Source organism: Podarcis liolepis (assembly GCF_965112155.1).
Source record: "Podarcis liolepis genome assembly, chromosome: 7".
Taxonomy (NCBI): Eukaryota; Metazoa; Chordata; class Lepidosauria; order Squamata; family Lacertidae; genus Podarcis; species Podarcis liolepis.
In genome coordinates this window covers 39,479,312-39,551,400 of record NC_139561.1, presented here as the reverse complement: position 1 = coordinate 39,551,400, position 72,089 = coordinate 39,479,312, and the positions used below count along the sequence as shown (strand labels likewise).

General features: G+C 43.3%; 1 protein-coding gene across 2 annotated transcripts; it reads left to right on the top strand.

Annotated features, from left to right (window-relative positions):
- Window positions 1-31,429: 31,429 nt before the first annotated feature.
- MMP2 (matrix metallopeptidase 2) lies at window positions 31,430-62,097 on the top strand. Of its 2 annotated transcripts, none has more exons than XR_014528542.1 (13): window positions 31,430-31,836; window positions 36,768-36,994; window positions 39,030-39,178; window positions 41,226-41,354; window positions 42,158-42,331; window positions 47,387-47,560; window positions 48,057-48,230; window positions 50,479-50,634; window positions 51,434-51,563; window positions 54,164-54,300; window positions 57,414-58,242; window positions 58,593-58,850; window positions 60,112-62,097. XR_014528542.1 is itself a non-coding variant. In XM_083513637.1 (13 exons), exons 1-13 carry the CDS (start codon window positions 31,633-31,635, stop codon window positions 60,213-60,215), a joined length of 2,028 nt encoding a protein of 675 aa, XP_083369763.1. In that variant the 5' UTR covers window positions 31,430-31,632; the 3' UTR covers window positions 60,216-62,097. The 2 variants fall into 2 exon arrangements, 1 of the variants encoding a protein (XP_083369763.1); XM_083513637.1 differs by having other exon boundaries at window positions 57,414-57,573; window positions 58,741-58,850.
- Window positions 62,098-72,089: the final 9,992 nt, after the last annotated feature.

Below are 72,089 nucleotides of genomic sequence, written 5' to 3'. Positions count from 1 at the left end.
GTGTGTTCTTGACATTTTTATTGATTTTTAATGTTCTTACTCATCACTTGGATGTGTTTCATGGGAAGTGATTGGGAAATGAAATAAATAGTGTTAGCATCGGGGAGCGTAATAATAAGGTGGCAAAGCAGCAGTAGGCTCAGCATTAGTAAATGCAGGGAGACCTTAACAAAAGAAAACACAAGCAGGTGACAGGCTTGCGAAAGGGAAGGGGGCAGAAGTATTGCACAGAACTCATTGCTCATGATCTGCAATGCCTTCCAAGGCGCATGGCAAGCATTTATTGGCACACATGCTAATGTGGATAAAATCTATTGGGTTCTTGGAAAAATAATCACTTCATCCTTGTTACCGGAGGGCTGAATCTGGGTCAACAGATGCATTTTGGATAGGCACCAATTCTTAAATGATTTAGGATTCTGATCTGGGGAGGTGGGATGGGAGGGGGAAGGTTAGACTCTATAACAGTTCATAGCAGAAGGAGTGCCCTTTGCTCAATGTCCAATTTTGTTTGCTTGCCTCCTCTTACATCTCTGTGAGCCCTGAATGTTATAAAACACATCTCTCATAAACAGAGAAGGGATTCGGCTAAACAGCTCTAATGGGCACCAATGCTCTGGATTATAGCTTGATACAAGTTCAAGTTATTTATATGTGTTTCAACTGAAAACATCCCGTCTGGATTTTGAATATCACAAGATTAATCTTGCTAAGGCATAACCGTGCAGATGGTCAGACAAGAAAAATTAGACAAATATGAAAATAATAATAATATACTCTTCTTGTGCAACGGAAAATATGATTTGTCTTCCAAGGAGATTATAAACGGAGCTACTGTAGCAAAGAAAATCTGATCTTGCAGAAACATTCTCTCTCTTTTTGGCTCCAAGTTTCCATTGTCTTTTAAACACATGCCTCATTCAGCCAAAAGGTGATCAAGAAATGTAAAGCTCACCTCCACTCCTCAAACATGTTAAAAAAAAAAAAAAAGGTTTGATAAGCTAAGCAGGCATTTCTACTCTTTGTAACCTAAGGGCAGGATTACAGTAATGCACTGTAAACTGGGATGTCCTTAAGAACATAAGAATTGTTTTGAGTGATTCCAGCTAAAAGTTTCATTTTGCAGGCAGCCAAGAAAACTATTCTTACTGGGTGACTGAAAAATGGAGTGAATCAATAAAATTGAAATCAGGACCAAGGCTGCTCTTCAGAAGGATCTGGCTCTGTTCTCTCTAACCAGGTGCTCTCTACATGTTTTGGACTATGATGCCCAGGATTCCTGACTTGCTGCCTCCGGTTGAATGTCCTGAATCTTCCAACATTTGGCTTCATTGGATCATAGAATCATAGAGTTGGAAAGGACCCAAAGGGTTGTCTAGTCCAACCCCCTGCAATGTGGGAATCTTGAAATCTCAAAAGGCTTTCAATTGCCCACAATTGCCCATCCCAAATGTGATGTAGATATCTGAGCCATGGGGGACCACGAACAGTGACTCCCTCAAAGATCTCAGTGATCAGGCAGAGTCCTTTGGTATCCTGGTATACATGAGTGACATTCAACTAAGTTTTATTCTGAGTAGATGCAATGGAATTAATGACTGTGACTAAGAGCTTGTCCACACTTCCTCTTGTCCCGCTGCTTTTCCCCGAGGAAAACTGTTCTTTAGTGCTCAGTTGGAGTAAACAGCAATTTGGGTTTCCCCGGGATTACTATTTGTTCTGGTCTATCTATTATTTTCCCTTGTAAAGGAACAGAACAAGGGGGAAGCCACTCAGACCCTTGCTTTTTAGGCACGGCACAAGCAGAAGTCTGAATGAGCCCTAAGTTTGGTTAATTTCAATGGGGCTATTCTGAATAAAACTTAGTTGAATAATATGCTTACATTTGTGTGTGTTTGTTACATTTTATTTATTTATTTTAAAAAAGACAAACCTGGAAATGGGCCCCAATGATGGAGTTTGGAATATATTATTGAAACATGGGGCCTCAAGGTCTACAAATCAACTCAGGTTTGGCACAAGGAACCAAAAGGAAGCCGGCATATCTCTCCACCAGGAAAGAGTGTGAATGCTCTAAAAAGCCAAGGCAAAGATGACCCATATCCAATTTGCAACAAAGCACTGGAGCACTGACAAATGGCGGATGCCAGATCAAAGATGGCTGGCAAGGACCAGTGCAACTCACATAGAGCTATTGGGGGGTAGAGAGACCAAAGGATCAAAATATTGGCAGCAATCTCCTTGATGTCTTTCCTTTCCAAATCAACTGGGCAAATGGCAAGGAAGCCTTTCCCGTCCAATCTCTGCTCCCTGATGAGCAGTGTTCTGTAGCTGTAATTACAGCCTTACATTTGTATATCAACTGACTAATATACTGGGCACATTCTATTGCATCGGGAACACATTTGCATGAAGACTAGGCTCCAAAACCCACACACAGCCATAGAGTGCTCAGAGTGCAGTCCCCCCCCCCCCCCACAGCTGGCCTGAAAAACTGCTGACTGCCAGGAGATGTTTGTTAGTGAAACCTTGGAAGTGGACACCTCGCTTTTATAAGAAGGAAAGATGGTGAGGAGGGTTTCATCAAGCCTGCATTTGTTCATTTATTGTCCCTTGCTGCTTTCTAACTCCTTTGATTCACCTCACCTTAATCTCTGTAGGTTCTCAATGGTGACATCTGCTAGGAGCAGGCAAATTCCCAGCAAAAGAAAACAGCCATCAATCTTGAACTAGTACTAGCATTGGTGCTGCTACAGCTAAGTAGCTATTGGCGGAGGGTGACCTGATGCTGCTGCAAAATGGGTGCTGCCTGTGCGCTTGCTGCTGCGCCTCTCTAACATTTGTCCAGCTTATGCATCTCTAAAGGAGCACATTATAAAGACTCAGGGTTGTAGCCAATGCTAGTACAACTCAAAAGCAGACCCGTGGAAGGTGATGGACACGACTCGCTTAGTTTCATTAGTTCAATAGGTCAACTTGGAGGATAATGTAGTTGGGTGCAATGTAGAGCACATCTCTAGTGATTCAGCCAAAAAAAGGTCATTGACTCTGGAAAGAATAGCCTTCCACGTTGAACCATTCAGTGAAGAGTCAGCACAAAACATTGGGAGAAATGTAGTAGACAGTTAAAGGAAACCAGCCAGCCACTTGCCTTTCCAAGGGGCTGGCATGGTATTCAGAAGAGCATTCGTTTTCCTGAGAGCTTAGCCCACCAAAGGCCATTAGAATGGGATATCATGGGTCTAGTTTTCCAAACTAGTTAATCTAGTTTGGTGGTGTGTTCTGACTCCTTTGGGCTTTGTGGAAACACACATGCGCGCGCGCGCGTGCACACACGCACGCACACGCACACACACACACACACACACACACACACACACACACTATTCTCCAAAGGATTCCTACAATGTCACGTTTATATAACCTGGATGAATCCCAACTTAATTAAATTGCCCGGGGACCAACTGCCTGTGTCAATATAATATTGGGACAGGCTGGGGGGAAGCTCTCCATTTATGTGGATGTGTCATGGCTCAGTGGCTGCTGTTCTGTCAAGCATCTGGCAGAGTCGTCTCATCCGATTCGTAGGAACAAGCTCTGCTTTTGCATTTTGGAATTCGACAAAAGATCACCCAGCTGCCAGTGGACCATCAAAGCCTAAAGACCAAATAAGTGCCTGGATTGCCTCCAGCAGCCCTTTTGCAGGCCTTATTATTACTGACAATGGAGTCGGAATCACAAAAGCAGCAAGACTGCAAACGTAACCGTGTGCCAGGGCTTTGAACATCATCGGCAGCTGTTGCGACAGGAGTTCTTGCAGGCAGGAACAGCAACGATGGTGGGCAACATCTCCAAGCAGATGCCTGCAAAAACCTGACCCCATTTTAGAGCTGCAGGACAAATCTCTCTTTCATTTTCTTACTGGAATGTGAAATATGAACAGTGAAAGATGCCAAAGGGCTCTCCAAATCCGGAAAAGGATTTGTGCTTCCATGCATAAGCTGTGGCTGCACAACTTCTTCTCTCTTGCCTGGCAAGAAGCAGGACAAATCCTAGCAACAACCTGACTCAGAATGACTTCCTATGGGAAGCGTAGGGAGTCTCAGGCCTGGAGGCTATACGCAGCCCACTAGGTCTCTCTTTATCCCCAGGGCCAGGTGACTGACTAGGCCCCTTTTATCTGGTCCCTGAGACTCTCCACAAGCCACACACCCCTCCCTGGCCCTTTTTGGAGCCTTCCTCAGTTACTTTTATTTGACTGGATTGTGTTCTTGAACTGATGTAATGCCTCCTGTTTGATGGGATGGAGGACTCTAACTTTCCACAGCTGAAAGAAAGGTACCGAGTACAATAGTTGCCCTACCCACGTCTTCTATTGGCATGTAGTCCCCAGAAGATTGCTCATGAGGGAATGAGGTCTCGGAGCTGAGAAAAGTTTCCTCAGCCCTTCAGTTGTTCCTCTGTCTCCCTCCCTCCCTCCCTCCCTCCTTCCTTGCATCCTTACTTCCTTTCTTCCTTTTTTCTCTTTTTATCTCTCAGCCCTGCAGTTGGTGACCGACCAGATATTGTGAAGTGGTCCATTGATGCAACACACGTTCTTACCTTTTGCTCCTGCGTTGCAGGATGTTGGGGTGCAGTCCAGCTCTACAATTCTCAGATTCTATATTCACTACCTGCCATCTTTGTTGAATGCTGCTTTTGTCTCCCCATGCTGCTCTTCCATTTCTCTCTCTATCCAGCTCAGAAACTCTCCATTGACTGAAATCAATCTCACTCTATGCTGGCCAACATGTAAATGCATTATCTTTCCCTTTCATCCCCCCTCCCCCCAAATTTAATAAGAGAAAACAGAGCCTGTGGACTGTTTTGGCATAGTTTATATGTCCCCTGAACCACACCACATGTGAGGTAGCAAAAATTGCAAGCAAAATTGCAATCCCTTTAAAACATGGCCAGAAAAGTGCACTTTGCAGTGTCCCCGCGCTCTATCTCTATCTCTTATTTTAAGAAAAGAAATACAGCCTTTCCTCAAAGTTTACACTATCTGTGTAATTTTGCAATTGAGGATTAGAGAGGATTAAGTCATTGCTAGACTGTGTCTCCCAGGGAGTGTTGGCAAAGATATTTCTTTCACACATTTCCAAGATGAGTCAAGGCTTTGGACTGGTTTCAATAGAGGTTGCTTTGTATAGAGTATCATAAAGGAGAGTGTGGCCCAAAATTGTAAATCTGGTTTCACAGTTTGCCCATCCTTACTTTTTAAAATGGAAAAAAAAACCATTGTGGAAATCATCAGTGGAAAACAATCTCCCTTTCGCCCATAGAACATACCACATCCATTAAAAAGGTATATATTCTGCATGTATTGTATAAATAAGATAGTACGTATAAATAATATAGACACAAATAACAGCTCAGAGCCTGCTCTAGCTGCCATTTCCTTTGCTCCTGCTGGATCATTTACCATCAAGTATCCTGCAGAAAGCATCCCAGCAGAGCAGGGATAGTCAATATGGCACAACTCTCATAATCGTCAACCACTGGTCATTCAGGTTGGGGTCAGAGATGCGGTAAAGCCACATCAGCACCATAACAAGCCTCCTCCACTAATATGTCATGTTTATTTCATTTATTTGATTCATAAATTTTATGTATTTGATTTGTAGAAAGACCAAACCTTGAGCAAAAATACCCAATAAAATTATAACTAAAAACAGTTAAAAACAACAATTTAAAACCCTACCCTGAAAAAAGTATTAATCAAATGATAAGCTAAGAGCCAGATTAAAAGACATGTCAACATTCTACATGTCTTTGTAAAAAAAAAATGTGACCCGTGACAGTTAAGTCCAGTCGCGAACGACTCTGGGGTTGCGCCACTCATCTCACTTTACTGGCTGAGAGAGCCAACATTTGTCCGCAGACAGTTTTTCTGGGTCATGTGGCCAGCATGACTAAGCCACTTCTGGCAAAACCAGAGCAGCACACAGAAATGCCGTTTACCTTCCCGCCGGAGCGGTACCTATTTATCTACTTGCACTTTGACATGCTTTTGAACTGCTAGGTTGGCAGGAGCTGGGACAGAGCAATGGGAGCTCACCCCGTTGCAGGGATTCGAACTGCCAACCTTCTGATCTGCAAGCCCTAGGCTCAGTGGTTTAGACCACAGCCAAGTGTCTTTGTAAGCTTGCCTGAACAAAAGTGTTTTAGCAGATACCTTAAAAAGTACAGTGAATGTGCCTGCCTGATATCAATAAGCAGGGAGTTCCAAAGTGTGGGTGCTGCTACACCAACAAATCAATTTCTTGCAAATGCAGAATGAATATTACATGCTGCTTGCAACAGTGTCAGTTTTGCAGACTGAGAGCAGCTAAGTTAGCATATGTGGAGTAAGATGATCTTGCAGGTAAACTGGTTAGGGCTCTTTTGTTACTCCAATGCATTTTTTTTTCTGAATTCAAAGTGATTCAGATCCATAGCAAACATTTCTTTCTGTCCTTCCTAGAATACCCACTGTCACTGCCTCCCGTTTCCCTCCACTTTTGAAACTGCAAAATGTGACTTTGCTCTTGAAAGCCATTAAGGAGAGATAATATTTCATTCAGGTGAGCATTGCCTTTCTGCTTGAAGGGGGCGGGGGACCACCATTGTGAGCTTAGTACAGAATTTAATTTGATGTATATCTGCAGGAAGTAAGCCTGACATAAAAATAAAAATATATATATATTTTTTTAAAAAAAGTAAGAGCTCACAGCTGGGTTCAATATGGGATTTGACACTGTTTTCCTCTAAGCTCTTTACCAAATGGGTACACTTTCTGAAATAGCCACATGTCCACCTTATTATGGTCTTTCCTGGAAAAAGCAACAACCCCGAAATACCTTTAATCTGAAATATGACATTCACACGCTTACTTTGCAAGAGAGCTGACAAAATATGAATGGTTTTATTTACCGTGTGCGTGCGGTTTTATTAAAAGCTGGGCTTCTCGTCAAAGCACTGCTGTTAAGTCGTGTGCCATCAGTGTGCCCTGTTCTTCATTAACACAGGCAGGATATCAAAGCAAAATTCATACAAACACATAAATGGAGAGAAATTTGAGGGCTGAGCTGTAATCTGCACAATGGCAGTGGCTAAGGATCACCACCAGTGATAAAGGAATTAAGATCTGGGCTGCAGAACCAGAACTTGGAACAAGCTCTTGGTGGCTTAAGCATCAAGATTGAAAAAGTTTGCTCTAGCCATTAGCCACAGAGTGGACTGGAATGAATGGTCACAGTCATGCATATCCAGCCAGACAAGCCAGCCGGCTGTGGACAAAATGGGATATTTCTCGTTGGTTATGGGAAGATGCACCATAGGCCAGTTTATAAAGCTGGTATGGGGTCAATGTGCTCTCCAACCCCACATTCCCATCACCCTCCAGCTTGCAAAATCCAAGAAATATATCTCCAGAACACAAACTGTTTCTGTCATTTGGAATTCTGTTTCAGTGAATCTATCTGGTACAACAGAACCTCAGAGTCTGGCTTAAAAACTGGCAGAAATGGATTTTGTCAGTATTTCTACCCAGTATGTGATGCCCTCTTGAAGATGCAGTGAGCACCCCAAACATCAGCCATGGTAAGCATTACGCCTGGTTAGGCCAACATTTAAGAACAGGCCTACAAAGGCCTCCCGTTCCCATCTGGCTGACGTCTTCTGGGCCTTTTCCATAGAGTTCTTTATCCACCCCTTATCCGCCCCTTATCCCTTTCAAACATCTGGTGCTTGAGCTCCATCAGTGGCTCCTGCCTCCTGCCTCAGTTGTTTTCATGCCAAAGCATTGAACATCTTGTAGTATCAAGGAGGACACCAGCCAAAGCACCAGCTTCCAGAGGGGACACCGATCCAGTTTTCCCATTGTCAGCACAATTCCTCCAAGCGAGAGCTAATCCAGTGACATGCTTGTCTGATGGGCTTCTTGCCATCCGTGTACATAGACAGAGGCATGACCTGAGGCTCTGGGCCATTCCAAGTGGTACTAACGAAACCTTCCTAGCCAGAACTCTACCAGGCAACTCTGGGCATTGTTTGGGTCTGCCAGAGCCAGGAAAGAGAAGCTTCTGCAAAATCATTATCCAGGAAAGCTAACAGCAGGGGCCAAACAAAGCATTAGTGGAGATCCAAAGCAGCTAGTAAAGTATTTTAAAAATGGAAGAGGAACCTAAACTTTTCTGAAAAAAATGGTGTCAACCAAAACAGTATTCATCATATAATCAAACTGGCATGTCTGGATGGGTTATTCATCCCATTCTCCAAACTGGGCATGAGACAGGACCAGCCAAAAATGGTGCCTCCTCATTCCATGCACGGAAGAGGCCTTTGCTCAGTGGTAGAGTATCTACAGGGTAATGCCAACTGTAAGGAAGAGGAAATGGCACAACAGGGGGTTTGTTGGCTATGGAAGTGTGTAGGGCATATATCAGGGCTTGGGGGCAGTATAAGGTTTTTTTTAAAAAAATAAAGATTTGCCCTAAGGCTTCCGATAAGAAGTTTGCAAGGCGATTGATTGCACTTCATCCCACCTCCTCAGGCGCTCATTACCCAACCTTTTCCTTAGCTCTCTGAACCCTCTAAAAACACCAAGGGCTCTCTCAATAGACCTTCAGAAAGAATCCCCATTGATTTTGGGTTCTGTGCTATTTCCAAGTGCTCACCTAGAATACATTCATGTGATTCTTTAAAGGCTGAAATGATCAAATTAAACCCAGCGCTCATTAACACTTACCTTTCTAGGCACAGTTCCAGGTTCTCCAGGCCCTCATCTGAGCTGTTGCTGTTGTTATTGTTTGTTCTGGTGCTTTCCCCAGGAAAACCCAGGTTTTACCACTGGGTTGCTGTTTGCTCCAATTTGGTGGTAAAATGTGGGTTTTCTTGGGGAAATGCCGCCAGGACAAAACACACACACACGCACACGCACACACACCTGTTTGGAAACAGACCTGGAAAGTCTGGACCTGTCCCTTGAAAGCATGGAGCAAAAGTAAGGGCTTATCAACACTGACCTTTCCTATACTCTTTCCAGGCATGGTCCACAATTTAAAGCTCTCTGTTCAAGTACTTTTAATTTTTTTCGCACTAGAGCTTTCCTGGCAAAAACCCACTCTTTAAAGCTCAATCGGAGCAAACGTCAGTCTGAGGAAAATCTGAACTGATGTTTGCTCCGATTCAGCTTTAATGAGCAGGTTTCTGTGGGGGAATATCTGGGCAAAAAGAAAAAGAAAAACCCACAAGCAGGGCATAAGGTAAATGCGGATAAGCCCTAAATGTGAACAAATCCATAGTTCATTAGTTCAGCTGTTTCATTCTTTGTGTCCACTAGATGGCATGAGGAAATCATTCTCTTCATAAGAATGCACTCCCGACTTCCTGCTTTGACTGCCTTTCAAATCTGCAGGCTTTTTAAAGACAGATTGAGTGTGAATAGAACAATCTATTTTGCTTTTCAAAATTTTAATTCGTTTTCCTGAAAACTGTAAGGTTCCCCAGAAAATTATGAACAAACCAATCACATGAGATATGATTATATGCAACACATAACATCTAAAGCTGTTTATGCCGAGTGTATACTGACATGTGAGAGAATAAGGGCAATCATCCAATGAAATAAAAGGTGATCTAACTCACTAATCTATCAGCTGCATTTGCAGGCGCCTAAAATAAAGACTCTGTGGCAGGGCAACTGTTTTGCATGTGTAAGTTCCCAGATTCAATCCTCTTGTCCATGGGTCAGCAAACTTTTTCACCAGGGGGCCAGTCCACTGTCCCTCAGACCTTGTGGGGGGCCGGACTAATTTTTTTTTTGGGGGGGGGGAGAACAAATTCCTGTGCCCCACAAATAACCCAGAGATGCATTTTAAATAAAAGCACACATTCTACTCATGTAAAAACATGCTGATTCCCAGACCGTCCGCGGGCTGGATTTAGAAGGCGATTGGGCCAAATCTGGCCCCTGGGCCCTGGTTTGCCTACCCATGCTCTCGTCAGCTGGACTCCTGTAGGGAAGGGCATCCCAATGCTGTATCCCATTTGTGGACCACACAATCTTGAGATCATTTTCCCTATTGCAAATCTAAGAGCGATACCAACAGAAATGTCATTGGCAGGTGGTGTTGATGGAAACAGCAGATGCTCTTTCGCTCATTTCCCCTTTGAAAAATCCCTAGCTTACCAGCTCAAGAAGAAAACCTGGTACAATTGAATTAAGTAACACTGGCAATTTCCTTTTGGACTTTTACAAGGACATATTTAATAATAAAAATAACATTTTAAATAAATAAATGTAAGCTCTTCAACAACAACAGTTTCGACCAAGTATCTGTGAGTAATAGCCTGGATTCAAAAACAGAGTTACATAAACTTAAACCTTTGCTTGAGGGGTATTGAATATACTAGGGCCAAGACTGCATCATAAATGTACGCAAGTACTCAATGTGCTTTGCTTTTTAATACTAGAAAATGAAAGAGGATAAAAAGGAGGAGAACTCCTTTAGATCAGACTAAACCTCCACCTAATACAACATCCTACCCCAATGTTTTATGAAAGTCCTTGAGGTCAACACCTCTCTCTGGGCGGCTTCCAACTGAATATTAAAAGCAACACAGCGTCAGACATTAAAAACTTCCCTAAACAGGGCCACCTTCAGTTGTCTTTTAAAAGTAAAATAGTTGTTTATTGCCTTGACATCTGCTGGGAGGGCGTTCCACAGGGCGGGCACCACTACCGAGAAGACCCTCTGCCTGTTTCCCTGTAACCTCACTTCTCACAGTGACGGAACCACCAGAAGGCCCTCGGTGCTGGACCTCAGTGTCCAGGCTGGATGATGGGGGTGGAGATGCTCCTTCAGGTATTTGCCATTGTTTGCCACCTCAAGCAACTGGTGAAAAGAAGTCTGCTGTCTCTTAATTAGAGCCAAGTGGACCCACCCTACAGGAACCTGTGTGATCCACAATTGCAGATTATGTATATATCGGAAACATTTATACATCATCTTTTATAATGAATGTTAAATAGTACTGGGCCTCATATAGATCCTTTTGTGTATGGTGGGGGGGGGGGTCATCTTTGGGTTGCATTAGTCTAAAGAGAATTAGATGATGAGAATGACAATGATGCAATACAACAAGAGAAATCCAAGCTGCCACCAGAGGGCACTTCATACTAAGTTGTCACTTCATATTACTAAATTAAAGGAAAGGAATGGGAATTGTGATTCTTCATGGAAATACTGGAAGGTATTCAGTGCAAAGGTTGCAGCATTTGTGGCTTTTTAGTTTGGGAAGAGGTGAGTAAGAGGTGCAAGGTGTGGAGCAAGTAAGTAGATAAAAGTTTGTTTTTTTCTCCCTCCCTCCTTCACAATACATTGGGAACATCCATTGAAGCTGAATGTTGGAAGGGTGAAGACAGATAAAATGCGTATTCACACAGTGCATAGTTTTGGAACTCATCTCCTGCAGGAGGCAGTGGTGACCACCTATATGGACAGCTTGAAAAAATAATTGAACAGATTCATGGAGGAAAAGGCTATCAATGGCTACTAACCAAGATGTCTACGTTCTTCCCCCATTGCCAGAGGCAGTAGTCATTCTGAATATGAGTTGCTGGAAATTGCAGGAGCAGAGAGTATGTTTCTGCTCCAATCCTGCTTACAGGTTTCCCACAGGCATCTGACTGGCCCCTGCGAGTACATAATGCTGGTCTAGGTGGACCTTTGGCCTGATCCAGCAAGACTGTTCTCGTGCTGTTATGATTTTACTAGGCAGCACTTTGTCATTTTAGCATGCTCATTAGCACATGCTAATGCAACCCAGAACTCTCTTGTTTCCTATGTTGCTATAGTACTGCAGACGTTTGCGCCATAAATTGAGCTGCACAGCTTCTCAAGCCAATGTGTTGTGGGCTTCAATGTTCCAGCAAGAAGCACTCAGCTGGCAGCGCACCAGGAATAATATGTACACTGAGGGTGGTGCTGCAGCCTTATGAAAACCTTGGACCAGTGAGAGTTTTATATGTATTTTAAAATAACATTAATGTGCATTGAGCAACCACCAGAGACTGGCTTGGCTTTCAAAAAAGAAAAAAGAAAAAAGGTGGCTAGAGCTAACATAAATATCTCTCCACATATTATTCAAGAGACTTTGTAACACCTCAGTTACTTGGCCTATGGCCCGCTGTTCAGTTGTTAGACACAAAGGAGTGAGGCATTTTCACTCTGGAATAGGACACGAGCCGATTCCTGTTCCTCCAGCCTTGCTGAATCCATGGTGCAAACAGGAACAGAGAGTAACCGCAAATGCCAGGTGACTTGTCTTCGACTCTCCCTCCAAATGGATGACTTGGTGAGAGACCGCCACCACCTCATTTTTCTCTTGACGAAACTGCCCTCCAGTATACTGCAAGGAAACAGCCTTCTGGTTTCCAGCTTACACCATAAAGCATTGTAACTGGCAGCTCTTGGATATGAAATCCTGTTTAGCTCTCTGGGTGCTATACTTACATGTGTGCAGCCGCGAAGAGTTCTCAGGCTCCTTGTGTGAACCAAACCAATTTGTAGTCACTTTCTCCTTCCAGGTGCTCTAAACATCTCTCTGCACCCTGTGACAGGGAGCTAAATTTCTGCCAAGGACACCCAAGGCAAGTTTGCACCCAAAGCTTTTAAAAACAGGCGCATGATTTTCAGCTGGCAGGCTTATGAAAAAGTCAGAAATTACTGGGTAAAAAATATGTTTAAAATATAGGGTGGGGGGACCGACTGAAATTAATGCACCTAAGTTTGTCATGTCTGCTCATTTCAATGAGTCTGCTTTGAGTATTAACTAACACCAGAGACAACACGTAGAATATATGATTTGCTACTCGATAACATTAAATCCATTATACATTTTTTAGACTATTTGAAATATGACAAGAACACTTTAACCCAGGGAAAAGGAGCATTTTTTCAGCCTGAGGGCCACATTCCCTTCTGGATAACCTTCCAAGGGCCACATGGTTAGGGACAGAAAGACCAAAGGCAAACATGGGTGGAGCAATGAATGGAAATTTTGCATTGGTGTAGTAAACTAGTATCTATCTCCCATGTATGGGACGTGGGTGGTGCTGTGGGTTAAACCACAGAGCCTAGGACTTGCCGATCAGAAGGTCGGCGGTTTGAATCCCCGTGACGGGGTGAGCTCCCATTGCTCGGTCCCTGCTCCTGCCAACCTAGCAGTTCGAAAGCACGTCAAAGTGCAAGTAGATAAATAGGTACCGCTCTGATGGGAAGGTAAACGGCGTTTCCGTGCGCTGGTCTGGTTCGCCAGAAGCGGCTTCATCATGCTGGCCACATGACCCAGAAGCTGTACGCCGGCTCCCTCGGCCAATAAAGCGAGATGAGCACCACAACCCCAAAGTCAGCCACGACTGGACCTAATGGTCCGGGATCCCTTTACCTTTTTATCTCCTATGTAGACAAACAAGAACACATTCCAGCCACACAGAAATACTCTGGGTGCAGAATATGGTAAGCAAGATGCCTGGCCTGGGAAGAGGATTATGGTCTGGGCCAGATAGAAAGGTGTTTGCTGTTTGCATAGACTAGACCTCAGTCTCACAAGGAAGTGGGTTTCAGACTAAAACTTTATCATGAAAGCTCAATTGAAGGGTATACATTACATAACAGAACTAAGCAGAGTGTCCTGGGATCTAGAAAGAGGAAACTGTTGGAAAATGTGGCAGGACACAGGAAGTCTGAGAAAAGAACTTTTCACTTACTGCAAGCCACTTCATGTGAACACACTTGGAACTCTATTTTATTTTTATTTTGTTGAACGAAACTTATAGCCCCCTTAATAATAATAATAATAATAATAATAATAATAATAATATAAATAGATTGAACAGTATATACAATGTCCATAAGAAAATCTGGATAGAATCAACAGGTTCCAAAAACAAGAAGAGAATAAAATATATTATTAAAAATATAGGTAAAAGTCGACAGAGTTAAAGAACCACTATGCACAATAAAATTACATGTCTGGGTTTAAGATTGCTGAAACAAAAACAAAAAAAAGGATTTTTGCAGGCATTGAAAAGAACACAATGAAAGTGCCTGCCTGATATAAATAGGTCTTACCACTAATCTAAAAGCAACAAGGACTTTATTTAATGAAACAAAACACGTTTCCTCCTATTTGGGTAAATATAAGATATCCCAGTCCACACTTCCATAGAGTTTTAAAACAAACATAATTCCCACCACCTTCTTGAGTGAATACAGATTTTTTTTTTTTTGTTTATTCTTGTGGTCTATACATGTAAAATTTGGATGCTGGAAGATTTTACATGGAGGTTTTTAAAGGAGTAGAATGACCAGATTTGTCATCTTGAGACCCTTTATTGTACTGGGGAATTTAAAACACATGATTGCGGAAGCCCCAGACAGTATTTTATGGATTATAAAGTTCCCCTTCATTAAAAAAAATAAAAATGGGGAAATGTGTGTAGTTAATGTTTGATCAAAGGTGACGGAAACTCAGTTTTCATGATTTTGTTTCAGAAATTACTGCCCTTGATATGAGCACTCATCAATTTTTATTCTGTAAGTTGAATGGCTTTAAAACTGAATTTTACAAATGTCTTGAAGATGAAGTTCTGCCATGCTTTGATCCACCTCTTTGTTATAATACGTTCTATGAATTCATTTGGATGACCTTGATTTCTTTCATCTCCAGAGAGGGCAAATATATCCCCCCCCCCCTAGACCTGCCAAAACTGTTTTCCTTTCCGACACTTTCTGAATTTGGAATTTTCCGCAGCAGAAGTATTATGAACGGGATGTAGTCAGGTGTGAGCAGATTTCAAACGCTGGGGCTCCTCCCCCATTGCCCCAACCCCTAAGTCCATAAAACACAACCAGGTGCAAAATTGTGTTGGGGATGATAGAAGAAAAGCCCGATGTCAGATGCTGTTGGTATCTATGCACAGCTTCCCTGTGTGGTGAGCCACTGAACTGCAGGCAGAAACTACTCGGTGAAGTACTCTCAGGCCTTGGTCTGGCTCCATCCATCCTGGTCATTGGATCCTCCTGGGAAGGACAGTTGGTTGGCTCCCTGTTCCAGCTGAGCCTTGCTTAAGCAACAAAGTCTTCCTGAGCTCTGGTGTTCCCCTGTATCATTTGTTGTTCTTCATTCATAGTAATAGAAATAGTAATGCCCTTCAGATCAAATCAAATGATTGGTCCAGCATTCTTTTCTCACAGTGGCCAACTGGATACCTTTGAGAAGCCAACAAGCATCATTCGCCTGCTTAGGACCTCCAATAGTTGGTATTCAGAGGCACATTACCTTTCACACTGGGGTTAGCGTAATTGACAGTCATCCGGGCTAGTAGCTGTTGATAGCCAATTCATCTTATCTTTTTTTAATGCCCTCTAACTGTGACTGCAGATGGTGACAGCAGTCATGAAATTAAAAGATGCCTGCTTCTTGGAAGAAAAGCAATGACAAACCTAGACAGCATCTTAAAAAGCAGAGACATCACCTTGCCAACAAAAGTCCGTATAGTTAAAGCTATGGTTTTCCCAGTAGTGATGTATGGAAGTGAGAGCTGGACCATAAAGAAGGCTGATCGCCGAAGAATTGATGCTTTTGAATTATGGTGTTGGAGGAGACTCTTGAGAGTCCCATGGACTGCAAGAAGATCAAACCTATCCAAAGCCCTGAGTGCTCACTGGAAGGACAGATCGTGAAGCTGAGGCTCCAATACTTTGGCCACCTCATGAGAAGAGAGGACTCCCTGGAAAAGACCCTGATGTTGGGAAAGATTGAGGGCACAAGGAGAAGGGGATGACAGAGGATGAGATGGTTGGATAGTGTTCTCGAAGCTACCTGCATGAGTTTGACCAAACTGCAGGAGGCAGTGGAAGACAGGAGTGCCTGGTGTGCCATGACCATGGGGTCATGAAGAGTCGGACATGACTAAACGACTAAACAACAGCAACAAAAACTTGGTGGCCATCTCTACACCTTGTGATATAGTAATGACCACCAACTTGGATGGCTTTAAAAAAGGATGAGATGTGTTCTGGTTCTTCATGGCTAAACTGGGGTGTGAACTCTGATCTTCCAGGTCCTAGTCCAGCTCTCTAACACCACAGCAGCTTTAGCCATTCTTGATATTCAGACTAATATCTCTGAATGTACCAGGCTTTCTTGAATGTAAAATGTGAAAAATAAAATCAGAAAGACTACAGTGACTGGGTTTTTCAAATGTTGAAATGATGTGATGCAATCTTATGGCTGACTCAGTGAACAACTATGTCTGACACAGGATTAAATGGGATCTAGGCTCTTGGATTTGACTGCTGCATTGTAAAAGTCAATTTTGCTGAGGTGCAGGATTTATATTTCCTAAGAAACATGTTAATTAAAAGCAGCCGTGTCCAAACAGAAGCCAAGAAGGAAAAAAGACTGAGAGGAACATTTGGTAGAGGTCTAGCTCAGTCCCTGCTCCTACCAACCTAGCAGTTCAAAAGCACGTCAAAGTGCAAGTAGATAAATAGGTACCTGTGCTGGTCCCATGGGTTACCCGAGAGGCGAGGTCCAAGTCCAGTCTGTGGACAAAGGTGCAACATGGAGGCAGTCCTTAGTAGATAAAGCTGGGTGCAGGGCAGGGAGTCGGATGAAGTCAGGAACAGGCATGCAAGCAGGGAGCCGGGGCGAGACAGGAGCTCAGGCAGGAAAGCAGGACAGGGTTCAGGCAGGAACTAGCAACCAACAATGTTGCTCCTGCAACTTGGGACCAGGGCTGGCCGACTTTTATCTGCCCCGACGCATAGGGCGGCCCCGATCCTCTGGTGACTCGCCTCTCCTGGCCTGGAGGCGAGCACTCCTCCTGTGGGAACTTAGTTCCCCCCGCCTCTCTGCCCTGAGCCTCTGGAGCTCAGGAGAGGTTGGAGGGTTACCGGACCCAAAGGCAACCTCAGCTTTCTCTGATAGGACTGAGAGTGGAGCACCTGCAGGTAATGGTTCCTCCGTCACCTCAGGAGCCAGAGTAGACTCGGCTGATGCCTGCACCTGAGGATCCAGCACAGGTGAGGACCCTTCAGGCTCATGCCCCAGCCCCAGATAAGCTGGTTCTGGAGGCAGGGAATCCTGTGTAGGCTGGGATCCCTCAGGTTCAGCATCCGAGTCTGAATCCCAGGTGGTCACAGACTCTTTGTGATTTCTGCCTTGCAGAGGATTGGACTAGATGACCCTTGGGGTCCCTTTCAACTCTAGAATTCTATGATTCTATGGAATAGCCTTCTGTATTGGTCTGATGCCAGGTTCAGCATCCGAGTGAGGCCATCACAGTACCGCTCTGGCGGGAAGGTATATGGCATTTCCGTACGCTGCTGTGGTTCGCCAGAAGCGGCTTAGTCCTGCTGGCCACATGACCCGGAAGCTGTATGCTGGCTCCCTTAACCAATAAAGCGAGATGAGCGCCGCAACCCCAGAGTCGGCCATGACTGGACCTAATGGTCAGGGGTCCCTTTAGCTTTACCTTTAGCCTTCTGCATTCATCTTTACTTCTATTTACTCTCAGGAAAGCACTGGAGATTTTTAATGAATGGGAATATAAAGGTGAATGTAGAATGGGGGAAATTATTGATAAGTATCACACAATGTTTTTGAAACATCTGACTGTTTATATCAATACTATGCTGGATTTGTCAGGAAATTATAAAAGAGAAGCAGAGCCTGCAATAAAATGTTGCAGTGTGGAGTGCTCCTGTTCAGAGTTCCAGACAGCCATGCGCTTTTCCAGGAAACTCCATTCCATTTCTCCTTTCCTTGAGTTCCCAGTCCTCTTCCTGACAGTCATCCAGCAATCCACCACTGCTAACCATGTTCAGTTCTCATTGAACCTGGGAAGGATATCTTCCCCTAAATCAGGCTTCCTCAAACTTGGCCCTACAGATGTTTTGGGACTACAATTCCCATCATCCCACTGGTCTTGCTAGCTAAGAATCATGGGAGTTGTAGGCCAAATAATATCTGGAGGGCCAAGTTTGAGGAAGCCTGCTGTAAACAGTTCCCACCCAACAAACACACATATCAAAAGAATTTGGAGTTTTGAAGTTCTCCAGACTTTGAGATTCCCCAAACTTCTGCATTAATGGTTCTGTCTTGGCTACATACGGATTAGTTATTATTGTTGTTGTTGTTGTTATTATTATTATTATTATTATTATTATTATTATTATTACCCCAGTCAGTATACATACTGTATTTGAAATTGATTTTATATATTATTTGTTTTAATTACTTTTATATGTGCAATTTGGTTTACATGTGATATACCTGTCTGTCTGTTTGTCTGTCTGTCTATCTATCTTTCTATCTATCTATCTATCATCTCTATATTTATCTATCATTACTAGGTGATGCTTCATAGGAAGCAATTCATAAATGGCATTATTATTGTTGTTGTTGTTGTTGAATGTATGAATCACCATTCTCAAGGCAATTTACAATCCTAAACTAAAAACAACAACAGCTAAAGATGGATTTTAAAAGAATACAAATAAACATCCAAACCAGAGACCTAAAAGCAAAACAAAAAACCCAAGTTTCCACCCAGTTGGAAAAGTTTGTTAGAACAAAAACGTCTTCCATGCTTTGCTTTGCTTTGCTTTGCTTTGCTGTTGTTTTTTAAGTACAGAGTGTGGGAGCCTGTTGTTTTATACAGTGGTGCCTCGCAAGATGAAATTAATTCGTTCCGCGAGTTTTTTCGCCTAGCGAATTTTTCGTCTTGCGAAGCACGAAATCCCATAGGAATGCATTGAAATTCAATTAATGCGTTCCTATGGTCAAAAAAAGTCAAAACAAAGCCAAATTTGGTACAACAAGTGTTTATTAAGTGCTCTTTAAAGTCACACATACTGTAAAGAGCATTTCAAAAATTGAAGGAACAATAAATTAAGTTTCTAAACATGACAGAAAAACATTTAAAAATCAACAAAGTGTACAGTACATTTTCTAAGACTCTGGGGGACAACTCGAAGAAGGTTCCTCTTCCACTCTTTGCTTCTTGCTGAAGAACCTGTCCATGGTCTACTGCTTCATCCGCCTTTTCAGCACCTCCCTGAAAGACGACATGACCCTCGTATCAAAAGTGTTCACAAGGTCACGTGTCAGGTCCTTGTCAGGGTGGTGCCGCTGTGCAAAAGCCTGCACATTTTTCCACTTCTGGCAAATGTCCCTCAGTTCTTTGGAGACCTGCTGTGGAACGTAGCCCTCCGTCGTCACAACCTCCAGGAACTCCGCTGCAAAGACTTCAGCCACAGGAACATCAGAACTGGCAGCCTCTCCATGCCTGACCACGCTGTGGATTCCAGATCTTGTCTTGAACTGGTCAAACCAGCCTCTGCTTGCCTTGAAGATTTCTGGCTCGCCTGAGGTTCCTGGCTGTTCCCGGATGAGGTCTGCATGCAAGGCCTTGGCCTTCTCACAAATAACGGCCTGGGTCACTGTGTCCCCTGCACGCTGCTTCTCTTCTAACCAGATGAGCAGCAACTTCTCCACCTCCTCCAGAACAGCTGGGCGGTTCTTCATGATCCTGGTGACTCCCTTGGCTGCATCAGTCGCAAGGATCTTCTCCCTCATCTTCAGGATGGTCCCGATGGTCGATGGATTCCTCCCGTACTCCCTGGCGAGGTCTGTCACACGCATTCCACCGTCGTGCTTCCGGATGATCTCCTTCTTCATTTCCAGCGTAACCTTCGCCTTCTTCCCCTCGCCGGCCTCTGCAGCAGCAGTCTTCTTGGGTCCCATGGCAGCACAGCTCCTACCTTCGCAACCCCCCCCCCAAAAAAAATCAGTGCTTCACATCCAAAAAATTCAAAAGCACCCAGCCACCCACCACACAGAAATTCAAACCCAGATTTTTTTTTAAAAAAAACAGCAGAGTGGCCCAATGGTCACAGAAAATCATAAAAATGCAGGGGGAAAAACACAAGCTTCCAGATTCTTGCAAACCTCTCCCCAACACCAAGTCCTTGAATTTCAAACACCGCAACCCAAAATCCAAATCCCCCCCAAAAAAGTTTTAAAAGTTTAACTTACCAAATGGCTGCAAAAGAAGTTTTGGAAAAGCTTCAAAAATCACCATAATCTTCAAAAACCTCAAAAAAGGCTACCACACTGCGTGCTATGAGTTGCTCCTCGAAGTCAAGTCGCAACTGCACCTCTTCAAGCAATGCACCCTGGGTATTAACGGTTTTAAGAAAAAGGAAACAAACTTGCAAGACATTTTCGTCTTGCGAAGCAAGCCCATAGGGAAATTCGTCTTGCGAAGCAACTCAAAAAATGCAAAACCCTTTCGTCTTGCGAGTTTTTCATCTTGCGAGGCATTCGTCTTGCGGGGCACCACTGTATTAACCTATATGTTATATTGAATACAGAGATGGGTGGAGCTACTCTTTTCAGCTTTGGAAAAAGTTCCCCCGCAGATCTGGATTTCCCATCTGAATGCCTTGCTACCTCTCTGCCACTCATTCCCGGAAGCCGACTCAAACCCATGTCTGAAAGCTGCTCATTTTGCACAGAACTATAAGCTGTCCTCTGTTCAGGGCACATGAGGCCAAAGACCAACAGTCGTGCATACCAGAAGGCTGACCACCAGAGAGATAAGAAATGAGTTGTTTTGAATCAAACTATCAGTCCATCCACCCCTGCACATTCTGACACTGAACAGAATGTAGCTCAGTGGCAGAGCACATGTTTTGCATGCCAGAAAACAGCAAGTTCAGTCTGTGCCCTCTCCAAATGAAAAACAAAAAGAAATGAAACAATAAAATCTTGGGTGGCTGGCAAGACTTTGGGGCCAAGATCCTGGAGAGCTGCTGCCTATCAGAATAGGCAGGGCTGGGCTGGATTATTCAGCTTCGTCCAACTAAACATTGGGAATAACTTTACAACAGCAAGAGTTGTTTGACCCTGGAACTGACTACCTTGGCCATGGTCTTTCCATCACTGGAGGTTTTTAAACAAAAGCTGGATGGTCAACTGCCAGGGACTCCAGTTTCGATTCCTGCATTGCTCAAGGTTGGACTAGATGACACCTGTAATTCCTTCCAACTCTACACTTCTATTATTCTTTGATTCTATGTGAAAGAAATGGGTTCAGATCCCTTTTTAATTTGAATGTACTGGATTCCTACTGCCCAAAGCAGTATGTGAATGTAAGCACATCCTTTAGAATTCACACTCCTCAAATTCACATTCACATTTTGCAATGTAGTTCTCCAACCCCAGCACCCCTAAAAATGCATCACAAAAATCCATACATTAAGGAGAGATGTATATAAAAATGCATAATTTGGTGAATGCAACATTTAAAAATGTATCAGTTTAGGAGAAATTGCTTGCGATGGGCAAAATTGCATGCAAAATATAGTGGTACCTCGGTTTACGAACTTAAACTGTTCCAGAAGTCCATTCTTAAACTGAAACCGTTCTTAAACCGAGGCGCACTTTCCCTAATGAGGCCTCCCGTCACCGGTGCCCTTCCACCATTCAGATTCCATTCTTAGACTGAGGTAAAGTTTGCAAACCAGGACACTACTTCCAGTTTTGTGGCGTTCGTAAACTGAATAGTTCATAAACAGGGCTGTTCTTAAACCGAGGTACCACTGTATGTATATTGGGTGCAATGAGCATTAAATGCTAACTAATTTTCTCTTGGATTTTGCTTTTTGATTGCTAATGGATATAGAAATGTGGTGAGCTGAAGAATTGGGACAGACGGGAATGAGAAATAAAAAATTGACAGATTTGTCCATCCCTGAGTTAAAATGCAAAGCAGACTCTGCAAGCCACACACACACACACACACATATATATTTATTTATTATATATATATATATATATATATATATATATATATATATATATATATCGTATTTTTCACTCCATAAGACACACTTTTTTCTTCCTAAAAAATAAGAGGAAATGTCTGTGTGTCTTATGGAGCGAATGCATGGTCCCTGGAGCCAAATTGCCCTGGGGCAAAAGGCAGACCGTGCTTTTATTTTGGTATTGAAAAAAAGCGACTTAGCAACTGATCAGCAAGTGATCAGGAGGGGAGAAAAGGACTCTAGCGATAAAGGAGGCTGCCTGTAAAGACAGCGAACATGCAAGGAGAGGAGACAGGAAGATTAAAGCAATGAGGAGAGAAATTAGAAGAATAGGAAGAACAAAAAACTGCTCCAGCTAAGGAAAAGACACTAAGGCAAACAAGAGGGAAGGGAGTATTGAAACAAAGCCGCTGAGCAGCTGATCAGCTGATTGGCAAGGGATCGGGAGGGAGATAAGGGACTCTAGACATAAAGGAGGCTGCCTGGGAGGGGGGAGGTAAAAGCACATGGATCCTCAGGATTTTTGCATTGGGTCACCCCAAATTCACCATCAGATCACAAAGCATGTCCATGACTACAGCCTGCACCAAAAAAAACAACAACAACACATCCACTGTTTCGTGAGGCCGCAGTGGTGCAAAAGCGTGGTTACAAGGCACGGATCCACATTGATCCTCAGGATTTTTGCGCTGGGTAACCCCAAATTCCACATGAGAAAACATAGCATGTCCATGGGTACAGCCTGCACCAAACAAATCACGCACCCACTGTTGCCTGGGGCCGCAATGGTGCAAAAACGTGGTTACAAAGCACAGATCCACATGGATTCTCAGGACTTTTGCATTGAGCTACCCCAAACTCACCGTTAAAACGCATATCATGTCTGTGGCCACAGCATGAACCACAAAAATCATACATCCACTGTTTCTTTCAGAATATTTTTTTCCTTGTTTTCCTCCTCTAAAAACTAGCTGCATCTTATGGAGCGAAAAATACGGGAGATATATATATATACACACAGTGGTACCTCGGGTTACATACTCTTCAGGTTACATACGCTTCAGGTTACAGACTCCGCTAACCCAGAAATAGTACCTCAGGTTAAGAACTTTGCTTCAGGATGAGAACAGAAATCGTGCTCTGGCGGCGCAGTGGCAGTGGGAAGCCCCATTAGCTAAAGTGGTGCTTCAGGTTAAGAACAGGTTCAGGTTAAGAACAGACCTCTGGAACGAATTAAGTTCTAAACCCGAGGTACCGCTGAAAATAGCTCTAAGCTGTGCACAGAAAACTGAAGCAAGAACAGACAAACAGACCGCTTAAACAAAATATTAGAAAAATACACTGTTACATATAAAAATGTTACACACACACAAACAGACACACACACACACACACTTATTTTCTTTCTGACAGACCCTCTCAGCCTCCGAGTTTTCACTCAGGGTCTATCAGACCTCATACAAAGTCTCATAATGAAAAGAGCTACTGGAAATAATTTATATCACCCTAGCCTCTCACTCTAGATTGGCTTTTTATGTGCAGGGCCAAGGTGTATGGTACTTCCTCAGGCTGCCCACAACTTCGTCTTATTCAGCTGCACTTTCCACACCCAGTTCCAGGTACAGCAGGTTAACAGATTTCCCAGAGGTCCAAAGGATGTGGAAAGGGCTCCCCCTCCACTCACAGCTCTTTCTTCACCCTCTGTCCTCTCCCTCCATCTTCTTCGATGCTGACTGCTGCTATGACACAGGCATGCATCACAGCCAAGATGGCCTCCTGAAGTTTGACCTCACTTGGTATATAATATCTGAGCCAGAGGAACACTTGCAGTCCAAGTCTTCTGAGTGCCATAACTCATCAAGCAATAAAGCAAAGTCAAAAGAATCAGCGCGACAATCGACAAAGCTCTGTGCATCATTAATGAATGATGAGGGCAAGAAGACAGAAGATAACTTTCCATGCATATAATAATGATGGCTTTGCTTGTGATTCTCTGTGTCTCTTCATGTTTAATAAGACGTATTGGAATTAAAAATTTAAAACCTAAGGCCATGCATTCCATAAAAGATGAGGGGGCAAGTTATTCTCCCACCAAAGTTAAGATGTCACCATTACACATTAGATTAAAATAAGGACCTGTATGGAGCACGGAGCACTGCAGACTGGTGCCTGTTGCAACTGGTAGGATGGTAGGCAGGGAGCCCAACAGTAGGTGGCACCAGAGACAGGTAGAGCCAACTAATTCTGGTTTTGCACCCATCCTTCTCTCTGCTGAGTTCTACAAGGAACAGCACTGAGACTAAGGAGGAGAAACCTGACAGGCAGTGCCACCCCCTTGGCTGGTTGCAAGTAAGAAGACGGGCAGGCAGGTGGGGGCTGACTGAGGGTGGACTGAGGTCGGTGGGGCAGTGCCTTACTGGTCTCAGAAAACCAGGCTCCACTAGCTGTTCAAGTAGTACAATGGGATCTGCAATAAGTAGGATGGGAGTTGCAGGTTTCTCAGACCTGGTGACCGAAGGACACACTTTTCTCAATTAAAAATGGAAACGTGATTCCACTCTAGATCTGCTTACTTTTTTATAATAGTTTAGAAGGCATGGATTTCCTATCTCCTGGGTTTGAAGAAGTCCCCCATTAGAATTGCAGGGCTGTCTGCTACAAATCCAGTTAAACAGTAAAGAACCATCAGAAGGAAACTGCACGGGAAGGTGCACAGCTCACGCTGGTCACAGTCCTCCCCACTATGGCAAGCAGCACAGCATGTCTATTTAAATTCAAGTAACAATTTCTCATGCATGCATGCAAATGCTATGCAAATCTATGTCCTTTTTTGGTGGCTCCTTTTCTCCTTTTGTGGCTGCACTAATTGCTGTTGTCACAGGGTGGTCAGGGAATTCTGTTTGGTGGCAACCCACTACAACAGTGACTTGTACAGCAGTTGTGGTCAGGGAGCAAAAGAAGGGGACTGTTGCAACTCATATTGTGCAAGGACCAGATGCCCTAACTCTCCTCCTCTGTGAAGAATATTTGCAGGCCTTGAGACTTTTTAGTTTGGAGAACCTCTGTCTGGTTGAGTCACTGCAGCATACCAGAATGAAAAAGGGAGAGGCCCAGTGGCAGTGAGGTCAGCATGGTGCAAACACACTGGCAGAAGTTTGTTTGCACCATGCCAACCTCACCTCTGCCATGCCCTTCCATCTCCTACAAAAGCCTGCTGGAAAAGGTGCTTAACCAGCTGCCTAAGACTACAAATAAATGAGGCTTGATATGCGCCAGTGGTGCGGGGGATAAGTTTGGTTATATGTTTTCTTTTTTCTTTATATTAGTTTTCTTATCTTGAAGATCAGTAAACAAAATTGAACTGCCAGATCATTTTGGTAAGGCCCTCTAGGAAATGCAGCCTCCCTGCGAGATGGACTCTGTGCTCCCCAATCTAACCTGGATGCAGTTTAATTCAGTTAAATAAACATGGAGTTTAATCCAGCCTCAATGGAAAAGAAAAAAGAAAAAACTTTGCAGCTGGCTGAGGTGAATCTCATGATTTTACCTTAATATCTTAGCTATGCCAGGGGACTCCTGGAAAAACCCTTTGGTGTTGTTCTTGGCACTGACCAGTGTGACTCACCCCAAAGCTATGGAGCATCTGCTCATTTCATAAGCACTTTTGTGTCTGCCTTTTATATACACAGCTGGGGACAATTTCTCCTTTTCCATTTAGCACTGCGTCTTTTCATCACAAGCTATTAGCCTTGCTGTTTTGATTGCTTCGGGGACAAGGACATGCAATTCTTTTAATACTTATACTTCCAGCACCATCACAACCAAAAGCTTTCGTCAGATGCCCCCAAACAGCAGAAATGTCCCTTTCATCAAATGCTCCAAAGTCGCATTGGAGTAATACCGTGATTAAGGCCAATTAAAATGCGAGGAAATAGCAAGCAAGCCTTCATGGGGTCTCCAAAACTCTTCCATGTGCTGAATGTTTAGCAAAAGCAAAATAAGAAAAGTGGTGGCAGGGGAAAGAGAGGCAGGAAGGGCCCCTCCAGACATCCTTCTTATTGTGCATTCATGATTATTTGTGTTCACAGTGCTGTTGGGGCAGTCCTATGTGAGCCCGCTTTCAAAACTATTTGCATCTGCAATAGTTTCAGAGCAGGCACACTCCATCCTTCACAATCAGTGCATGTCCTAGAACTTCCTTCTGAAATACTGTAACTTCTGAAACCACAGATGTTCTGGTTCACTTTCATTCTGCTTCTGTTGTGCTCTAGCTCCTGGGGCAGCAATAATGTGGCAGCATCAGAGAAGCATTGCAGAATGAAGTAAAGCAGAATATATTCAGCACTCAGTCAATATTATTGTGTTGCAGACACAGAAGACAAACTCCATTAGCTAAAGTGGTACCTCAGGTTAAGAACAGTTTCAGGTTAAGAACGGACCTCCAGAACAAATTAAGTTCGTAACCTGAGGTACCACTGTACTGATTGGGCATCCTGATAAGGTATCTTATTAGAGTGCAGTGATTGATTGGGTATAAAAGGAATATAGCCAAATGTATTACTAATAAGTAATATATATGATTGTATGAATGTCCTCTGACTCTCAATATTCCAGTGCTAAACCACTGTACGCCAATTTCTCTTGGATTAGATTCTCCCCCTCCCCACAGCCAAAACAAGGAAATGTTTTATTATAGAAACAGTGGTACCTCAGGTTACAGACGCTTCAGGTTACAGATGCTTCAGGTTACAGACTCCGCTAACCCAGAAATAACACCTCGGATTAAGAACTTTGCTTCAGGATGAGAACAGAACTTTGCTTCAGGATGAGAACAGAAATCATGCGGTGGCGGCGCGGCAGCAGCGGGAGGCCCCATTAGCTAAAGTGGTACCTCAGGTTAAGAACAGTTTCAGGTTAAGAACAGACCTCCAGAACGAATTAAGTACTTAACCCTAGGTACCACTGAATGTCAATTCTCCCATTTCCCTGCAAAACAGTTGCAAAATAATAATTCATTTTACTTCTTAATTTTATTCTTTAGTTTCAAAAAAATACCTATAACATCCCCACATACACCCACACCCAGATATGTTCTATGCATGTACAAGGCAACTAATGCAATCAAACATTAAGTAAGTTTGCCAATACTTTAGAATTGGTTACATCAGTTAGGTCTGTTTCTACTCTCCATCTTAACAGATGGTCCCAGAGTGAACCATGGGGAGCTGGTAGTGAGAGAACAACATTGCCCATTCCAGTGTATCGAATAGACATGGACCATGTATTGGTCTTGGTGTTCCTAATTAGATTTTTCACCTACTGGAGGACTCCTGAAAGATAAGGGTAGAGCGGGAGATGACAGAGGTCCTTTTGGTCATATTTGCACCTTGTGACTCCAAGACAATAGGGGAACTGCTTGCCAGATAAAAAGCAGATTCATTCCTCCCCACTGGCTCTGATGAAGAGTAATTTGCATGCTGTCTGTAACACCACTGGTCAGAGGGAATTGGTTTCCCATCTAAGGCAGAACACTCTTAAATCCTTTGCCATTTCCACTGCTATCCATTTGATTTTAATTAAAGCACTGCCATGAATTATAAAAGAGCAGATCTTCAAAGCCATTAATTACAGCCCCCTTGGTGTCTTTGTGCTAACATTATAATGACAAGTGGGGTGGGGAAAAATACACAGTCTATCAACATGCAGTACGGGAGATGGCAGCTAGAACTACCCAAGCAGAACTATTATTCTGACATCCTTGGCATTGGGCTTTCTGATTGGGAGAGGAGGCACATCTCCTGTGAATATGGGCAGACCTGCAAGGGGGATTCGTTCAGTCTGAGAATGGCACCTGCCTGTATGGAGCACCTCTTTGGAAATGGGTCAATCCATGACAGGGATGGGCTCACCTGAGTATTTGGGTTTTCCTCAGTTTTTCATTTTTCCACCAGTCTTCAGTTCTCCATATTTCCATATCAATTTGCAATTTTTAAAGTCCTCATGAAAATTCACCAGCATTTTATTGGGGATTTCTCCCTATGTATAGCTTTTTTTTACAAAACAATTTCCCCTAAAAAATACATTTTAATAAGTTGTATTCATCAACATATGCATTTTACCCTAATATATACTTTCTTGGGAGGGCGGCAGCTGGAAAACTATGTTGCAAAATTCAGAGAAGCACGAATTTTGTGTTTTCCATCCTATTAAACTGACAACAGGTACTACACTTGATCTTAGCCAAAAGGCCGAGAAGTGATGTGTTTTCCATTCTAATATTGATTCGGTAGCTGCAAATTGTTGCTGTTGTTGTTACCCACTCTTCCTATCAAAGGAGCCCAAGGCAGCAAACAACAAACAATTAAAACATCTTTTTTAAAAAAATAATTTTTAACTGGGAAAGTTCTTGACTTAAAAGGCTTGTCTTCAGTAGGTACTAAACATACAACAGTGATGGTGCCTGTCTAATATTCAGTAGAAGGCATTCCAAAGGTGCCACAGTGCTACAGACCTAATTCCTACACTGTGTGGAGCAGACCTCCTGATAAGATGCAAGGGGCCCTCAGCAGCAGAGCAGAGTGGTGGATCATTATCATATATTTATTTATACTCCACCTTTTCCGCTGACAGGGACTCAAAGCAGCTTACAAATAAAAATGAGAACAGCTTAAATATACGAACAGGATGTATTGGGGTGAGAAAATCCTTCAGCTATTGGGCAAGTATTCAGATGAATTAGGCAGGTCCTCCATTAATTGTGAACTGAATCAAATTCCCTCCCCAGTTCCGTAATCCGTATGCATCTTTGCAGAATGAATCTGTGGAAGCAGGAAAGTCAAATAAGACCACATTTGGAGTTTCACTGCTGGGAGTGGCAAGTGGGGAGAGCACAAGAGTGCTCAGCAGTGCCGGATTTATGTATAGGCTAAGTAGGATGAAGCCTAGGGCCTCTGAATCTAGGGGGCCTTGCCAGCCTGCCCACTTCCCAGCAGGCAACCTCCCCCTCCCAAAATTGCAAACCCAAGACTTCATGCAAGGGCAGGGCAACTTATGCTAGCCAGTGGGGCCCAACTTTAGTTTAGTTTTTTGTTGTTGTTGTTTTGTAGGGTGCCAGTTCACAGCCAAAGTCTGCAAAATCTTAGAGATATAAATAAAATCCATCTAGATTGTTCTAGTGCGGGGGGGGGGGGCCCTTAGGAGCGGCACGCAGGGCCCAATTTGGCCAAATTGCTCCAATTGTGTTAAGGTCAGCCCTGATCAGACTGGACAAGCCCTGTACCTTCTAGTTCCCTGGTGTCACTATTCAGAGTACTATTCAAGGACTTGTTATGGAAATAAAGGGGGGTGCTTATTGGAAATCAGTTCTGTCATCTCTCCCCCCCAAACCCCGGGGACGATGAACCCAGCCACCTTTTATTCACAGTCGCATAATCACTACATTACAGCATGGCCATAAACCTGTACATTCAACCACTGAAATACACACCCAATACGTAGCAATGGAGATTTATGTTACTGCATTATGGATGGACACTGTGATTTATTAATGGACTCTGTATTTTTGGAATTACCTAAGAGCCACCAAGAGGGAGCTCTAGAATCTGACAACTAACCAATCGGGTACTGCCAAACAGTGACCCCTATTGCTGAAAGCAGGTAACCAGCAGAAAACGCTTCAGCTCAGCCTTTGCACTGTTGACTGAGTACCCCCTGCTGTGCAGATAATGGAGAAAGCTCTAAAAATGCTTTTGCAGTTTATCAAAACTATCCAGCAGTATCAAGTTACAGGAAAACTGGTGTTATTAGCAGTAATCCTTCTAGTTGGTTAATTGGTTCGGCAACTTCCATGGACATGACATGTAATGCTAATTATTTTCCCCAAGAGTTAAATGATAACAAATCAGAGGCAGCTACAGTTGCAAATGGCAGCAAAATATCTGTGAAAGGAAGAGGAGCAAATTTCCTCAAGTGTGTTGCAGGTAGAAATACTGTTTGTAATGAAGTGAGAGCAGTAGTTTACTTACTTGAATTAACAAATAATAAAGTTTTGAGAATTTATATTCTAGATTAAAACTGATTACTTAATTGAGAAGGAGATTGTAAGAAAAACACTGGAGCCTAATTTCAATAGTAGAGTGCCTGGTATCTGGTGGGCAGACCAAAGCACTCGTTAGGAGAGCTATGAGATTCAGGTGAGGGTCAAATGCCTTGTCAATCCCAGCAGGTATATAAGAGGCCTGCGGTGAAGACAACAATCAAAGTGATTCCCTTTATGGGTGAGTGCATGAGTTAGAGCTAGGTTTGTGGCCAAGGCAGTTAAAGCATCCCTCCACTTAGGCAGAGGTTAAGGCCCAGGCCTTATTTTAAGTATAACATTACAAGTTCATTTTCCTAAGAAATAATGCTTATTCCACAAAATGTCCTTTAGAAGAGAAATTGTGAATTACAGAATTTTAAATCCCCATCATCATTGCCTTCACTCAATTTTGTTTATAACATTCTTTCATTTTCTTTTAGTTGTGAGGGTGGGGGAGGGGGAGGTGCCTCACAAGTGGAGTAGCCTAAGGCCTCTCTTCATCTAAATCTGGCCCTGGTGCTCAGGTTCTGTTTTTAGGCCATAGGTATCTGGCTGGCCCTGTGAGAATAGCATCCCTGGTCACCCAATGGTCAATCTAACTCAGCTGCCACTAGATCTACAGGTCTTAGGGATAGATGAGTGCCATACAGCTGCTGCACAAGATCCTTTAACTGGCACTTAGCATCTAGGACCAGCATAAGAACATAATGACTCCATCTAGTCCAGAATTCTCTTCTCCCAGTGATTACCAGATGCCCGTGAGAGGCACAAGGAGGCTATGGGCACAGCATCTTCCACTTATGATCCCCTGCATCTGGCATTCAGAGACATGTTGTCTCCAGTACTGGAAGTAATATACAGCCATGATGACAAGCAGCCATTGAGAGTCTTGACCTCCGTGAATTTCAGAACCCCAATCATGGCTAATTATCCAGTAAGTCCCTGGTCTTAAGTTCTGCTCTAAGGCATTCAGAAATTTAAGGACATCCTGAACACACTTATCCTACTCCCTGTGGATCGTTGGTATCCTTCGTCCAGCTCCGACTCAAGGAAGGGAGCAAAATTCATATCCTTGGTATGACTCTCCTTCAGTCGGAAGCCACAACTCAAGGGACATTTTACCAGTGTGGCTGGGCCCAGCCAGCCTTGTTACCCAGTCTCAGGAATGCTGCTTAAGCCCCCCTCTGTATTCATCTCATAAACAAACATATGATTCCTTCAGCAATGCATCTGAGCTGAAACTTTACCCAAGTTGTAGTATGGAAAGGCATAAACTGGTCCGTCAACTCTTGTCTCTTCTTCTTTTCACTGTTCAAAGAGGGATCTGTCTGTTACTACCTTAAAATCTTAGCAAAACACACATCTGGTAACTGCCCCTTCTCTTCTCTCCCCCCCCCTTCATGTTTCCACTGGTTTTTCAGACTTCCTCTTGCGGTGATTTGGAGACTGCGCATCTGGATTTCTTAAACATACAAAGGAATTGCTGGAGCAAGCAAAAGCAGAGAGAGCCCTGAGGAAAGTTAAGATGTGTTGATAAGCAGCTGATGGGACCTTGCAACTCAAGACACTGACAGTGCCAAGCTCTTTACGAAGACAGGGCTTCAGGGAAATAATACAAATCGAAGCAAAATGAAGATGCACATCTCCTTCAGCTTTGCTGGTTGCATGCTTAAAATCCTGTTGATCCACATCTCCATTTTTCACCCAGCCTCAGCCCCACCACCACCAACTTTGAGGGTTTCAGAAGACGTACCAGGCAGAGAACTGATCCCATCACCCATCATAAAGTTTCCAGGGGACATTTCTCCAAAAACTGACAAAGAACTGGCATTGGTAAGTATGTATTGTTTGTTTGTTTGTTTGTTTGTCCCACCCCACTTATTTCCCTTTGAATAATATTTTGCAATGTCTGTCTTTCTAATTCTCTGATTCTCTGTAACCCAATAGCTGCTGCTTTCCATCTCTGAGGTTCCTGGGTGGGGAATAGGAGCTGGCAAAATTATCAGCTTTCAAAATGTTGAAGCAAGCTCTGTTTCCCCTCATAAAACTTTTAAAGTCAGGCCAGAAGTCTGTATTTTTGAATGGCTGCCCTCTGCCTCTGCAAGCAAAGTTCATCAAATTGCTGAAGATTTAACAGGGGAAGGGGGGTGGCAGAATTTTATAGAAAGTAAACAGAGGTGTTTTTTTAAAAAAATGTTTATGAAGCATAGCTTAAGTATAGCCTGAAAGACAATTACTGTACACAGGTGGCTTTGTTTTTTAGCAGATATAATGACTAGTCTCGACCAAGATCTGCTTGAAGCAGTAACTGCCCCTTGAAGCTATTCTCAAACTATGTTTTATCACCATTTCTGAAGCTGCACTGAAAAAGTTTGGGAGGATGTCTGCTCTTAGACATTATAGCTAGTTACAGATTTATTTTGTCTGTGTTTATTTGATCTGTCATAAAAACCAACCTTATAGAAATGAAGATTTTAGGAAAAAGGGAACCATGACATGTGCAATGCAATCTGATGCATTGAACTGAATTGTGCTCCATGGGGCTTACTCACAAGTAGATATAGTATCACAGCCTATCAGGGTAACCCTATGGATGTTTACATGGAAGGAATCCCATTGATCTCAGTGGGGCTTACACCCTAGTACTAAATGTATCTTAGGCTGCAAGTCAGAGGGGTGCAGTGGTTAGAATGTCAAAATAGGACCTGGGAAACCAGGGTTCAAATCCACACTTGGTCATGAATCTCTCTGGGGCAGCTGCTGCCTCTCAGCCTAACCTATCTCCTAGGGTTGTTGTTGGGAGAAAGAACCATGTATGACACCTGGAGCTCCTTGGAGAAAAGATGGAATAGAAATGCAATCAACCCATCTTTACAAGGGTGTAAGCCCCATTGAGTGTAATGGGACTTCCTCCTGAGACAGCATGCAAAGGTCTGTGCAGTTAGGGCAGGAATAGCCAATGTGGTACCATCCAGATGTTGCTGATCTCCCACCTCATCTTTCACTATTGACCATGCTGGCTAGGGCTGATGGGTATTGGGCCCCATCTGTACCATACATTTAAATAACTATCCTACAACTTTAAAGAGTCAAATATTTTCAGGCTCTAGATTGGCCCCACCCAGCCAGGCTGGTAACTGAGCTGTGCTAAGGAAAGGTCAGCATAAGGGCTTCCTGTTCAGGCTGGGACTTTGTCCGAGCAACAGGCTGTCTTCACCCTGGTGTGTTTCTGTGAATCCTTTGGCTCCAATTTCCTGGCTCTTCTTCAGACTCCTCAAAATGCTGGGTCGATTTGGGCTGCCTGAGCCCAAGCCCAGACACCATCACCACACAAATTGGCTTGAGTTTGTTTGGGATTCAGGCATTGGCTAAATCTGGTGCACAGCACATTCCCTTGTGGGCAGGCTTCCAGGAGCCACATGCCAGGGTCAAGGAAGATCAGGGGCAAAAGTGAGTAGTACAATCAATGTGACTCTTACCTTCATACAGCTAGGTACATTCCAGTCATGCAAAAGTCAGTGTTTGCTACACCCACCCACATCACCTCTCCATCCAGGCATGATCATGCAATTCAGGCCAGGCTAAAGCACTGGAGGAGACTAAAGAGCACTGCTGTTGAGGGGTGTGGCTTTGGGCATGGCTGTCCCATCCTTGAGGAAGATACCCCAGGACATAGAATCTGCAGGCACCCACCCCTTGTCACTTCCAGGGCCCCACAAAATTGTGTGGAAGCCTATGGAAGATCTTGTGTGGCTCTCTTGTGATCTTCCTGGAACCTGCAACCTCACAACCCTGGTAAGTGAGGCTTTGGCAGGGATGGCAAGCAGGGGTGAGAAGTGTGTGCACAGGGCAGCACCTTCCCATTTCTCCTCAGGATGTGAAATGGGAGGTGCTACCACTGGCTTTGGGAGAAGATACAGCTTAAGTAAGCCCTGGAGTTGGTAGCCAACACTGTCTCCTGTGAAAGTGAGTTCCATAGTTCTTCACTGAGTGAAGAAATGCTTTCTTTGGGTACGGAAGTACTGTTGTTGAGCTATGGGCCCATCCAGACTGGGGGTGGTTGTTTTTCGCAGATGTATTCTACAATATGTCATTGACACAATAAAAGTGCATCAGTGGGGGATTTATACTAGGTAGCCCACAGACATCATTTTGCTTTATTTGTTGTTCTGCAATGCTTCCCCATTGTTGCCATTTGGTGGGACACACTTGCATGCTAGTGCAACTAAATTGGGATGAAACCACAACAACCCTAGTAACAGGATTTCAGTAGGAGGTTATAGGGTCGGGGAGAGAGGGGGTTTATTGGTTTGTTTTCTACTTGTTCTTATTTGTATTATATATCTTCTAGGGGGTTTTCTTGTATTTTTATGTTGTGAATCCCCCTAAGATTCACTGATAAAGGGTGGTATACACATTTAATAAATAAAATAATAATAATAATAATAATAATAATATAGGATATGCTGTGAAGCAGCATGTCCATGCCAAAACTTTTGCAGACACAAATGATATTGAGAGCAGGACCACGTATAATTACCCCAAGACCTTCATAAGCACCAACCATCATGGTGATGACCAAAGTGTATCTGGATGAACCCTACATAAGTCAACGTTGGCTGGAGTTGCTGGGAGTTGCAGTCCAAAACATTTGTGAGGCAATTTGCAAGGCATCAAGGTGGAGAAGGCTGGTGGAAAGCACAAAACCTAGCTTAGTGTTTGGGAGGTGGCTTTGGTAGTGCAACACAACAGAGTTTTTTTGGACAAGTCTGGAATGCGAATCCCATAGCAAGTAGCTGTCTATTTGTTTAAGGAAGGGAGCATCTGGAGGGGACCACATCGATTGCTTCTGGCTTATGTTATAAAGCCAAGAAAAACATTACTGGGTGGTGGGCAGGGAGTAACACTGTTATTCTGGCAACTGTTTGAAAAACAGAAGAATCCAGCCAGGCAAGCTTCCCCCCTCCTTCCCCTGGTGAATTGGCATGGCAACTCTAATCCCACCCACACTGTGATTAGCGGGCTGTTGCCCTGATATTATCAGTGACTCGATTAAGGTGCAGAAAAGGACAGACAAAATGCTCAGAGGGATGGGACACCTTCTGTACTTGGAGAGGCTAACAGCACAATCCTATGCAGGTCTACTTAGAAGGACATCTGAGTATGGGGAAGGGCTGTAGCTCAGTGGCATAGCATCTGCTCTGCATGCAGAAAGTCTCCAGTTCAGTCTCTGGCATCTCCAGGCAGGGATGGGAGAGACTGCCTGCCTGGAACTCTGGGGAGCTGATGCTACTCCATGTAGACAATACTGAGCTGGACTGACCAATGGTCTGACTCAAGACTCAGCTATACAGCTGCAAATAAAATGTTTTAAGTGTGTTGTAAAGTGCTTTATACAAATGTGACACTAGATGGCAGTGCTGAGCTATGACAAATTCAATATATTTTTCAAAATGTTTTCAAAATGTTTTTTAATACAGTGGTACCTCGGGTTACAGACGCTTCAGGTTACATACGCTTCAGGTTACAGACTCCGCTAACCCAGAAATAGTACCTCGGGTTAAGAACTTTGTTTCAGGATGAGAACAGAAATTGTGCAGTGGCAGCGCAGTGGCAGCAGGAGGCCTCATTAGCTAAAGTGGTGCTTCAGGTTAAGTACAGTTCCAGGTTAAGAACGGACCTCAGGAACGAATTAAGTACGAGGTACCACTGTATGTGTCTAGATTCTACCTCAGTATAAGGCAGCATTATTTGCTCCTATCTTCAGCTGTACTGAGTGGGCTTACTCTCACATAAGTGTGTATTGGGTTGCAGCTTAAAGTATCTGGAACTTTCAAGTTTAGGCTGGGGTGGGTGGGTTGGTGGAGAGAGAAATCCACTCAGTTTCACATTTTAATGCAAACCTACCTAATGTGAAATACAAGCCAGTGCACAAAATGCAGTTATATTTTGAAATTATGTGGTGCGGTTCTCGGGCTGAAAACCATGCACAGATGGTGGAGAGCTGTACAAATATGCATGGGTTCTTGAAAATAATGTACCAAATGTGTTGTAGGGAGAAATTGCCTGCAAAAAGGTGAGAGATTGGGAAAGTGCATATTAAAGTGCATATTAGCAGGGATGTGCACGAAAATGTGGTTAAATAAACATATAAAAATGGGATACACACACACACACACACACACACACACACACACACACACACACACTGATATAGAATTGAGGCAAACTGAGCCCAACAACTTCTGGAGGGCACCAGCTTAGCTACATCTGCTGTCGGTTTTTGAAATCTGCATGAGCATCATCAAGCATGAGCAATAATTCTGACCCCTATTTTCCCCTCAGGCTAATGGGATTGCAGACTAGGCCCAGCCCTGTTTAGACTCCCAGGCCCTGTTAACTACTCCCCTCGCCACCACACTTTTCACCTACCATCACCTGTACTTAGACCTTGAATGTTAGTTACATTCATTTAAATGCTTTGCTAGTGACAAGTACAACTGAAAGTGTCCATTGTGTCCAAAACCCTTGCAAACATGTCCACAATTCATTGTTCCTTTAGAAATATTTACCAGCTCACCTATTCACACATTTTCATTATGTGTGTGTGTATGTGTGTAACAGCTTAGCAATTCCCATCTACAAAAGCTGCCCTCACTGGTCACCTTGAAATAATTCCTTCTCACCACTGGTGAGTCATCCAAACTTCATCGAAATCCTGTTGTGACTGATTGTGCTGTTGTTTTTTTTCTTTTTGGTTGAAGCAATACCTCAACAAGTATTATGGGTGCCCGCAAGACAACTGCAACCTCATGGTGCTGAAAGATACCTTGAAGAAAATGCAGAAATTCTTTGGGCTTCCTGAAACTGGAGAACTGGACCAAAACACCATAGATACAATGAAGAAACCCCGTTGCGGCAATCCAGATGTGGCCAATTATAATTTCTTCCCGAGAAAACCAAAATGGGAGAAAAATCTCGTCACATACAGGTATGCATGCATACTATCAGGCAAAACATTCCATGTTAGGGTGCAATCTTAACCTCACTTATCTGGGAGCAAGTCCCATTGAGTAGAGAGGCATCATACCTTGGTTTTCCTAAGAAGGAAGCCATTTTATAACTTCTAGCAGTTGAAGGCCTTCTTACCAGCTACCTTTGGAGGGGAGAAGGAGATCTATCTATCAGATTCACTGGTCCTAAGCTTACAAGTCCACATGAATGTCTTAAAGCTACCTTGGTTAGCAAACCAGCAGCCAGTATGCTTGTAATGATAGTATTATATTGATTTGTTCTTGTTCTTATTATGTATTTTCTGTTCTCATTTTGTATTTTTATGTTGTGAACTGCCCTGTGATCTTCAGATGAAGGGCAGTATACAAATTTTGATGATGATGAGAGACAGAGAGAGATCAAAAAATGGAAGTAGATTTGTAAGAGTAGTTTCAAAACATCTCCTCTCCTTTGCTTCAAATGTATAGGAGGAAAAGCAAAGCATGAATGGGGTACCTCTGAGACGCCAGTATTGTACAGGACAAAGCAAGCCTGGGGTGCAATGTAGCTTTCCCAGAATTGAAATCTCAACATTAGAGATGTCCTACTCTTTACACAGCTGGAGCAATCCGAACCCTCAATATTCATCATTAAAAAGAGGGGGAGCATCTTTGGCCATTATTCCAGAACACCATGAGTTCTTCTGGGAGAATAATGGCTATCCTTTTCTTTCAAATGCTGCTGTTCCATACAACTCCACAGAACAAAACACCACAGGCTCCACTTTGTCTGCCTCTCTCTCCTTCTGCTTCTTAAAAAATAAAATAAAACAAATGTAGTTGTTTTTTTTAATCTGGCACTTTGAGCTGGAGATATTAACCCCACATCCATGTTATGCCTGCAGAAAGAAAGCCGAACCAAAATTACCCTGCGATCTGGACAGCAAATAGTTTAACAAGCACTTCATCATCCATTAAAGTCTGGAGGGATAAGTCTTAGGCGGAGGAAGTACAGCAGGGCTCTTTTAATGATTTCCATATCTATTGAAGTCCTGTGGTTCAGCTTTTTGGTGTGTGCATCTTTTTCCAGTGCCTCGAACAGACAGTGTTGCTGGCCAGAAATTAATAATGGCACACAAGCAAGGTTGTGTGTGTGTGTGTGTGTGTGAGAGAGAGAGAGAGAGGGGGGGGGCTGCAATTCCGTTCACACTTTTTTGGGAATAAGCCCCATTGAACACTGTGGAACTCACTTTAAACCCCCCCCCCCCAAGGATCAGGCTGTACATTTCGTAGGAACTTTGGCTTAAAGCAAGGATGGGGACATCTGTGGTTCTCTAGATGTTGTTTGGCTACAGCTTCTGTCATCTCTGAATTTGAGCTTGCTGGGAGTTGGAGTCAAATAACATATGGATGTTCTCTATCCCTGGTTTGAAAGGTTGCTTTATGCTTTCTTTCAGGAGCATTCCAGGGACATTGATCCAAGCTTTGGGTCTTTCCTATTAAGCCCCAGATCCCCTGAGCTTCTCTTCCTTTAAACACTCTAAAAGAAATTGTTTAAAGGGGTTGTTACTCATGGTGCAAATTGCCATGCCAGTGAGATCCAAGGTACCCCGCTATCTTAATTTGCACATATAAACTAGTCCTGGATCTCTCCAGGTGGACCCAATCTGGCACAACCTGTTCAGGCCAAATCCCAGGTTAACCCCAATCTGCCCAATTTGCTTTGGGATTTGGCTATACAGTAGCTGGTTCACAGCTCTAGTAATATAACCACCACCATCACCAGCAGCAGCAGCATTACAAGAACACTGTGCCACAAGGAATTAGAACAGACATTAATCCTTCACACACATACCCCCCCCCCAAAAAATGATGAGTCTTATGTTAAAAGACTGATTAGTTAGCTATAGGGCTCTTTGTATTACTTTTGCTGCAATAGACTTAAAGTGACTGCTATCCCTTGGGGGATTTTCTCCAACTGATCCATACCCTTCTCTTTTTCTCACCCCACCCCACCCTACTTTTATTGTGAAGGATTTTAGGCTACACCCCAGATCTGGACTCAGAGACTGTGGATGATGCTTTTGCCCGAGCCTTTAAAGTCTGGAGTGATGTCACACCACTGGAGTTTTCCCGAATTCATGATGGTGAAGCAGATATCATGATCAATTTTGGACGATGGGGTAAATATCTCCATAGAGCATTAAATATAAGAAAACCTGAGGGAGAATACAGCTCTCTGTCCATTTCTGCCTTCTCCCTTCTGTATCTATGTTGGTCTGCACAGGGGATTTATTACCTGGTACTTTACCCTTTCCCACTAGCTCTCTTCCAATGCATGAACAGCAATACATTCAGGAGATCTAGGTATGTAGACCACCCACCCACAGAGCACTTGACTGGACCAGTCCAATAGCATATATATATATAGTGCACTTCAGAACTGTTCAAATTCACCTGGTACAGTCATTATCTCAGTTGTCCTTACTTAGAACCCTATGAGGGAGGTCAACAATACTATTGTGCTCGAATTGCTGAAGCTGACGGAACATCAGGTAGCAGAACTAGGAATTCTCTCAAGGGGAAAGGAGAAAAGAGTAGGGCCAAAAGTGGTTTGGGGTGGCTCTGAGGGCTGTTCAGAACAATTGGGGGAAGGTTTAGAGGCCATGACCAGTTCAAAACCACCATCATGATTGGTGGGAGAGAGACAGCCACTCCTGTCTTTGAGGCCCTCCAGACAGGTGGGACATTTTTTGTGGGTGTCTTCTGCAACATGTCTTTGATGCAATAATAAGGCATCAGTGGTGGATTTATACTGGGCGTCATTCCACTCTATTCATTGTTCTGGATTGCTTCTCTGGTGTCCATCCATTGTTGCCATTTGGAGGAGGACCATAGTGCAACAAAAGCAGGATAATACCAACACCACCACCCTGGAACATTTGGGGTATAAAAAGTTACAGGATTTCAGGACGAAGCTAACAGGACATGTAGCAATTGGAAATGAAGCAGTATCTTGAAACATCTGCATGCTCAAACAAGACTGAAAGTGAGATTGCCTAAAGCTGCCCTGATGCCATCCTGACCACAAATCCTCATGAAGGAACAATGAAAAAGGATATCTGGAGGGGCCTTTATTTCAACTGACCTCAAGGTGGGCACTTGGGCACATGCAGACATACTCACCTAACCAGGCCCATTTTGTTTGTTTGGTCCGTTTAATTGGCATCATAGAATTGATTATTTGGAAGGGATCTGGTTGTCCACTGTGAGAAAAGGATGTTGGGCTAGATGGGCTTTTGGCCTGAACCAGCAGGGCTCTTCCTATGTCATTAAGTCTGCTCCATTCTTCTGGGATTCTGTCCTTCTATCCCTAGGAAAGAGTTTCACTTCCCAGCTATGCTCTGCCAGTGTGTCTCCAGCTGGCCTTGCTCTAACCTAAGGTACACATAGCTGAGAACTCAGGGTTTGGCTGGGAGCATCTGACATTTGTTTCCAATGGCAAGGGATCAAACCCAGAAAGTCCTCAGTGATGCAAAAGTGGTCACCGCAGGCAGTGTCATTGGCCAGGCTGCTGGTGAGAAACTGATGAATAACAGGGTTATGCCCTTGCCAGGAGGTTGCTTTTCCAAGAAAAGCTTTCGGTGAAATAACAGGAGAAGCCAAGAACTCAGCCTTCACCCGAGGAGGAAGGAGAGACTTGAAATGACTTGGTGCAGAAAATACACACAGCTTTATTCATAGACACCCAAGGGGAGGGAGGGAGGGAGGGGAGAGAGAGAGAGAGAGAGAGAGAGAGAGAGAGACCCTGAATAGCTCCAAGGTAGAACATCTGCTTTAAGGTTCCAGGTTCAGTTTCTGGCATCTTAGTATAAGCCAGTTTCCTATTTTGGTGGGGAGACCACAATAAAAAAGGCAAAAAAGGAAAATGCAGTGTTTATTTATATATTTCAGAGGTGTGTTTTCCCGCTACTGCCAATAGGTCCCAGAGAAGATTTTTCATCAATAAAATGTAAATCAGCACAAGAGATTAAAAATAAAATATAATAAAAAGAATTCCTTAACTCAAACGCAAAGTAAAACAGAAAGGGAAGCATTAAATGATTCATCAGCCCATAAAAATTGTAGAAAAAACAACCTAGCTATTTTAAAGAGGGCATGATTATTCAACCATTTTAGATATGTGTTTTCCTGTATTTAATGCCACTTGATTTCTTCTTTCTTCTGCAGAGCATGGTGATGGGTATCCTTTTGATGGCAAGGATGGTCTCCTGGCTCATGCCTTTGCCCCTGGGCCTGGGGTTGGTGGGGACTCCCATTTTGACGATGATGAGCTTTGGACTTTGGGTGAAGGACAAGGTATGGCAGCTGCTGATGGATTCAAAACATCGCTGAATGTCGACTGTTACCAGAAAGACTGGACAGCAAAACAGTGTAGATCAGCCTTCCCCAACCCAATACTATCTAGATGTTGTTGGAGTCCAGCCCCCACCATCCCTGACCACTGACTATGCTAACTGAGGCTGATGGGAATTGGAGTCTAAAATACACAGAGGACACCAGGTTTGGGAAGGCTGGTGTAGATTTAGGGCTGATACCTCAGAATTACCTTCAGGTGACCATTGGCAATGTTGGCTCAGGATGATAGGCATTGGAGTCCAGCAACATTTTCATATGCTAATATTTAGGAACTTATGCAAAATACTATAATTTAAATGCATCTCACACCAGAGTGGGGAAGATTAGAACCAGGTGAATGGTGAGCACCAGCTCACTTTGCTGTCCAGGCAATAAATGTTGATGGCAACTTCAAGGCATCTGAAGGCAGGAGTAACTCACCTAGTTGACTCCTTCCTTCTGCCCTGCCAGTCTTGAAGGGCTGAAGCCAGCACTGCCACTGAGCAATGGCCAATGTCAGGAAGGCATCAGATAAACAATAAAAAAAAATTAGTGGGTCACATAAGGTCTTCACAGATTAGCTTACATTAAACATATTCTACTATTTAATGTATTTCCAGGTGACTCTCCTGTAGATCAATGTCTAAGGAAGTTCTGCTTTTAGCTACAGTGTTCTTTGACACCCCGCTCTAGAAATTCTGCTGAGAAACTCACATTTATATTTTGACCCCTCCTGACAGAGTCTCTGTTCTTTCCCTTTCAAGTTGTTAGAGTGAAATACGGCAATGCAGATGGGGAATTCTGCAAATTCCCATTCCTGTTCAATGACAAAGAATATAACAGCTGCACCGATGCAGGTCGGAGTGATGGATTCCTTTGGTGTTCGACAACATACAACTTTGATGCGGATGGCAAATACGGATTCTGTCCCCATGAATGTAAGTTGACTGACAGAAGCAGAGAGCTGTGCTTTGTTTTAATTTGGAAGCATATTGTGGCCTTTCCCAGATGACATGTATGATGTCTTTAGTTTCTCATTGGAAATATGGGGTCAATGGTTGTATCAGTGTGCCTCCAATTGTGTAAGCTGGCCAGGTCCCTCCCATGCAAAATCCCTTTGGAGACATCAGAGTGCTGGTCTGGACATGATAGTTTTGGGGTGCACTTGTGGTATCATAGTGCTTTAAATAGAAGGTACCAATGTGGCTGAAATCTCACCGCTATCAACATGAAACCAATCAGCTTTTTGCTTTTAAGATTTTTGCCCACTCCATCCCAGATATTTAGCAAAACTAGAAAAATGACGTATTTAATCTTGTTTTGTTTGTTTGGTGTTGTTTTTCCAAGGCTATGTTTCCCCATAAGCTTGCCACAGAAGGGGATTCCCACCATAGGTGATAAGATGTCCCCTGGTGTACTCCAAGAAGCCAAAAAATTAGAGACAGGCTCTTACTCAGCGGTTGGCAAGGCTTACCGGGCATGGGCTGGATCATTTCCGTGGAGATCCTCCGTGGGCCGGACCAGTGCAGCGCTACACTGCAAATCGCTTCTGCGCATGCCCAGATGCCAAAAATCACGCCTGCGCAGAAGCAATTTCCGGTGCTGCAGACATGCACAGATACAATTTACGGGGTCTGGGCATGCGCAGAACCGATTTCCAGAGCCATGGAAGAGAGTCCCCACACCACTTTAGTACAGCACGCAAGGACTCGCCGAACGGGCGTCTCAGTTTGGGATTGGCTCATGGGCTGGTTAAACGACCCTCATGGGCCACTTCTGGTTTACTGGAACATTATGCCAACAGCATATAATTTGGACTTGTGAATCCCCACAACTGGTTTTCTGAGGCAAAACTCTTTCGGCAGTGGTGTTGCTAGTAGCCATGATGGCTATGTACTCATGGATAGTTTTATCCCCTGTGAATTTATCTACTCTCTTTTTAAAGCCTTCCAAGTTGGTGGTCATCTTGTGGCAGTGTATTCCCTTGTTTAAGTTTGCACTGTGTGCAATGCTTAAATTTGTCTGGTCTGAATCGCTCACCATTGAACTTCACTGGATAACCTGAATTTCTAGTATTATGGAGATGGAGAGAGAGAGAGAGAGAGAGAGATTACTCTTGGCTTGCTCTTTAATTCTTTTTTAAACTAGAATGGGTGGAATTTGAACCACTTGTATTCAAAGCATGCATTCTGCTACTCTCTGCTAGGGGAAGTGGGTCTGGAACCTGAAGAATAGCGGTGCTAGCACATCACACTAATAAAATCTCTGCAAAATAAGAGCAATGCTTTATCTTGGGCAGGTACCAGGAAATAGACCTTACTCATTGTAAGTACAGTAGAAAAATATGAGATGTGCTTTGATGAGTTGCATGTGTCCACTTCCATATTGTAAGACAAGAATTATAGAGCTCTTATCGGTCTCTCAGAGAGATATAACTGTATGTTGCCAAAGATAGGAAAAGTGAGATGAGACCATTAGATCCCAGTTATCTTCATTCTGCCACATTTTGTTGTACGGGAAACCTTGAAGCTTTCAGAGGCAGAAAATGATTTTTAAGCTCAGCAAATATCTTGGGGCTTTTCTTCTTCTTACAAAGCTCTTCAAGCTGCCCAGTTTTTAAGCAGAGAAAAAGTGACGCTCTATACTTTGAGAAACCGCACATTCAAATACTGAGGGGAAGGTTCTGTGGAATCTGGCAAGCTGAGCTTCTATTTGGTTTCTTGCTCTTGCTAGCTGTGGATATAGAAAGCCAAGATTTACAGACAATTTCTCTCTTTGAAATTTGGAAGGAATTCTTAAAGGGGAAAAACTTGTTCACAGATTGTAAAATTGGTGCGGTTTGTTGTTCTCAAGCCAGGATGTCAAATGTGGAGACAATTTTTAGGAAGGAGGAAAGTTAGATGCTAAATATATATGTATCTACTTTCTCTCTGCCAACACACTTTGCTCCTCCTAATAAAATATCTCTCTGGCTGGTCCTGTAGTAGGAAATGATGTCCCTGTTCTCTTCCAGCATAATGTCCTTCTATTTCTTATACACTAGCAGCATTGCCAGATCCCTTAAATGTCGAACCTGACACTTGGGAGGTGCAGCCTTGGAGCTAAAAGGTGATGCTTGGCAGAATTGGGGGTGGAGACTGTGAGAAAAGGTGAAGCCTAGTGGTACATGAGGAGCACAGAAGGTTGGACCATGCCTTGTACCAATGTACCACCTACTAAGCTACCAGGAAATGACTCAGCACAAACAATACAGAGAGAGTTTGAAGGAGAATGCAAGCTATTACTCCTGCTTGATTCTTTTTTTTTAAAGATATTTATTAAGGTTTTCAAAATATTACAAAAGAAAAAAGAAAAATACAAAATAAAAATAGTTAAAAACAATTCAGTCTTTCAATCACTTATCTTTCATTTGCTTATTTCCCGGACCTCCTCACGCCTCCCTTTTCTGTATTCCAGTTCAGTTTGTTAGTTCAGCAAATCCCTCCCCTCTTTGTTCATCCTAGTCTTCAGTCTTAAAATATTGTAACATTAGATTTTTACCTATTAATAGTCCATTTTCTCATATTCCCTTATAACATTACAGCTAGAGACCACTTAGTTTCTATCCAACATCATTCTAACATTCATTAATTTTACAATATTTCTGTAAATAGTCTTTAAACTTTTTCCAATCTTCTTCCACCGACTCTTCTCCCTGGTCTCGGATTCTGCCAGTCATTTCTGCCAATTCCATGTAGTCCATCACCTTCATCAGCCATTCTTCCAAGGTGGGTAGATCTTGTGTCTTCCAATACTTTGCGATAAGTATTCTTGCTGCTGTTGTGGCATACATAAAGAAAGTTCTATAATTCTTTGGCATACTCCTGCTTGATTCTTAATGATAGCTCACACCACCTGAAAAATGGCTGACACCTCCAAATGAGGCTTGTGGATGAGGTGAGGTGGAGAGAATTTCAGAAGCAAAGAAGTAGCTTGCTCACTTGAATCTTTCCGCTCATCTTGATAGCCTTCCTCCATCTTCCATGGAGGCAAACCAGTGGCATTATCACAGTTCAGGTACACATTCAGGCAGGCAAAAGCACCTGAGGAGGATGCAGAGCAGGGTTGGTGAGTGTGTGGTCTTGGAAGAGAGGCATGGTCAGAAGAGGCCTAGGGACAAGATAGAAAGCCCTGTGGAGCCACATCTGGTTCTCAGGCCTGAGGTTCCTACCTCTTTTTAAACACTAAACCCCATGGCCCTTATGTTTCAAATGAGCACCTTCCAGCTTGCATCCTGACTGGGACAGAGTGACTTCTTTCTTTATGGTTGTCATATCATTAAAGACTTCTCTGCTGTTCACACAGCAAAGAAGGCTAAAGAAAATGGCAGAAAGACAAAGGACTGTTTGACTTTTCCCTGTGTCTTCCTGTGTCAGCCAGGAGCCTACAGTCAGTCCAGGATGAAGCAACATTGTACTCAGTTTCCATATGTTTGTGATGGATTTGGGGTTTTTTTTTGCAACTTGTACATGGCTAATAAAATGTGCATTTGAAAATGTGGAGGCGTACAGCTGGAAGGAGCTTAAGTGGAAAGCAAGTGACTCATCTTAGCTCGCTCATCTTTTTTTGTTTGCTCCAGCAAAGATACTTTGCAGAAAAGGAATTCAAACACAGGCCTTTGGATAGCATTTCTTCTCCTGGAACTGCTTTGCCCTAGATTAGGAAAAGTGGGGAACCTCAGACCCAGGGGCCAAAAGTGGCCGACTTGTGAGCAGAGGATTCCCTCCTGTGGTGCATTTGAGGTCTTCCCTTGGTGCTCACTCTCCCCTCTCTGCCCCATTGGTCATTGAGCTGAAAAAGAAAGTTGAGAGAGTGACTCTCTTTCCCACTTTCCCTTTCAGTTCTGTGTGTGTTTCAAAGCTCAGAAGAGCCTTGGATCTTACTTTTGCCCGGATCTCTTGGGAGAATCTGTGTGTGCACGTGCACACACACACACACACACACTTTCTCTCTTTCTGTCTCTTGGAAGGGAGTTGATCTGAGGGAGAGAAATGATCAAAGGACGTGCTGCCCACAGCATTCACTCCAAAATCCAAATGTGCCTACATTGAACTAAAAAGGTTGACATCCTCTGGTCTACAGTGTTTAACTGGACTTCCTGGCAGACCAAGAATGATTCATGGGCTGCAGGTTGCTCACTCCTAGAAGGTTGCAGGTCCAATCCTGGACAACCACTCTCAGTCAATGTCAACTGTGCAATGGTAGCAGCTTTCCAGGGTTTCAGGCAAAAGTCTTTGCCAGCAGTACCTGGAGATACTAGAGACTAAGCCTGGGACTTTCTGCACACAAGGCACACACTCTACCATTGAGCTTGCATCAAGTTATATAGCGGCAAATCCAGAAGTGCAGGATCCCTTCATCATTGTTGCAGGCTGGATTATACAGCTTTCTAAGATGATAGAATAACCTTACAATTATACAACAGTAAGGGGTGCATTGCAACCATCAATGCAGATCCCCATGTGTTGCCTTTCAACTAGATCTACTATTTTCTGTGCATGTACATGGGCAAATATTTTGAGTGCTCCAATATCATCTTTTGGGGTGACTTGAGTTGTGTTTTTCTTGAAGTTCCATGGTATGTAATAGAACTTGTGCACTGTCCTTGTGAAACAGAAGCACCTTGTGTTTTCAGTGTTCTTAAATGTTTAGCTTTGGAGCAGACAGACCCCAGGAGCCAATCCTCAGTAGCTGATTTACCTCCTTTCACTCTGATTGGCTCCAATCAGAACAAAGAGTGAGAATACTTCTTCTCAGTGGCTGCAAAGCTCCCCTTTCATGCTGATTGGGCAGCTCTAGGAGATGGGGACCCTACTGCAAAAGTAGTAATAGGTCTTGGCCTCATCACTGATTCCAGACCACTATACCTCTGGCCACGTAGCCACATGTGCAGTGGATTAAAGCACAAATGATATCTTCCAAAAGTTTGAAATGTCTCCCTCCTTCTTCTGCAGTGCTATTCACAATGGGTGGAAATGGTGATGGGCAGCCGTGCAAGTTCCCCTTCAAATTTCAAGGCAGCACCTATGATAGCTGTACCACGGAAGGAAGAACAGATGGATACAGATGGTGTGGGACCACTGAAGATTATGACCGAGATAAGAAATTTGGATTTTGTCCAGAGACAGGTAGAGTCGCTTTGCTATTGCATGGGTAGATTTCTGCCAATGAAAGCAACCTCTCCCCTATGACATTGGTGGCTGTGTGTTAATGCTTCTTAAATCGTTACTCTTCTTTTTGGAGAGAGGACCTTATCAGGTTTCTTAATCTCCTAAGGATGGGAAGATGGAAAGAAGCAGTTGTTACTTTTTCATGCCAGATAATGATGTATGGTAGTGGTGGCAGGTGGCCTTTGGGACTGGTGGGGTAGAAGGCCCAGGGACCACTAGTAGGTGGCGCTAGAGCCAATGACGGGCATAACCAGAGTCATCTTGCTCCCTGCTGAGTTCTGCAGGGGCAACACTGCAAAAAATAAGATGTGGATAAACTGAAGGAACCAAAAGCTGAAACAAACTAGAATTCCAGGAGCACAGACAGAATGGCAGAGTGAATCCACAAAATAATGAAGAGACTGAATGGGAAAGGGAGACATCAGCTCTTATTTTTGCTTCTTCTTTTCTGCAGCAATGTCAACGGTTGGTGGAAACTCTGAAGGAGCACCCTGTGTTTTTCCTTTCATATTCCTTGGGAATAAGTACGAGTCCTGTACCAGCTCTGGGCGTCAGGATGGGAAGATGTGGTGTTCCTCAACTAGCAACTATGACGAAGACCGCAAGTGGGGATTTTGTCCAGATCAAGGTAGCTCTTTTCCTCATATTTATTATTTGATTTACATCCCACTTTTTCTCCAAGGAGCTCTCAGTGGCACACATGGATCTCCCTCTCTTCATATTATCCCCACAATAACCCTGTGAGGTAGGTTAAGCTGAGAATTTGTGACTGGCCCAAGGTCACCCAGAGAGCTTCGTGGCCAAGTGGGGATTTGAACCCAGGTCTTCCAGATTCTAGTCTAACTCCCTAACCACTACACCACACTGGCTGTCATATATGCATACTAGCTCCAGTTCTCTAAAGTAGGAATTGGGGGTGCACAATCACTCTAGTTCCAACATGGATAGGGATAAATTCGACACAGTTAGCATTTAAAGGTGAACCTACATATCTTGACCTTTCTCAAACAATATAGAAATTGAATCAATGTCATCCTTCAATATTTGCACTTCTCTGAATTTTGCATTGTGGTTCTCTCATCATGTAATGTATACAAAAATGCCAATGCAGGGGGTAAAGTGTGCATACATATGCATATCTTTGTGAAAATAACATACAAAAATATATTAGGGGAAATTACTTTGCGAAGATATGTTTTCTATATTAGGCAAAATTGCACACAAATGTGTGTGTTAGGAAACATTTGGAATAAAATGGTGGTGGAAACTGAGGTGGAAATATGGAGAACTGAACTTAAAAGTTTCAAAATGAGAAACAAAACTGCTGGTCTCCTCCCACCCCTAATAAGGAAATAACAGGGCTGCCCTCTGGGGTCTCCTAGGCTCTACACATGCCTGGCATGATTCAGAGGGGGGGGGGCATTTTGTGATTCACCTCAGGTGCCAAAATGTCTTCAGCCAGCCCTGCTTGTGGACATTCCACTATGTCTCTGTGTGAATTTGGTTAGGATGATTTCAGGGTTCCATGGATATCCTAAAAAAATATGCATCTTAAAACAGTCACCTGAGCAAAAAAGCAAATTGAGGCGTACTTATGAAGCATACTGAGAGTTGTTCTGCATTCCCTCTTTTTCTTAGTCTTGCTTTTAACAGCATATAGCTGCTTGGAGCAGCTTCTGAATGTGGCACCTCAACAACGGCAGGTAAAAATTATTTCAAAAACAGTGCAGGAAGTGACTGTGCACTATTTTCTTCTCTTTTATTGTACATACAACCCTCATGCTTTATGGCTGGGTGCAGCCATTTTGCTGTGCACACAACCCTCCCTCCCTCTTAAACATGTTGAAAACAAATTGAAGGTCCAGATTGTGGTTACATTTGTCCTTGGTGAATCAAAACATCTCACTTAGGCACTTCTCAGAAATACAACCTAGAATACTATGTAGAATAGATTGCAAAACAGCAAAACATAAAACAAATGAGTCGCCTTCACAACAGGAAGAAGAGTTGTCTCATGAAATTTCCCAAGTGATGACCTTTGAAGACAGGAACATAGGAAGCATTCAACTGAAGGCCAGAACAAAGTTTACAAGCACAACTGTGGTCACATGTGGTTATTTCCATATTAAATTGAACCCTGCTTTTTTGGTAATTCTGATAATGTGGAGTGAACCTATACATGTTTCTTGTTGTTGTTGTTGCTGCTGCTCCTGCTGCTGTTCTCATTCTTCTTCATTATTCCTTGCAAAATTACAACATACAATGTTAAAAACAGTTAAAACCAATTTCAGTCAAGAAAATAGGGTGGGTCCCAAAATATACATTTATCAAAGGCCATGGTAAAGAGATTATATTCAACATCTGACACAGAGTACACAATGAAGGTGCCAGATGCACAACCATGGGGAGGGAATTCCACAGCTTAGGGGCCACTACCAAAAGCATATGTAGGGAAGGAGGTGGTCCTTCGGATATTTAAGGCCTAAGCTGTTTGTGTATGTCAGAGGCCAGGGCACAACACAAGATCCCACTCTGCTTTCCACACTCATTCAAAGATTTCTGAAAAGAAGCTATAACAGTTTAATGATACTGTAACTGCAATGGCACCTCTTTTCTTTGTGCCAACAGTGCAGTGTCACCTGTCCCCGGGCTTTCTTTGCTGAACACCTGGAATATTTTAAAACACTCCATAGCACCTCAGAAGCTTTGCTAGCACAGCTAGGCTATGTCTGATTTCAGTACACAGAAGCCGGATCTCTTCCAGCCCCTAGTAGCAGAGCTTTTAAGGAATAGTCAAATTGGCTCTGCAATTAAATATATACCGGTAGATAGCATTATGTTCAAGCTGCCCCAAACCCGGTTTGTTTTTCTTTCAGGCTACAGCCTTTTCCTGGTTGCTGCTCATGAATTTGGTCATGCCATGGGACTAGAGCATTCTGAAGATCCTGGAGCACTCATGGCCCCCATCTATACCTACACCAAGAACTTTCGGCTTTCCCAGGATGACATCACGGGAATCCAGGAACTTTATGGTAATGTTTCCACTTGTCCAAAACACATGTACTACATTTTGGCCTATAGCAGAACACATACTGTCCAAAGAAGCTTAGCTGATACAAAACCCCCGAGACATCTCAGGTATTCTACCAGCCAGGCTGCTACAGATAGTGTTTAAATAAGATTGAATATCCCTTGCCACAGGGTTGGCCCTACCATTAGGCTGAGTGAGGCAGACTCCTTGGGCAGAGAATGCTGAGGGGCAAGAAGCAGTGACAATGTGCTAGAGGACAGATCTGTGTGCCTTTCATTCTGCCCTGAGGCCCATAGGCCCTCAGTTGCAATGGGCATATGAACCCAGGGACACAAGCAGTTGCCTTATACTGAGTCATACCTTTGGTCCATCTAATACAGAGTCTCCAGGGTTTCAGACAGGGGACAATCCAAGCCCTACCTGGAGGTGCTGGGAGTGGAACCTGGAGCTTTCTGAATGCAAAGAAGATGCTCTGTCACTAAGCTGCAGCCCTTCTTTTTACCACTGGATCATGCTGCCCCATTTCCAATGCTAACATAAGATACATCTGCCAGTCTGGTCAGCTTCTGTCTATGGAGCAAGGGAGTAGTCATTTGTCCTTTGCCTCATGATTCAAATGGTCAACCCTTTCCATCCACCTCTATTTGTTGCCCTGATCCTCAGGCACTACATTTTACTTTCACCAGAAATAAATTTGGAAATGAAATTGTGTTGTTGTCCTCTTGTTGACATCTCCTTTTTAAAAAAGGAATAATCACATTAAGACCTCATTCCATTATCAACCTTCCCTTTATTTGCAGGGGGCTCTACTGATGTTGGCCCAGGCCCAAGTCCAACACTTGGGCCAGTCACCCCTGAACTATGCAACCAAGACATTGTATTTGATGCTGTTGCTCAACTCAGAGGGGAAATCTTCTACTTCAAAGACCGGTAGGTGGGAGGAAATAGCCTGTTTTACTCAAGTTATCTTGTACTGAAGCGAAAGCAGAAGCCGAGGGCCTATGATCAAGTGTTATTCATGTTGTTGGGTTCTGCGGGGTCAGTCTGGATGATGCCTTGAGTCAAGTGGCATAGATAAATAAATGAAAAAGAGGAGCAGCATCTGATGAGCTACATTCTTTGAAAGAAGGGACTCTTGGAGATAAACTGAAGTTGGCATGTTTGCCATATCTGGGACTTCCTGTCTCTCCCTTTAATTCTCTACTTAGACTAGCTCTTGTTTTGCTATGGCAATAAACATGTTAAAAGTATTGTCAGCAGTACTGCCAAGAGAAGGAAAACCCCAGTTCCAATGTTACAAAACTGGCAAGGACGAAAATGTCAGTGGATATTGCATTGTTCCAGACATACAAGAACTGTGTACATTTTTAAAATGACCAGATTTGTTCCAACAGTTTTGGAAGCTGACCCAGTTATGTGCGGCGCAGAAACATGAGAGGCTTGGATGCTTTGACTTAAACCAAATAACCAATCCAGGCATGCTCAGGAAAAGGAGCTTTCAAAATCCAAGCCACTTAATAGTTGTTGGTGCTGGCTGCATGCCCAGAAATCTCTCCCCTGTTGAATTTTTCAGCTGGAATTCTCTTGGATTTTCCTGAAGTACTAAAATGGCCCTTTCTAACTTGCTAACTCTGGCTTGAAAAAAAGGCCCTGTTATCTTGTCTCATCCCTCCCTCTACTACAGAATGGTTCCATACCTGAGATCAGGGATTGGGATCCTGTGGCCCAGCAGAAGTTTATGAACTGCAGCTCCCATCCTCCCTGACCATTGGTCATGCTAACAGGGGTTGTTTGGAGCTGGAGTCCAGCAATATATTGAGGGTAACAAATTGCCATCTCCTCTTAATACAAGGCATTCAGTAAATTAGTTGCTTGTGAGATTAGCTCACTGGTGTCAGCTTCCCCCCTCCCTTTGAACAAAATATGGAACCTTAGATGGAATAATATATAAGGTAACTTTTCTGCTCTGTCAATGGGAAAACTTATAGAGCTGTATTCAATGCAGTTCAAGGTTAAATTCACTTCATGGTATACTTGTTGTACTGGTGAAATGCCTTGCAGTGCAAGAGAATGCATGGGCAGATTGCTGGTAACTTTGTTGCACAACAGATGGCACAATCTCTTGTGCAATGAGTTTCTGCCAGTGCAGCTGTTGTCTTGGTTTCATCTACTGTTGAACATTAAAATTAACCCATCCACTAGCACAAAAGCCCTTGCAGTAGTAAACGGAGAAGATTTGGTACAACCCAAAATTTGCTTCCCCTGTGATGACACGTGACCACTGACCTATGATAGTATCTCATGCATTTTGGTATGCTCATGAATACCAGGATGGTCTAGGTGGGTCTATTGGCACAGGATGTTCAACAGCTTCTGTTCTGTCCAAATGACAAACTGTGGAAAGCTCCTGTGTGATTACTTCTGCCCATGTGGCTGTAATAATAATTGTGCAAAGAAGACCACATTTTGCACATAAATTGTGCTGGGAAGGCCACCTAAGTCCAAGTTCCAGTTACAAATCATGACTGTTCTTTTTCACTCCTGCTGAAATCCAGCCTCCATTCCACAAAATGCAAAGCTGGATAATGCTGGTAGACAAGGTTCTAATACAAGCAAGGAATTTTCTTGACGTTCAGCAAATTGCAGCCGCATCTTTTTGGGAAAGGTTCAGCAAACTTGTTGCCTACTAAAATGGCCAGCTGGTACAAGGCCATTTTGTGTGTGTGTGTCCTTTGAATAAAATGAACTGCTTATCAAACAAAGTTGGGGGGGGGCAGAGAGAGAGAATCACAATGGTGCTTTTGTTAACATCTTGTGCTTCTCCACTCCCTTTCCACACACACAATCAACCGCCGCCGCTGAAATCAAACTGCAGTTTTTTAATGCTCATAAATCGGAAGGAGGCACTGCCTTATACATAAAACAGCTCCTAAATTACCCGCTTTATTCCTCTGATGAGCGGTTTTAATGCTCCAGGCTTCATTTACAGCCAAGCTGTTTGATAGATGATCATTAGATTTGATCTTTTTGGTTGCTACAATCATAATCATCCAGAGTAATGCACCCAATACAAATGTTGGCATTTGCCAAATGCGTATCCATCTGTTCAATGTGCAGCGACGGGGATGGTTGAAAGGGTTTAAGTGCCTTGTAAATGGGTTTATTTGCTGGGATAATTGAAGCACCAAATACATTCTTTTTTTCTGTTCTGCGGTAAGAATTAATGTAAGTGCTAGAGAACTTGTTATAAACCATCAACGGCTGTGTGCGGCACATTAAGGTGTCTATGGGACAAAAATGCCTCCCAAAGAAAGGAAGGCTCACCAACCTTTGATGCAATTTTGTTTTAAAAAAATCCTAATAATTATGTTTGTGTTGCTGATGGATTGTGTGCATGTGTGTGCATACACACACACACACACACACACACAGGCACTTAAATGCACACACGCACCTTTGCCAGCAGTGATGAGAAACAGATGTGCCAATGAATCAGCCCTTTGTAAACTCACTGTGATTTTTCTGCCTAGATTCATCTGGAGGACGGCAAACCAACGAAACAGGCCAAGTGGTCCTTTGCTGATTGCTACGTTCTGGCCAGAGCTCCCAGAAAAAATTGACGCTGTCTACGAGGCCCCTCAAGAAGAGAAATCAGTCTTTTTTTCAGGTAGGCTTGGCTGGAAGGTGTACAGTAAGCACAGTTTGCAGAAGTATGGCATTCTGTATCCTTTTATTCTGTAGACCACCTTCTTCAATGATAAACTCTGGATGGCTAGCTCAGGGCCCTCCAGTTGTTGTTAGACTGCAGCTCCCATCATCCCTGGCCAGTGGCCAAGCAGGCTGGGGCTGATGGGAGATGTAGTTAGGCAACATCTGGAGGGCTAACCCTGACTTAGAGGGGGAAAGTCATGATGAAACACAATTCATGCCATCAAGAAATGCATGAAAGACCTTTAAAAAATTAATAACAGGTTAGAATCCTGGTGGTGGGAAAGAGGGCTTTAACCGTTTAACCCATTATAGTCCTGTGCTGGAACTTCCTCTGTCCCTTGCTATGCCTGCTGGTTGTTTACTACTACTACTTCTTCTTCTTCTTCTTCTTCTTCTTCTTCTTCTTCTTCTTCTTCTTCTTCTTCTTCTTCTTCTTCTATAGCAAAGTGCTTCTATCTGAAACCAAAATACACAGCGATAATAAATTAAATATAAAAGCACTGCATGCCCTTTTGTGACTCACAAATCAGCTGGTTGTGGCAGCAACTTCCTTCTACCTAATGGTAGGGCTGGACCTGTGACTTGGGCTTTTCATATTTTGCAGCAGCAATTCCCGGCTTGCTGTTAGGATAATGGGAAAAGGACCCCAGAGTTCTGGGACAGACCAACAGGCCACTTCCTGTGAAGAGGAATTGACTATTAAACCTATTGTGTTCTGTTTTTGTTTTTCATTTGGTTTCGGGTTTGTTTGTTTCAAAGTATTGTAATTTTTTCTTGATTATATTATTTTATCTTTTTGTAAACCGCTTTGAAGGTTTTCCTTTTTAAAAAACATCAAACAGTGCATAAATTTTAAGAAATGAATAAAATAAACCACCAGGAACTGTAGCTCTGGGAGATGCTCAGCACCATTAAGAAATCTCAGCTCCCAGGATTCTCTGATGGAAGCTATGACTTTTTAAAGTGGTGTTATAGTGCTTTTAACTATATGGAGTGAATGTGGCCTCATGGGGCAATGAAAGCGAGGGAGAGATTGCATTTCCTGTTGACCATTTATGTGTGTGCGTATTGATATCGGCTGCAGTTGTGCTGGCTGACCTAGTGGAGCTGGGAGGTTGTTGTCAATGTTTTGAATAACTGAGCCAGCAAAAAAGAAAAGTGTGTTGTTATCCATTGCAACATGACTAAACATCTCCAGGCATGCTAAAGGGAAAAAAGGGAGGGAAAACCTATGGCTAGATGCTGCTCAACAATTTCTTTAAAGGGAAGGGGAAAGTCTGATAATGAATTCCACATGGCTGAAGGGCCGCTGAGTATGGATTCCATGATAAACTGGATGTAGCCAAAACACCTCATTTGTCTGTGTCCAAGCATTACATCCCCACTCCCCCTGTGGGACCGTAGGGAGAAGTAGGGTTTTAAATACTGTTTGCTGAAGAAATTTACTGAAGTTAGCTCACTATATGGAAAAATCCAAAACAATGCAAACTGGCAAATTGCTAAGAGGTCAGCAAGCAAATCTGTGCGTTCCAAATGTTATCAAACAAAAACACCCCCAGTTCCCATCTCAAGTGAGTAAGAGTCATGTGGTGGGCCTTTGCCCAATTTAAAATAATGTACAGGCTAACCTAAAACTAATAAGATGACTTATTTTTCTTTAAAAAGAATGTGCATGCATAAACGTTCTGGTTGCTTGGGCACATGGAAGCTATAAAGTATGTAGGCTATACCAGTAAGATGAAACAATAATGGGTTTGAGTTCTTGATTTCTGTTTATACCATCTGCAGTGTGGCATCCATCTCTGAACCACTCCTAAAAGCGCAGGCCTCAAGCATGCTCAGTTCCAACTTTTCTAAAAAAACTCTTTTTCCCTGTTGCTCACTAGGTCACCACCACATATATTACAAAAGCCTCTCTATCTCTTCCTGGTGGGTGACAAAAGGTCAGAGTCAATGTGGCTCACTCTCAAGGAGAGGACTACGCTAACAGCACTACTCAAACTTGAGATCCACCAGGCTGAGAGGGTTTGGATTTGGCTAGTCTTGAGCTTTCCCAGCTCAGCCAAAGCTATACTGGCACAGGGGCAGACTTGGGTCTTTCAGATTTCAGCAGGCCAGAATTCAGTGCCCTCCCCATGCCTCTCGCCTTCCATTCTGCTCAATTCATTACATCATAGTTGTGACGCCCCGCAGCGCCCCTTAGGCTTGGTGCCCAGTGTGGCAGAACCTGTAGCGCTGCCCCAAATCTGCCTTTTACCGGTGTAATTCCCTTAGCCCAGCTGAGCCGGAGATATGCTGGTGCAAATCCCTCACCTGGCTCAACTTCAGCCAGCAGAATTTACACCAGTGTAAATCCCCCCAAAGTGCCATTCCAGGGGTGTGGCAGCAGCATGGCAGGGACAGGACAGAGCAAGGAGAGACATCTATTCCAAACCCCTTTCAGCTCGGTCCTATTAGCTAGCAGCCCAATGGATATTAGCCAGCAAAAAGGGTAGTGTAAGTGAAATTCCAACTGAAAAGAGTTTGGGATAGGGACAACTTAATCTGATGAAAATTACATTGGATATTTTTTTTAAAAGAAAATGAGTTGCTCTGTTAATTTGTCTCTCTGGTATACAAACTATGGTTGCTTCCAGGTGAGTGTTCTGTTGAGAATTCATCTTGCTTCCTTTGCACAAAGTTTGAAGGGAAGTTATATGGCGTTATGTTAAGCAATTGTTACCCCATACTTTCCAGTGAATATCCCCCATTGTTTTCCTTACCGGACAAAGTTCAGCTTTTCTGGAAGCAGGTTAGCTGCATCAAAATGCCAAATCCACTTCAGTTGCACAACCTGAATTTCCCAGGATGCAACTGTGTATACCATTCACAAAACAGAAGCACCCCCGAGCCCCAACTTTTGAGCTGGAAAAGTTCTGAAATGAACTTTTGGCTCCTCTCTACCCATTCCCCCTTTAGCTAAACTGTGAGGAAATCTGAGAAGCTCGGATTGAGGTAACCCTTTTCCCTTCCCGCTAACCTCATTTGTAAGTGAGATCATTATTAAACTTGATGCTTTTGTTTTCACAGGAAATGAATACTGGGTTTATTCAGGCTACAACTTGGAAAGAGGTTATCCAAAGAGACTCACCAGTCTGGGTTTACCTCCTGATGTGCAACGTGTCAATGCAGCTTTTAGTTGGAGCAAAAACAAGAAGACCTACATTTTTGCAGGGGACAAATTTTGGAGGTAATACCTTTTCAGCAGGCAACCAGTGGCTGGACAATACAATGCTGGGCCCTTATTCCCTGCTAAGATTCAGATTTCAAGGCATTTTGCTTTTGCTTTGATGGAGACCAGAGCATCTCAGTTGCAGGAGAGTCAAAAGCAGTTTAGATTAGGGATATACAGTTGCTTTGAATGAATCCCGAATCACATGTAGAAGTTGGGGATCTGTGCCTCAACAGAGCAAAACTGAGTTCCTGTGATACACACGACAAGGTGGGGATTTAGGCTGATCCACAGCTCTCTGTTGACAGTGGCTTAGAGAAAAGATAAATAAATATAAACTAAACCATATGGAGGAAAATGAAACACTTTTATTTCCTTCTCCCCAACCCAACCCCAAATGGCATGGAACCCGGATATGTATTCTATTAAAATTAATGAGCTGCCCCCTAAGATTGCAGTCCTCAAGCTTTTTCTCAGGCAGAAACATTTTCCCAGGCTTTCTTCAGTGTTACTACAGGCTCATATGAAGCTGCCTTCTAGTGGGACAGACCATTGCATCATCTAGCTAGGGGATAGCTGATGTGGTATGTGCTACCTGTTGCTGGACTCCAGCTCCCATCAGCCTTGACCAGCATGGCCAGTACCCAGGGATGAAGGGAACTCTAATTCAACAACTTCTAGGTAAAGGTAAAGGGACCCTTGACCATTAGGTCCAGTCGTGACTGACTCTGGGGTTGCAGGGCTCATCTTGCTTTATTGGCCGAGGGAGCCGGCGTACAGCTTCCGGGTCATGTGGCCAGCATGACTAAGCCACTTCTGGTGAACCAGAGCAGTGCACAGAAACGCCGCTTACCTTCCCGCTTGAGCAGTATCTATTTATCTACTTGCACTTTGACATGCTTTCGAACTGCTAGGTTGGCAGGAGCAGGGACCGAGCAACGGGAGCTCACCCCGTCGCGGGGATTAGAACCGCGGACCTTCTGATCGGCAAGTCCTAGGCTCTGTGGTTTAACCCACAGCGCCACCCGCGTCCCAAGGCACCTATTGGGCTACCCCTGATCTAGGCCATTATAGTCTCTTCTGAGCAGCGGTGATACAGATGGGCTTCGTGGAAGACAGCAGCTTGTGGCATTAGGTATTTGGTATGACTACTGCAAAACTCTGCTAATATTTAATATTTCACAGGTACAATGAAGTAAAGAAGAAAATGGACCCTGGCTTCCCTAAATTAATTGCAGATGCTTGGAATGGTGTTCCAGACAACCTAGATGCTGTGTTTGACGTGAGCGGAAGTGGTAAGTTGCCATCTTGTTCCTAGTGTCAGTTGCTGTTGCTGCTGCTGTTGTTGCTTCTGAGGTCGATTGCTCCAGTCTGCTGCATGAATCCTCAGAGACATTCCCTTTGGAGGTGGTCACCAAATCGGTTGATGGCTTGGCGTGCCGCCTGCAGCCGCAGAACAGCTTTTCTCTTCAATTAAAACGTCCCACTGCTGCAAGGAAATTTAGGAAGCCTGACCTTTCCTGAACTTTTCCGGGCTGTCTAAATAACTCATCTCCAGCAGAGTAATCAAAACCACTTTTAATGCAGCACAGATTGTGGTTAAGAACTGCTGCATTCATTGCTGTGCCGGCAACCAAGACTCCCCTTGAACTGAATCTCCTGAATAACTAAAGACCTTTCATGGGGGTGGGAGGAAAGAAAGATTAGACTCTGGTTCAATTTATATCAATTTTCTCCTTTAAAATAATATAATAAAATAAAATGGTAACTTAAAACCAGTGTGTGTGTGAGTGTGTGTGTGTGTGTGTGTGTGTGTGTGTATTGCCACAAGTAAATACTCAAATAGAAATTCTCAGCGTCTCCATAGAATCACAGTTCCCATAAAGCATATTTAATGTGACTTATATTTGTACTTCTGAAGCATCTTAATAATTATTTTTCTTAATTATTGTTGTTGGGGGAGGGGGTTTCCTAACACCACAAGGTGTAACTCAGTGGTTCCCAAACATTTTGGGGGCACCATCCCATTGGTTCTGTAAACTCATATCATGTGCTCCCTACCCTATAAAAAGCATTATTCAGTTTGCATGGCCCCCTAAGGAAGATAATAACACAAAAAAATTCAGTACAGTAACAATTAATTGCATGTTTGTTCAAAATCCAGTTAAAGCTATTTAGCTTAATTCATTCAACAAAATAGATGAATGTGATCCAGCAACACCAGCTTTTCAAAGTCTGATAGGCCTTTACACCTCCGTTGCCCCACCCCAGCCACCCCCTTGCCTCTTAGCAGTCTCCTAGGCAATCTCACTACTCCCCAGGGGACAGTACCACTCATTTTGGAAACCACTGGTGTAACTGGATATCACATAGCTTGAAAGCCCCGGGGTTAACTAGTCATAATAGTTGTTCTAGACTGAACAAAGTTCAAAAGTCTTCAGCCAACTTCAGAATCATTGAGTTGAACCGTTTTCCATGCTTTGCTGTGGTTTTTGTGAGTCCCATAAGTTTGTTTTACATGACAATGAATTGAAAACACTTACTTCTTCTTTACAGGCCACAGCTATTTCTTCAAGGACTGGTATTATCTCAAAATGGAAGACCAGAGTCTAAAGATTGTTAAAGTTGGCAATGTGAAATCTGATTGGCTGGGTTGCTAAGCATCGTGTCGTCTTAATAATGTCAACTACAGCAAAATCTACACTTTTTTGTTTTTGTTTTGTAAAAGTCTTATGTCTTACCTGCAATTAGAGATAGATCTGTATGCTAATTCATGGGCCAGTCTGGTACTGGCACCAAGTCACTAAGTACCACTATTTGACAGAACTTTGTTTTATTATTATTAAATCATTCTGTTTAAGCATATGTACTTAGAAGCAAGTTCCATAAAATGCATGGAATTTCCTTTTAAGTAGATGCATATAGAATCGGGGCACAGTAGGTCTTTGTTTCTTCCTCTCTTCATTCATTAATTTAAGACTTTTGCAACTTTTTGGCATGCAGCAAGTTATGTTTACTTATGTAGCCTGACACTTGCTACATTTTTCTGTGTGTGCAGATTGGTGCTAAGGACAGAACAGCAAACTCTGAAGGAATTCTCACCTGAGCAGAGATCAGATGTTTGAATGTGCCTGCATATAAATAAATAAATCCCGCTGTACATTGAAAGCTAGCATTGCAAGGAGAAAGCAGCCAGGGTCAAACATTCTTCCTGACATGTTAGCTTTCCAAGAACATTCAAGCGCTTGATCCCACAGCTACAGTCTGAAGTGTTGCCATCTAGCAACAGATACTTCACATGGAACTGCTGATTATGTAACTTAGTTCTTAGTCACTTCATAGTCAATGGATTTCAACAGGTCTTGGTGAGGCCATAGTAATGTACACTACTGGAGCCAAAGTAAAATTGTCCTGTCTTTCAAAATCCAGCTTCATCCCCCCAAAAGAAAATACTCAAAACACTCAAGTACTTGAAATGGTTGTTTGCCATTTAAAACATATCAGTGCCCAAATATCCACCAAGAGGGGCCCTCAAAACTGTAATTTGGATTTCAGAATTAAAATGTTGACACGTGTCCTTTCTGAGCTTTAATGCGTGTTTTCTGTTTTGTTTTTAAACCCAGCTTCAGTTCAAGTTCGCCAAAGGGTTGTATGCAATATACTTTCTACTCAGAGTTCACCCATTAAAATAGATGTACCTAAGTTAGTCATGACCATTAATTTCAACAGGTCAACTCTGGGTTAGGACTAATGTTGCATCCAAATTATGCTCACTATCTGTGAATATTTCCATTCTTGTCATTCCCTGGAAAATGTCATTCTTTCTTTACATTCGCATTTCTTCACACACCAAAGTGGAAAGACTGACCAAAGGGGCACGGGATGCCTAGGAATTGGTTGGAACAGGATGGGATCAACAGGGACAAACTAGTATGAAATGTATTGCTTTAAAGTACTTTTTACTGGAATACCTTTACCTTAAATTAGCAAACTGCTTCTTGCACTTTCTTTCCTATTACAACCTCCCCCTCCGTTTCTTTTTATACGGTTATATCAAGGTGATTCCTCTTCTCTTTGGCTTCATTCACACAGCAGTCCATTCCATTTCCCCAGCTGTTAATTTCCACATTATATTTCGGCTTTCACGTGACACAGAAAGCCACCTAAAGAAATATAGTGATATATAGTTCAAGTTTAGCAATTTGCTTCAAGGAAAACAAAATGTTTGCAAATAACACAGAAAGTTGCACAATATTCTGCTGTATTTCCAGAAGTAGCATTTATGTTATGTGAAGGCTTAACTATAATGCAGAAATTAACAGTAAGGAAAAGTGGAATAAATTATTGTGTGAATGCAGCCTCCATCTCTCCCCTGCTCCTTCCTTGTTAGATTTAAAGCATTGGGTGATGCCAAGTGTTCACTGTACAACCTGATGGAATATTTTATGTTCATACAGAAAGATTTTTTTTAAAAAAGGGAAACTAAGTCTGCATACATGAAATGTCAGTGGTATAAATAAATAAAAGAAAATAACAGTTCCAGCTCATGTGTGGTCAATTTCTGATTTGTATTTTGGGGGAATCTGGATAGCTTATTAACTTGCCCAATTCTCATGAAGGTGGTAAAACTGTGCCTGGGCTCACTGGCGGAGGAAGGGGGTGCGGTGGGTGTGCCCCAGCCCACGGGTCATCCCTGAGGGTGGGTGACATCACTGCCCTGCCCCACTGGGACGCTCACCGCTTGCCAGAGCAGCTAGCTCTGCCTCTGCTTGGGCTGTGCCATGTCAGACACTGAAACTGTGACTAACTGCATCAGGTTAATGGTTTTTTAAAATAATTTTTATTAACAGGCCAATCAAATCACATTAATTCCAAATCACATTAATTCCAAATTATACAGCCAAATTTTTAAAATTTTTGTTGGGGGTACCCATACTTCAAGCTCCGAAAGGGGTCCAAACATCACTCTTGCTGCTGCTTTGATTAAACAGTTCTATCCAGTTCTGTCCAGATAGTCTTTTTGTTATTTTCTTCATCTTCTTGTTGTTATCATATATTCCTTTCTTTGTGATCTCTGATAATCTTCACAAGCGGGTGAAAGACAAACATCTCCTGTGTGGGTTTTACCCTCTCCAAAAATCATATCACATAAAGGACAGACGCCATTTCCACACCTCCGTTAAAAACATTCCCACAGTCCGTCTGTTGATTTACAGGCTTGCCAATCTATATCTCAGAGGGCCCTGCCAGGTCAAGATAACGTTCTGATAACCATACATTCACATTCCAATGACCCTGGTCCTCCTCCCCCTCGTCCTCCTTAGGCAAGCCTGTCTTCACGAAGTTCCATTTTTAGCTGCGTCATAAAACTTTCCTTCCATTCCCCGCTGTTTCCACCAGTTCTCTCTTTAATCAGTAATCCATTCCCACACAGTTCTTAGTCTCCTGCTTGTTATTAATAATAGCAACAATTCTTCTTTCTGGAGGGGAGGGTTATTGGTACTCACATAAGGCAAAAAAAGAAAAGTTTTTTCCTCCCCTCCTTTCCGTTTCACTCCGACATACCAGTCTTTTAATGATGATTCTTCACTTGATTTATTTATCCAGCCCGTCGCTCCGCTCCCAGAGATCCCATTAATCAGCAGTCTTTACTCCTGATCTTCACTTGATGTATGTGCATTAGCTTCTTTCCAATTATTTATTTCCAATTATATATTTCGAGCTAATGCAAACCAGTGTGCTGATTGGAGACAGTGTCAGGGAGAGCCAATCTCACTCGAGGGCTTCGTGCCAAGTGTCCACACCCCCTTCTTTCGAATCCGGGGGTGAATTATGGACACATCTGGCAAGGCAGTCCCCCCCATCTGCTTGGGGGGGCAAGGGAGGCTGCTTACTCCCATCACAGCCTCTTAATTACCTCGTGTGGGTCAGAGAGATGTTATTGTCGGCCATCTTCCAATGCGCCCCCTGGTGGCCCCTAACTGCATCAGGTTATACAGTGGTACCTCAAGTTAAGAACTTAATTCGTTCCGGAGGTCCGTTCTTAACCTGAAACTGTTCTTAACCTGAGGTAATACTTTAGCTAATGGGGCCTGCCGTGCTGCCGCTGCACAATTTCTGTTCTCATCCTGAAGCAAAGTTCTTAACCCGAGGTACTATTTCTGGGTAAGCGGAGTCTGTAACCTGAAGCGTCTGTAATCTGAAGTGTCTGTAACCCAAGGTACCACTGTACTATAGTCACCTTTTAAGCCTCAAAAGTGTCTACATAGGCTGGCAGCAGCCCTCCAGAATCTCAAGTGGAGGTCTCTTGCATCACCAAGTCTTTTAACTGGAGAGGCGCCAGGAATTGAACCCTGTGTGAGGGTAAGGCTCCTTTAAGAGATGGGATGGAAGACACAGCCAAAAGGATATTAGAAATGAGGAGTGTAGCCAACAGGAGAGAGAGTGTGTGGATGGGGGGCAGAGAACAAATTGGAAAGTTAACTAAGGGGGAGGTCTCTGGTGCTAAATCACTGTGAAATGTTGGTTGTGAGCATTCAGCTGTTTCCAGCATCACTTCGTAAAGCAGAGCTGGAGACCCAGGGAACATTCCAAGCATGTACCCTATGCAGAGGCATCTCTTACACCCTTGGCAAGGAGATGTAACACACACACACACCCTGAAAAAGTCACTTTACTGAAAAGCAACATTAGAAATTACTACATTTTACCCGACTCAAGTACTCACAAAGTGTCTGGAGCGAGGGTGAGGCAAGGAGGAAAGGTGATAAAAAATCACAAGCCTTTCTCTTGGGCATGATCCCACCATGACAGCAGCTGTGCACTGCCACACAAACACACACTGTAGTCTTCATACTGCTTTTCCATTTCTCCTACAGCTTAGCTGCCAGCTCTTGTTTAAACTCATGGCCTTTATGCAGATAACTGGAGACAGATTTCTGCGGTGATTTTTGCACACCCGCACCCAGACCTACACCCCTGGCAGGGACCGATTTTGCTAACCCCTAGGTAGGCCTCTGTTTCTACCACTGCCACTTGCCTGCTGCCCTATGGTCTGGCATAAATGTATGTACAAAGGTAACTATATAGGCATGATTCCACCTAACAATCTGGAGATCAAGGAACTGCTTAGTTTCCTTTTTGCCCTCACTTTCCTTTTTACCTGGAAGAGCTATTGCAAGGATGAGGAAGCTATGCCCCCTGCCTGGCCAATGGCTGGAAATGGTGGAATTTGTTGTCCAGCGATATCCGGAGGGCCAGGGGTGCACTTCCTCTGCTCTGTTGGACTTGCCTCTGGTTTATTCTGACTTGATAGACACTTGCCAGCTACCTCTGAATGGCAGGAAATTCAGGGAAGCCTTTCTAAGGTCAGACATTTTTGAAATGGCATTAGTCAAGATGCAATGGATGTCTAGTGAGTTTAACTGCTCTCATTTATGAATGGGGTGGGGTGAGAAACATGGGGCTCTCCAAATGTTGGAATTCATCTCTCATCAGCCCCGGACATCATTTCGTGACTAATGGTCAGAGAATTATGGGAGTTGTAGTCCAGTAACATCTTGATAGACACAGGTTTCCCACCTCCATGGGTTAGGGAATTTTGCTTAAGACTACGCGAGTGGTGCTGTGGGTTAAACCACAGAGCCTAGGACTTGCCGATCAGAAGGTTGGTGGTTCGAATCCCCACGATGGGGTGAGCTCCCGTTGCTTGGTCCCTGCTCCTGCCAACCTAGCAGTTCGAAAGCACATCAAAGTGCAAGTAGATAAATAGGTACCGCTCCGGCGGGAAGGAAAACGGCATTTCCGTGCACTGCTCTGGTTTGCCAGAAGCGGCTTAGTCATGCTGGCCACATGACCCGGAAGCTGTACACCGGCTCCCTTGGCCAATAAAGTGAGATGGGCGCTGCAACCCCAGAGTCAGTCATGACTGGACCTAACGGTCAGGGGTCCCGTTACCTTTACATTTTACACAATGTTGTGGAAAAAATTGTATGTAGCATAGCTTTTCCAGGCTATGTACACACTCTCATTTACTCTGCAACTAGCATGCTCCCACTACTGGTTTGGAGAGCCATATACAACAAACCAATAGCCACAATCTGTATCTAGCCTTGTTGTTTCTTATGGAATACTGCATTTAGATGTGTGTTCCCACAAAGCAGCTCCGAACAGAGAAAAAAGAATGGCACAGCTGCATCTAAAACTGGTAATGTGTACGCAGCGCCAGTCCTTGGTAAAAACAAAAAACAAATAAACAACCCTCTGCCGACCAGATCATTCCTTGTTTGCTCTCAATGCCAGCCACCTTGAAGGATGCAAAGATAGTAGTACAGAGAAGAACAATGGCATCACCTTCCTAAAACCCAATTTACAAAGAGCAGCAATCACATAAAACACAACCAAACTTTCAGGAAATCTCTTAACAGCTCATAGATGTCCCATGCAAATGCCTCAGGGACATCTCTGAAGGGAGGAAACAGACTTGTTCCAGACAGTGACTAACTTGTTTGGCCATGAGGGCTCTGTCAGTGGAGCCAAAACAAACCCCAACTTTAAAAGAATAATTAATCTGAGCATACATTGGCCCGGAATTTGGTAATGTGACAAAGCAGTTGTTCTAATGAAGGAGGTCTGCTTCTTTTGCAAAGCAAGCATTTCAAACCCCTGGGATCAGTGATGTGGGCCAGGGCTTTAGTTTTCCACATTCTAGAGCTGAGAGCTGAGAGACAGCTTCACCCGTGAGCAAAAGGCAAGGGAAGTAGAGGTGGCCAGCCCTGAGAGCCACTGAAAGAAGCATGAATCCATCAACTGGATGGGCCTACAGCAGATTTGCTATGTTGTGTGTGCATTGCAGACCATATTCACCTAAGAAGAGAAATCAAGCAAGTCTGGCCCTCTGAAGGATGGAGCTGGAACAGACCTTCTCCAAAACCATTTCTCCTCCCAGAATGTTGATGCTGATTATTTCCCAGTCCCTGACTACTCCGGTACAGAATGATTTGGGGCAAAAATAAACCTGATTGCTTCTGGAACAGAAATTCTAGTCAACATACTAGCCATCTCTTGCTGAGGCTACTGCAGTCTTCTTAACATTTATAGCAGAGCTTTCCAAACTGTGTATCATGACATGTTAGTGTGTTGGCTGCAGTGTGTAGGTGTGTCACATGAATGCTCTCCGTGCTTCTCCTAGGGCTGGAAAGAGGTTGTCCCTAACATAAAAGTTTGGAAAGCTCTGATTATAGAGTTAGGCTTGAGTTTTCAACCCCAACTCTGTTGTGATCTCATTGGACTGACTTGGACCAACCTCTTCCTCTTGAGCCTCAGCCTACACAACACATCTGTAAGATAGGATGAATCAGAAGCTTAATAAGTTATGGATAGACAGCTTAGGTCCAAGCTACCTGAAAGATCATATTCCCTCACATGAACCTGCCTGGATTTTCAAGTGTTCAAAGGAGACTCTTCTCTCAGTCCCACCGCCCACACAGGAACACTTGGTGGGGACACGGAAAAGGTCCTTCTCGGTGGCTGCTCCCAGACTCTGGAACTCCCTCCCTGGAGATGCTTGTCAGGCTCCCTCCTTGTTGTCCTTCCACAACAAGGTGAGGACATTCTTTTCCAGCAGGCTTTTGGGAACTGACTGTTTTTAATGAAAGGACTGGTGCTGCACTTGTTTTATTGTAATTATTTGTATATTTTAAACATGTGCTATATATATATATATATATATATATATATATATATATATATATATATGCTTTCGTAGATTTTCACGGGTACAGGAATGCAGGTTTTGGTGTCTTCGGGTGTCTTCCCGTGTAAGAGTTGGGGTGTCTAGGCGACGTTTCGACGAGGTCTCACTCGTCATCTTCAGTAGGTTCTTGTCAGCTGGAAGGTTTCCTCCCCGTAGAGGTGAGATATTTGCTTTCGTAGATTTTCACGGGTACAGGAATGCAGGTTTTGGTGTCTTCGGGTGTCTTCCCGTGTAAGAGTTGGGGTGTCTAGGCGACGTTTCGACGAGGTCTCACTCGTCATCTTCAAGATGACGAGTGAGACCTCGTCGAAACGTCGCCTAGACACCCCAACTCTTACACGGGAAGACACCCGAAGACACCAAAACCTGCATATATATATATGTATACACACACACACACACACACACACACACACACACACATATATATATAGTATTAATTAGATGGATTTTAATTGTTTTTTAATAATTGTTTTTTCTATGTTTCTAGCAATTCTTGTTTTTATTTGTAAGCCACCTTGAGTCCCACTTGGGAAAAAGGTGCAGTACTACTACTACTAATGCTACCCTGAGCCTTCTTTATAGAACAAATTATATATCTAAATTAAAAGGGGACTATTACAGTTTAGAAATTAAATATATTTTTTCTCCTGTGCTTTCATTTCAGTTACACAGTCTTATGAATATATCCTGAAACTGGGAGAAATGGACCTTTTTAGAGTTTACAGTTAGGAACAAACTAACTGATACAGCTCAATAAAATGGACAAACACTGACATCTGGAGGCCAGATAAAAGACTGCACAGTTCCCGGGATACATGTGTCAATTCATTGTAAGAATCTGACTTTTGGACAAGTTTCCTGTTTGGATTCTTTCCTCTGCTACGGTAGCAAAAAAACAGGGGTGGGTGGCATCCATCTAAGCTTTATTCAGAGCAGACCCACTGAAATTAATGGACCTAACTTCGTCATGCTCATTAATTTCAAGGGGTCTCCTCTGAGTAAAACATAGTTAAATGTCATCCGTTGTCTGTTGTATCTCTGTAGCCATGCTGCTACTGCTACTAATAGTCAATACAGACTTTTCTTCTTGAACGTTGTCTATCTTCACAAAAGAGCATTCTATTATTCTGACTCTTTCTTAGGACAATTTTGAATTTCTTTAGGATTTCAGTGGGTGTGGTGTGTTGAGCGCAAGTTAAATGTTTCTTCATCACTCTGCAGCCTCCCCAGCTGCCCACACTTCCTGATCTGAAAAAGCCCCATGGGAAGTGTTATATCACAACACCTCCCCCTGGACTTTGGTTTAAGTGTGGACACCCAGGAAGAGTGAAGAGTGCAGGCCACAGGTGATATGCTTTGCAGAACAAAGGATGAACTCTTTTTTCAGGGGGGGTGGGAGGGAATTTGGGCACAGTATCACTTGAGAGAGACTATTTTTATGCATTTCATTTATTAATGGTTTCCTATGAAGCACCTCAAGGCGATCTCACAACTCAACAAAAACGTATATGAAACTATTGTTTGTTTTTGTTTGTTTGTTTGTTTGTTTGTATCTCACCTGTCTCCCAGAACTGAGACTCAAGGTGGCTCACACAAATTGAAGCAAATACAAATAAAACACTAAAAACAGATAGGCTATAGTTTAAAAGTTACCGAGCTACCTATAGCATTAAAACAATGTAATAAAGGACAAAAAGGATGGATCCAGTCTAGCCTCTCTAGGAAAGGCATTCCAAAGTGAGGAGTCATTGGTGACTCAGAGTTCAACCATCATTGTTCAGGGAAGTTTTTAATGTGTGACATTTTAATGTATTTTTAATCTTTGTTGGAAGCCGCCCATGGTGGCTGGGGAAGCCCATCCAGATAGGTGGGGTACAAATAATAAATTACTATTATTATTACTATTATTGTGGTGAAATGTCTGACAGCCACAGAAGTTAAACACACCCATCCATAGGTTTCAAAGTACAATGAATATGAAGATGAAAGAATAAACATCCTCACAGAAAGAAACAATAATCCCACAGTCACTGTGAAATAAGCTGAAAAGCTTTCCTTGATTTAAAAAAACAAAAACAAAAAGACTTTGGAGGGTAGGACATGAACCAATCAATTCAAAAAGGAGATTCTGACTAAACATCAGGAAGAACTTTCTGATGATAAGAGCTGTTTGACAGTGGAACAGACTCCCTCAGAAGGTTGTGGACTCAGTACCAATTTATTCATGTATAAGCTATATACAGGGTGAGTCCTTTAAAAGTGGCCCCATGGATACAGACTACACATGTTCCTATCACACCCCACTGCTATTAACATTCTGAGAGACTGCAGGAAATCTTGTTCAAAGCTCTCTCACATCATTTCTACTTTCTGCTTACACTCTTGGCCACACTGAAGTGTAACAGCTTCCTGGGAGCCACTTGCTTACTGAGAATCATGGAAGATTAAGAGATAGATAAAATAATCCTCACTGATTATAGCTGCACTACTTCACCATGGCCACCAGATGGGGGCCCATTTTCAAAGTAGGTGCTAAGTATTCTACATATCAGGGGTAGTTTTAGCTGAAAGAGGCAAAGGTGCACAAATGTCAGCTCACGGGGACCGAGGTGCCATGTCTGTTATGGAATGAGATGGTAACCCAAACCAGGAATGCAGACTAATAGTGTGTGGCCAAAATAAAACTGTGGTTCTTCATGTTGCTCGAAATCAGTCATTATTTGACTTCAAATGCTCCAGATTAAATATTCCAGGGACAAACCCCACTTTTCAACTTTAAGTAGAATATCTACTCCATGTTGTTATAATCCCAAAAGCAACACTGGGGGGGGGGCAAGCATCTCCCCTAAACAAGGAGTTTGCCCCACATGTCCGTCCTCCCTTTTCCAAGCTCCTGACATTAACATATCCTGTTATTTTTCTTTCTCATTCCCATCAAAATATACCGTATTTTCCTGTGTATAACATGCCCCCGTGTATAAGATGCCCCCTATTTTGGGGGACTCCAAATTTAGAAAAGGGGGGGGGGAGATTGCCCAGAGCTGCTGAGCTTTGGGGGAGGGATTTATGAAAAACGCTCACCTGCCTGTCATACTCTGCCACTCATATGCGTTGCAAAAGCAAAATATCATCTGTCCCTTCACCGGCAGAAGCTGCCAATCGCCTGCCCACTTGCTGCAGTGACAGCCAATCAACACCAGCCCTTGCTGCAGGCACCAATAGCACAACCAATAGCCACTGACCACCAATTCTGCGTCCCCCCTATGCACTATCCATGTATGACGACCCCCAATTTTTAACATAATTTTTTAATTAAAAAAAAACCCCTCATTTGATACAAGGAAAAGTACAGTACTTTGCCTCTTCTGTGCCCTTCCCTCCATTTTTTTTCTGGTGCAGCCGCTGTGTGACTCCCATACTATTTCTCTTCCAAGAAGTTTTGCAGCCAATTAGATATTTCAACCTGAGTCTCTCAAGGTCTTATCCAACCCTCTAACTCAGGAATGGGGAATCTTCCTCAGCTTTAGGGTCACATTCCCCCTCCTCTCTTGGGGATGCATGCCACAGTGGGTGGGGGACCAGAGGCAAAAGTAGGTGGAGCAACAAATCTGATTCTTACCTTTGCAGAGTGGCTTACATACCAGTCACACAAAGACCAGAGGTTGCTACACCCACACAACCACAGATCTCTTCAATCCAGACAAGCATTATCACCATTCACACATTCACACTGCAATTCATTCCATTTCCCAACTTTCCCCTAACGGTTCATTTCCTCATTATATTTGAGGTTTCACAAAATGTGAAATCCATTTCCAAAAAAACCTAATGGAATATAACACATGTTTAGTTCTCATTTCTGTGTTACAGTGGTACCTCTGGTTAAGAACTTAATTCGTTCCGGAGGTCCGTTCTTAACCTGAAACTGTTCTTAACCTGAAGCACCACTTTAGCTAACGGGGCCTCCAGCTGCCTTTGCGCCGCCGGAGCATGATTTCTGTTCTCACCCTGAAGCAAAATTCTTAACCTGAGGTACTATTTCTGGGTTTTTGGAGTCTGTAACCTGAAGCGTATGTAACCTGGAGCGTTTGTAACACGAGGTACCACTGTATTTGATTCCAAAAAAAACCTCTGTCTGCATTCACCTTAATGTGGAGAATCATGGGAGCAGAGTGACAAAATTTGGGGTGCTATAGCAGCATGCCCCTTCATGGATCACTGCCTTGCCGTGGTGAAGGGGCTTGAATAACTTAGAGAAGCTAAGAGCTATGCAGTGCAGGGCACCCAAGATGGACAGGTAATAGTGGAGAGTTTTGACCAAACGTGATCCACCTGGAGCAGGAACTAGCAAGCCACTCCAGTATCCCTGCCAAGAAAACTCCATGGACAAAGACAACAGGCATATAAAAGTTATGTCGCTGGAAGATGAGCCCCTCAGGTCGGAAGGCATCCAACATGCTACTGAGGAAGTGCGGAGGACAAGTACAAGTAGATTCAGAGCTGATGAAGCAGCTGGGCCAAAGCCGAAAGGTTGCTCAGTTGCGGATATGCCTGGAAGCGAAAGGAAAGTCCAATGCTGTAAAGAAAAATATTGCATAGAAACCTGGAATGTAAGAACCATGAACCTGGGTAAGTTGGATGTGGTCATAAATGAGATGGCAAGAATAAATATTGACATCCTGGGTACAAGTGAACTAAAATGGATGGGAATGGGTGAATTCAGTTCGGATGACCATCATATCTACTACTGTGGGCAAGAATCCTGTAAAAGAAATGG

Coding starts and splice junctions, on each gene's coding strand:
- MMP2 (XM_083513637.1), top strand. CDS start 31,633: ATGAAGATGCACATCTCCTTCAGCTTTGCTGGTTGCATGCTTAAAATC. Junction 54,301..57,413: donor GAAATCAGTCTTTTTTTCAG/GTAGGCTTGGCT, acceptor TTGTTTTCACAG/GAAATGAATACTGGGTTTAT. Junction 57,574..58,740: donor GCAGGGGACAAATTTTGGAG/GTAATACCTTTT, acceptor AATATTTCACAG/GTACAATGAAGTAAAGAAGA.